The sequence below is a fragment of the Castor canadensis genome, chromosome 1 (assembly GCF_047511655.1).
Source record: "Castor canadensis chromosome 1, mCasCan1.hap1v2, whole genome shotgun sequence".
Lineage (NCBI taxonomy): Eukaryota > Metazoa > Chordata > Mammalia > Rodentia > Castoridae > Castor > Castor canadensis.
In genome coordinates this window covers 129424496-129485443 of record NC_133386.1, presented here as the reverse complement: position 1 = coordinate 129485443, position 60948 = coordinate 129424496, and the positions used below count along the sequence as shown (strand labels likewise).

Sequence of the window (60948 nt, the reverse complement as noted above, 5' to 3'; positions counted from 1 at the left end):
GATGTATTGGACCCCTCCAGGCAGCCCTCCTTCTTGAGCCTGCCCAATCTCCCCACCCCTGAGGAATGGACAGTCACTTGCTTTGCAGTCATAAGCCTGCTTCTGCATAAAAGTCTCCTCTGTGTCCATCCTTGAGTTCTTTCTCTGATGACACCAAGAACTTCTGGCCCCTGATCTGGTGACCTAGATCTGGTAATAATGGTGTCTTCTCAACTCTCTGGTTCCTTATACCAGCTGAGTATCAACTCCAAGCTCACTCCAACTGGGTTTATATCCTCCTCAAAGTGTGGCAACCAGAACTAAGCACCACACTCCAGGGCACACCTGATCAAGAGAAAAAGGAACAAAGAGAGCCCTGCTCAAAAGAGGATATAAATGTAGCCAGTGCCAGCACAATGTATCTTCATATACAGAGAATGGAGTCCAATTCTGAATGCATGCACAAAAATGCCAGGCACTTAAGAGTCTGATAAATAATAAAAATATTTTAAATACTCAAAAGAAAAAAGATAAATAACTTTAAAGCACACTGCTGACCTCACCCCTCTATGCTTTCCATTCTTCTTAGTGTTACGATAGCTGTGGAAGTCAGCTGGAAAATTCTGGAATTGAGGGTCTGAGGGTCACTACAGGAACTGCCTCAGGTCTTCCCACCTGAGGATGGGGATGCTCCTCCCTCTGGGTTGCTAGTTGAGGAAGGAGGACCTGCCCCACTGCACAATCCATAATCACATCCTCGTGCAGCTAAGGCAGCAAAGGACTCAGCCTCTCCCTGAAGATTATCTCGTGGTCAGAATCCTGAGCATTTATGCAGCTACATCACAAAAGTAGATTGTTTTCTTTAGCCCCACTGAGGGGAAAGAAGGGAAAATACATTGAGCACTAGGGTGTTTCACATGCTTTCTTTTAATCCCTCTCACAGATTTAAAAGGGGCATGTGACTGTCTCAGGAAGCGCAGTTGTTGTGTAGCCTGCCCAAAGCCATGGAGCAAAAAAGAAGCCGGCGGGAAGCAGCATCCAGACCAGGCTGCCCTGGATGACAGTCCTGCTGAAAGACCCCAGGAAAGCCAGGCAGCTGGATCACAGTCTACACTGAAGAGAAGATAGGGTGGTATGGATGAGAACTCCAAAGTGGTTCCTTCTCAGGAAGGGCTGGTTAATTAATGATGAAGAGTAATTTTCTGCTGCTTCACACCTGTTGAAACAGTTTGGATCAAACAGATTGTTCATAATATACAAAAACTGACACTCTTCATGTCAGGTTACTTGAGGGGTGTCAAAAGATAGCAGCAGATTTCCAGACCTTTAAAAGTTTTCTCATGTGGCCAGCCTATAATATCTCTGGCATGATGGGGAGAGCAGAGATGCAGTTAAACAGCCTAAGTCAAAAGGGCAGTCTCCTGGTATGTTCAAAGAAAAATGCCATTAATCATAATAATGATGTATATTTACATAAGGCCTTTCATCCATGCCTCTCACAGTACTTTAACCACCATTAATTATAACTTCCAACACAACTCGGAGGCAGGTAAAAATTATATACCCATTTTACAGGTGAATAAAGGACTCCTAGGGGTGTAGAGGTGAATAATTGGGGCCACACATAAGCCAATGGCAGTCTAAGCAATTCTTGTACCATCCTCCCAGACCAAGGCAGAGGCTTCTTTATTCCTGTTTGCTCTTCTCTCTGAAGGATCAGGTTCTGTCAGAGAACTGAACAGGCTTTGATGATGTCACTCCTAATGACCAATGGGATGGATTCTCTTAGCACAGACAAAAAAAGAAGAAAACAAGGAAGGAAGGAAGGAAATGTATTTATGAAAGGCACAAAAGCACATTAGCTTTCTCATTTGTGCATTGTCTCTTAGGATAAATGTGGTCAGTTATTTACAGGGTGGGTCCCCAGCTAAGGTTCTGCTCAGCAGTGCCTCCTTGTGACCAGGGCTTCATCTTCCCAAAGTGTCACCCCTCCCATTTGGCCTCTTTGCCAAGAGAAGGAGAGAAGAAGAGAAGGACAGAAGGAAGGAGGGATGTGTGGAGGAGGCCTCCATTTTAAGGAAACATGGCAGACCAACAATTACCAAGGAACAGAGAGAATGTGGGAGGTGGATACAGTCCCCTGGGAGGCCCAGATGGAACAGAGATGTTCCCATGCACAAGACATTCAAACCATGATCCCAGGAAAAGACAACCAGTCAGTGAGGTCCACGAGAATGGAGACAGTCAATCAAAAGTGGTCTAACCTAATGTATAAAACTTACTATAAATCCTGTCCCAGCATGCTATGCTCCTTTGCATAGCCACTTGCTATTTGTCTCTTCTCTTAATGGCGCCCTAATAAATCTTTGCCTTCTTCCACTCTCCCTCTCAGTAAATTCTTTTTCCAACCTGCAGTGCTCCAAAATCCATGACATAAATTGCTGACCCTCACAGGGATTAATAAGAGGAGCCCCCATACCCCATGAAGGAATTCAGAGAACTCCTTTTCTCTTCTTCACTAGTACTACTTCAGTAGTGCCACACTGGGACTTGGGGAAAATTGAGATTCTTTGGCCAGCACAATGAAAGGAGCTTCAGTACCAGTGGTGAGTCTCCTTTGTCCCTTGTCTCTCCCATTCTCTGGTCAGGACTATGCACCCTGACTTCAAGGTTGGGAGTCCGCTCAACCTTCAATGCTGAGAGTAGCATTTGGGGGGGGATCCTCCTCTTATCATGGAGAGTAACACACTGACTTGGGATCCCTCTGACTTGGTGGGATGCCCCAGCAGAGCAGGCATCCTGACTTGTCCCTCTGCAGACAGTAGGCCTCTTCTCTCCTGGTGGGAAGCCTCAGAGAGACTTAGGGCACTGAAAAGCCCTCTCCCAACATGGGTCAAACTGCTTTCATCCCTTCAAACTCACTTCTGGGCTGCGATCTCTGGCACTGGACTAAATTTGATCCTCAAACACAAAGAAATGCTTAATCTTTCTTTGAAATGTGGCATGACCAGCTTTACAAACTGCCAGATTGAGAAGTCTGGCCTCAAAACGGTACCTTAATCATAGCACCATTTTACAACTTAGTCTTTTCTGCCATTACTCCTCTAAATGGTCCAAAGGTCCTTATGTTCAGATCCCTCTTGCAGTACTGAGACCTCTGGGAGGGACCAATGAATACTGTCCTGACTCTGTGTATCCTGAGTAATTAAATCTTGCTCCTTGTTTTCTTTCCTCTGAAAACCTCAGAGGCTGACTTCGCTGTTCCACCCTCTGCCCCGAAGGAAAGCCTTTTACCCTCTTCAGACTTTCTTTCCTTTGTGCTCTGTTAGTTAAAGTCCAGGCAGATTCAGGAGTATTCAGTTTGTCTTATCTTGCCTCCCCAAGCTATCAGGAATTACAACAAGCCTCCCTAAATTGGGAGAGCCTCTTAAATTGGATCCACCCCTTTGACTACTGTCTGTGTTTGTATGTTGTATATAGCAGAGCTTTATATCCCATCTGAAAGACCTTTGAAAAAACCTTGTGGTCCCAGACTCAGTGAGAGAAGACAGGAGCCTCCTCCAGCAGCCCAACTCCACAGCAATCATCTATGCCACCATGATGGAACCAGGAGAGCAGACATGAGGTTTGCATCATCTTGTTACACCCTAGGGAGGATTGTAATTAATCTATGGTTAAAAGTGTTAGGTTCAAACTACTTAACAAAGCAAGGATAGATGAGAAAGAATACAAACTAAGAATACAAACCAACCTCAATGGACTAGACAGGTCTTTATTAAAAGCCAGTGAGGGGCATCAAATACACCTAGATGAATCCAAAAGTAAGTGGCGCATGGACGTGGTAAAGTAGAGAGGGAGGGGGGAAAAAAGGTCACCAGGTAGCTGTTCCAGGAAGGGAGAACAGGTATCTGGTGGGTGAAGTATGTCATTTTGCAAGTCGTGCAACGATTCAGGGGAGGAGAGAAATTTTGAGGTAGCCTTCAGGTGGGGTTATTTGTTCAAGACATTTGTAACCTTCCAAAAAGGTCTATCGGAGAGTACTCTAAATTAATATACTTAAATTTATATGTATTATTTTATAAATATATAAAAACTGTTATTTCTTAAAGAAAGCTAGTTATCTCAATCAGGTCTAACTAAAATGTAGGCATTTAGGATTTAACTCTCAGACTCTGGATCAAGGGGAAAACGCCATATAAGTGGCTGTTTTGGTTGCCAAATTGGGGGCTTGTAGATGGGAGGTTAATGTTTGGGGGGTTTGTTTTATTTTTTTAATTGTCTAAGTTCAAATTTCTTAAAAATCAGCAAGTAGTCCTGTCAGCTGCTAAATTAATTTTCAATAATCTTTTGTCATAGTTTTGATCCTCTTGGAGCATTTACAATCAAACTATGGAAAATTACTCTATCAAGTACTTACCTGCCAAACTGGTTATCTTTTTAAATACTTGTTTCTGTTGGGTTTTGTTTTGCATTTTCCTTGTAAAATATTGTGACTATTGTCTGTTGTCATTCTACACAAGTAAAGCTTCAATTGGATACTGGTTTTTCCCAGTGACAGGGGCCATTCAAAGTCAAATAGTTCAGAGAGAACTGTTGCAATAAGAAAGGAAATTCTCAGATTCCAAATGGAGTCACTTGTTCCAGACCTTCCAAAGCAACTAAAGCCAAGAGGTTTTGAAGAAATGATTCATATGCATGGTTACATACCTCTACTGTCTATTTTAGTCCTTTTTGCCACTGATCCTTGCTTTATAAATGTTCCAACCAGATTTGTTTTTCCTCTCCTTCATATCATAAAGTAATAAATTATGTTACAATTTGATTTGCATCCCCTGCCACCTGACACTCCAGTGCCTCTTATCCACCCTCCCCACCAGGCTTCCATACAATTTTATTCCAGAATTCAATTAAACCTTGCCATGTCTCCATGGACTGCTCCATCATCCTCTTCCAGGACAGCAAATACATAGTCAGGGACATCCCTATGACCCTTCCCAGCTTGAAGCAGTTCCAAGAAGGTGAGACCTCTGCCCCATTAAAAGAATTGGTTTTGTTGTTCTGTCAGGGGAGTATATGGAGCAGGCCCCCATTCTAAGGAAACATGGCAGACAAATACCAAGAAACCTATGGAATGTGGGAGGTAGATCCTTCCAGACTCCTAGGAGGCCTAGATGGAACAGAGATGGTCCCATGCATGAGAAATTCAAACCATAATCCCAGAAAGAGACAATCAGTGAGGTTCACAACAGTGGTGATAGCCAATCAAAAGTAGCCTAACCTAAGGTATAAAACTTACTCTAAACCTGTCTCAGCATGCTAAGCCCCTTTGCACAGCCACCAGTCATTTGTCTCTTCTCTTAATGGCATTCTAATAAATCTCTTTTCTCCTACTTTCTATCTGGGTATCTTTCTCCAACCTGCAGCTCCCCAAAATCCACAGCAGGATGGAGGGATGAAAACAGGGGAAGAAGAATAATTTCTACAGAGTTCCCTATAAGGAACTAAACACCCAAGAAGCAGCATCACACGGTGATTAAGAGAACCAAACGACCTAGGTTTAATCCCAACTCTGCCATTTACTAGCTGTGTGGCTTTGAGCAAATTACTTAATCTCCCTGAGTTTCACTTGCCTCATAGGTAAAGAGTGACTAATAACCATGCCTAGCTCCTGAAGTTGTGAAAATTACATGCGTTAAGACAAACCTGCTTTTTCCAGTTGTCCCCTTCTCATGAAATGACAACTCTATCCTTCCATTGCTCATCCCAAAATCCTTGAAGCTGCCCTGGACTTGTGTCATTTTCTTTCACACCCCCACAACCAAGTCATCAACAATTCCCATGGGCTCTATCTTCAAAATACCTCAAGAATCTGACTGCCTTCCCCACCTCTGCTGTTCTACCTGGGCCAGCTACCACCGTCTCTCCCCTGGAATTTTGTGCTACCCCCTAACTGGTCTCCCAGCTCTCATCCTTGCACCTTCACACTCTGTTCTCAGTGGGCAGATTGAGAAACCCTGTTAAATTATGTGTCAGACCACACTTCATTCTTCCACTAAAAACCCTTCAGGAGCTCCCTCCTCTGTGAATGTAAGCTGGGCAGTCTTCATGACCTGACCCCCTGCTCTGCCCTCCTAAATTCTTCTTCCTTTCACTGAGCCATTCTTGCTCCATCCAGGGCATTTGCCCTTGATTTCCTCTTCCCAGATAGCCACATGGATGGCTTCATTACCTCCTCCAAGCCTTTACCTGATCCCCTTTGCTGTCAGACATTCCTGACCACCTGTTTAGAACTGCAGCTTCCTCTCTTACATATTAAACTGTTTGCCAGCTTTATTCTTCCCCATCCTGCAGTGCTTAATATCCTTAGCACCACAAGTTATTTACAATTTTGTTTACAGTCTCCCTCTACTGTCTACTGTCTCCCTGAGGCACTCATTCCCTTAAACTGTGTTGCACATAGAAAGGATTCAATTTTAGCTAACTAAAATTGATTTGCCAAAAAGTATAAGAATCATTATTGGAATAACTGGGAAATTCCAATTATATATTAAACACATACCAATATTAAATTTCTTGAATGTAAGATATAGAATATTCTTTTTCTTAGGAAATACAGGCAGAAATAGTCAATTGAAAAACATCATAATATCAAACATTTTCACAACATACATAAATTTGAGGATAAATGAAGCAAAACAATTGGTGACTCTGCAAGTGTTCATTGCACTATTTTTAAAAATCATCTTCTGTTTGAAATTATTTTTTATAGTGGTAAAATACATCTAACATAAAATTATGATTATATCTTAGCCATTTTAAGTGTACAATTCAATGGTGTTAAGTACATTCACATGGTTGTACAACCATTTCCAGAGCTTTTCATCTTACAAAGGTAAGACTGTTACCGGTGGGTGTTCTCTAAGGGCTCTAGTCAGAAGAATCCTAGGCACTTGGGTCTTGCAGGGGAAGAATCCGAGCATGATGCAGAAATGTAGTAAAGTTTACTGGAAGTGAGGGGAGGTTACCATAGAGAAAGCAGTGATGGCTCCCAGCCAGATGTTCAAGGGACTTTTATAAATTCAAAGCGCAAACTGCTGGAAAAATCTGAGCAGTCTTCACCGGATGGCCTAAAGTGTTTGATAGATTTGATTGACAATGTCTTGGCATACAATTTTGGGGCACTCTGTGCATCCACTTAGGCTAGCTCTCAGGTATTTTTATTACACATATGAGATGCAATCAATAGGGTCAAATTTTCTCAAGGCTTTCTGTCTTACAATTTACAACTGCAAAGGATTTACAATTAAAAAAGAAATTTACAAGGGTTGGCAGCGGGATTCAAGTGGTAAGAGCATCTGCCTAGTAAGCATGAAGCCCTGAGTTCAAAACCCAGTGCACCCAAAACAAAAAAGTTGGGGACACCTCCCCCAACTCTGGGGGCTGAACTCTCCCACTTTACACTTTTCTATTCAATAAACTCTTTTGCTTTACACTTTTCTCATTGTCCATTCATTGTTCATTCTTCAGCTTTATGGTATAAGAACCTAGTCTAGGTCCTATATAAGTCTCCCCTTTCATATTTGGTACCTTGGCCAAGAAATGCAGCATGAATCAGAAACTCTCTGGAGATTCCACCAAGATTCGGGACTTCATCAGAAGGGTATTCCAAAGTATATGTCCATTCTTCTGTTGGTGGACATTTGTGGGGTAATGGAAAAGAATGTCACAGAATGGAGAACATCAGAATTGGATGGAGAGCGGTGGAATGCAGAGAGAAACGGAGCGAAATGCACTAGTGTGCAGTTTGGGTCCTTATGAACAATTATGCCGTCAATGAGCCTTATCATACATATAATCAGGAGCAAACGTGAAAGAGTTCTCTAGGATTTCACTCAGGACATACGTGCTAGGTCACAGAGTTCTTGAATAATCAGCCTTGAAAAACAATGACAAATGGCCACAGAAAAGAGGTTTATAAATTTCCACCTCCTGTGCCTCATAGCCACATTGCCTCATATCCTCGATAGCCCCTGGCATTATCAGACATTTTCATGTTTGCCAATCAGGCAGGTGTCTCACAGTACCTTATTGAAGTTGTAACTTGATTTTGCTTGTTAATTAAATCAGTTAATTTTTACTTTTTATCTAGACATAGAGTTTATTTATGCATAACATATTTACAAATATATGTTGATTTATACCTCCAAAAAATTTACAAGTGCAAAGGTTAGCATTGGCTGAGATAAGTGGTTTAGCTTGAAATGCACTATGAACAGCATCACGGTGCCTGAAAGTCTCATGGCTTCTTTCCTTATTTCCTAACCTGCCTCAGAACTCCACCCCACTAAACAATAATTCCCCCTTTACTCCTTCTTCCAGCTTCTGGCAATACCCTTCTACCCTCTGCTTCGACGAATTGATGGCCTACCCTAACTAGAAACACACCAATACCTCAGGTAAGTGGAATCATACATACTTGTCTTTCTGTGACCAGTTTATTTCACTCAACATATGTCTTTAAGATTTATTTATGTTGTATCATATATCAAATCACCTTAATTTTCTTCTTTTCTTATTTATTTTTTTAATATGCAATGAAAGGAATTGATAGCATCTTATAAAGATTTGTAAACATTCATTGCAGCAGTGAAAAGCAAAAATCCAAACCTCTCAAATGATTTAGATATATTACCCATAAGAATAAAACTGGGAATTGTTAGAAAATAAAGCATAGTACAGCATACACACAACATGGACAAATGTAATAGCAAAAATGCAAGGTTGATTCAATATTTGCAAAGCAATTAATACAAAACTTCATGATAATAGAAAAAAGTAAAAATGTACATGATTATCTTAGCAGATGTAAAAAAAATCAAAAACATTTACAATTAAAAAAACAAAGACCAGACAAATACCTCGCAATAATCTAGGAATAGAAGCTCATTTTTCAAACTGATTTATTTTTTAAAAGCATCTCCATTAATAGAAGACCTTGAATTCGCCCCTGTGATTGGGTACATGGACTCCTGATCTTTACCTATCATTAAACATTGTGCCTCAACACTCCACCATGTGCTAGAGACATTCCTGTTTTCATATGTTTATAGCCCTTTTGAATATCATTTTTGGTAAATTGTTTCCCTACTTTGCCATTGCTTAGTACAGGCAATTTAGGGACTTTCAGATGGATCATGGACCACAATTCATGTAGAAGCATTGTAGAAGATAAATGTTTTCTCTTTTCTTTTTTTTTTCCAGCTCCTTTGCTTTTTTATTTTGGTTCTTTTAATCTTTTTTATCATTTTTACATTTACTCATGTGTATACATTGTTTGGCCCATCCCTCCCCTTCATTTTTTAAAGCTGAGTAACAGTCCATTGTGTGTGTACTCCACACTTCCTTTACCATCTTGTCCAGTGATGGACACTTGGATTGCTTCTGCCTTTTGGCCATTGTGAATAAGATTGCTGCGAACATGGATATGCAAATAGATCTTTGCAACTCAACTTTTAATTCTTTGGGGTACACACCCAAAAATGGAATTTTTGGATCATGTAGTAATTCTATTTTTAATTTTTTGAGGAACTGCTATACTGTTTTCTATAGTGGCTATTCAGTTTCAAATACTTCAAAATAAAAGTGCTGCTGTAGTAGGCTTACATCAACTTGGCTGGGCAATTTCGGTGTGTTTCCAGCTAGGGTGGACCATAAGAGATTCTTATTCAAGTTGTAGAGGATGCAGATGAAGCAGCAGTCATTTTGTAGCTCACACATCATACCTGATGGATTCCCTTACTGGCATGAGGGAGCAACAGGGCCTGCAACTGCCCTTCCTCTCCTGGGGTTCCCTTAAGACTCTGATTCCCAGGCCAGGTGTGCATTTTAGCGTCATGAAGAAGATGGCTTCTGCAGGACGCCATCCCCTCAAGATCCAGAGGAACAAGTACCACAGGCTTCCATCCATTCTGTGGGTGCCAGCTCCTTCTGAGTTCCAGCTTGTTCTTTCTCTCCACCTCTAAATTCCTGTGAATACATGAACAAATAGATGGAGAGTGTGGAGGATAGGAACCATGGGGACTAAAAAGACATGACACGCCTTCCAGCATCTTGGGAGGGAAGCAGGTGTAGTTAGGAAGCTGAGGGAGCCTGGGAACCTGCCTTTCACGTTCTCTGTGAATTGGAAGGTGGGAGTTACCTCCTGGAAAGGAGGGTGGTGAGGAAGGAGGAGGGAGGGATGTGGAGAGAAGTGAGGTTCACAACTGTTACTGTGGACAATCAAACTGGACAGATTGCCAGGTAGCGAGGTGACTCTGAGTTTGTAACTCTGATGCCAGGGTAAAATATGCCATCAACCAAGAAAGGGAATGGAGGGAAAGGAAGCTAATTCTGGGAGGGGTTTATGGCGCTCATATCATCGGGAATTTATCAGGCTTTACTATGTGCTGGACCTTGTATTGAGTACAAAGAAGAATGAGACAGCCCCTGCCCTAGCCAAGCTAGAAAATGCATCTAATATAAGAGAATCCTAAATGCCTGAATAAAACCATCACAGAAGAGATCACGCTATGGCTCAACTGTAAACGAAAAAAATGCCACAGAGATTTGTCTCTTCTCCCTTTCCCTTCTCCTTCTTTTAAACTAAAAATCAAATTTCAGCTTCTTGGGGCTGTGCATAGAATTTAGCAACTATGGCCTGCGCTAGGCACACCTGGAGCGCCACCTGGTGGGCCTTCGACGTATTGAGTTGTTACTTAGGTCCTTTAGGAAGTAGGGTTGTTTCACTGTTTAAGCAGGAGAAAAATGCTGCCCAAAACATCGTGACAGGCACCATGACCACAAGTATATGACCTCAAATTTGAAATTTACTTTCTTAGCAACTTTGAAAAATTCAACTCATTACTATTAATTATAGTCAACATGCTGTGTAATAGATCTCAAAAACTTATTTGTCCTATGCAATTGGAACTGACTCACCTTCACATTTCTTTCCTTCTTCAATCTCAGGTATCCACCATTCAGCACTCTTGTTTCTATGAGTTCAATTGTTTTACACTCTACACATAAGTGAGATCAGGTAGTATTTTTTTCATGCTTATTTCACTTAGCATAATATCCTTCAGATATCCATGTTACCACAAATGACAGAATTACTTCTGTTTTAAGACTGCATAGTAGTCTGTGTGTGTAATGTCAATCAATATCAAGGCTATAAAGTGTGATAAAAAATATTTTGAGGGTTTCAGGAATTGCAGTTTGAGAGACATAGCATCAGGTAAAACCTAAAGTGTTCTGAAGAAGGAATGAAGAGCTGAGACTTAAGAAGTCAAACCTACAATGATTGGTTCAAGCAAGGGTTAAAGTCCATGAGTCCATAGCTCACTAGCCAGTAGCAGTCTGGTGTAAATTCCAGGCAATTGGACCACGTGGTTACAGCTGCAGGAGCTCAGGGATCTTAAGGTGAAAGGCTAATGCTGTATCTGGCTGGCTCTGAGTCAGCATATGTGCCACCTGTCTAATGATCTCTGGGTTCCGCTTAGAACGCTTTTCTCTGGCCAGTGATTTTATCTTACATAGAATTTCCCATTATTTCATAATATGTACCACATTGTCTTTATCTGTTCATCCACTAATGCGATGAGCAAGTCTTTTTATCTCTCTGAGACTCTGTTTCCTCACTATTAAAATGAAAATTAAAATCCTAACTTTCAGAATAGTTTTAGGAATTAAATAAGAAATGACATCTCGGTTATTGCTACTGATAGCCCACGGATGGGTGCCCTTTCCTGCAGAGTTGATTGCTTGCTTCATGTTTAGGGAAACCTGTCCACACAGCTGATCATGGAAGCACACTGTGTTGTGACAACATGCTCATAAGAGAAAAAAACAGCTTATTTAAACTGCCTTTTATAACAGAACCAAAAAACACATGAACTACTTATGAATAAATATGATAAAAGCTTTGTAAGATAGTAATGGGAAAAGTGATAAAACTTATTGAGAGGCCTTAAAGATAATTAAATTAAGACATATAGCATGTTATGGGTTGGAAGATGTCAACTTTCCCAAATCAATTGTATATCTATTTATTTATAGATAGAGAGAGATAGATAGAGAGACATATATATTTACATTTATGTATATGTATACATTTATATATGTATTTACATATATAAATACATACATATAATGGGGTTTGAACTCAAGGCCCCCACTTGCTAGACAGGTGGTCTACCACTTTGAGCATCTCCTCCAGATCAAATCAGTTCTAGAGTCAATGCAATTTCCATGAAAATCCTAACAGGTTTTTAATGGTATTTGACAAGTCAGTTCCCAAACTTATGTGAACATGCAAAGGGAGAAGAATATCCAAGACACACAAAAAGAAGTGAAAAAAAAGAAATTGAAAGAGTAGTCAAAGAAGAAGCTGAAGAAGCAGGAGGAAGAGGAGAATAGAGTACTGGCACTGGCAGATATCAAGGCTTGTTATAAAGCTGTAATATTTAAAACTGTGTGAACTGGTATACAAGTCAACAAATAGAACAATATGATAGATTCCAAAAAGAAAATCTTATGTGAATGCTTAATATATGATTGAACTGCACTTTGGAGCAGTAAAAAAAGATTTTTTTAAAAACTGCTTTTGCCAATTGGTTATCCATATGAGTTAAATAGAAATTAATTCTAGGTAACACAGTCCTTAATGTAAAAGGCAAAACTAAACAGCTATAAGAAGATAAAATGGGAGAGTATCTCTCCGACCTGAGAGTAGAAAATCTTTCAAAATCAGAAAATGGAATAAATGTTAAAGAAAACACTAATAAATTTTTTATACAAAATTAAGAACTTCTGGTGCTCAAAAATACCATTCAGAGACTGAAAAAGCAAGCCACATATTCACAACATATATTACTGATGAAATATTCACAATCAAAATAAATAAAGAACTTCAAATCAATAAGAAAAAACACATTCCAATAGTAAATAGGAAACATGTTGGGATTGTGACAGCACTTTACAAAAATAAAAAAAGACTTATACTGTACAATAATTTTTTTGTTTTTTTGAAACAGGATCTTGCTATGTATTGAAGCTGCCTTGGACTTGTAATCCTCCTGCCTCAGCTTCCTGATAGACATGTTGTTGGTTTTGCTTTTGTTTTCAGTGCTAGGGATCAAACCCAGGGCCTCAAAGATGCTCTGCCACTGACCTGTATCCCTAGCCCATGTTCAATGAATTTTATTAGTTCCAGGGGTGTGCTAAATTAGAGCTACAAAGATATAATGCTATGTAATAAACAAAAAAAATTAAGTTTATATTATTAAATGTAGGTGGGAATGTAGAGCAACTGGAACTCACACATTAGTGTTGGGAGTCTGGTAGGTACAACTTTGGAAAACTGGGGTTATCTTCTAAACTTGAATATGTGCATATTAACTAATCCAGAATTTTCACTCATAGGCACATACCTGAGAGACATGTCCATATACACCAGAAAACATATAAAGAACATTCCTAGCAACACTTCTCAGTAGTCAAAAATATGCAGACCATTAAAATGCTCATCACAAAGGTAGCAGATAAAGTATAGCGTATTCATGTAGAGCCAGGGTTGGAAAGCTTTTCTGTGAAGGAACAAACAGTAAATATTTTAGGCTATCAGGTCACATGCAGTTTTACACTCTTGGAAGTTTTGTTTTGTTTCTGCAACTTTATAAATGTAAAAACACATTTAGTTCACAGAGCATACAAAAACAGACTACCAGTTGGATGTGGTCCACAGCTATAGTCTACAACTCCTGATATAGACAAAGTACACATTATTTAAAATTAATGAGCAATAGCCACTTGAAACCCCATGAAAGAATTTAATACAAATAATATTGAGTTAAATAAGCAAGACATAAATAGTCACAAATTATGCAAACAAAGATGTGATTCTATTTATAAAAAACAGGCACAGTGAAACAATAGTGCTTAGGAATACAATAAAGTACCTTCAAATCACAAAGAAAACAGTTACTGTGCAAATGAGGATAATGAATAGTTAGTTATGGAGAGGCGATCTGAAGGGGTCATCTGGAGAGATGATGGTAGTCTGGTTTTTTTCCTGAGCAATGGTAACATAAGTGCTTGCTTTATAGTTATTTAACTTTTGTGTTTATAATTTGCCTTTGTTTAAATACTTTCAACATCTGCTTGTTATTTCTCAAATTGAATGGGTGGAGGTTTTTTTGGTTTTTTGTTGTTGTTTTGGCATTTTCTGTGTGCATTGTGTTTGAATGAAGCTGAAGAGAAGGACAGATGACACAATGCTCAGACATCAGAGAGGCTGGTGATGTACAAATGTGTAAACTTCAAAGGCAGTAGGGCTGTTGAAACTAGAAAGGGGAGACTGGTTAGAACAGCAGTGGGTGGTACACACATGGGTAACCCATTCTTCTGATTCTGGTGGGGACTGGGACAGCAGTCACTGCTCTGTGGCACAGACTGGGCATAGACACTGGATGAGATAGAAGAGCCATGGACAGAGGAGGAACACAGCACATGTAGGTGTGAACCTGGGAGAGAAATAAGGGAGATGGGAGAGAAATTTATTTTAAGGAATTGGTTCATATGATTGTTGGGTATGACAAGTCTGAAATCTATAGGACAGGCTGGCAGACAGGCTAGTTATTCAAGCAAGCAGATTTCTATGAATACATATATATGTATTATATATATATAATATATATTATGTAATATATATAATGTATATAATATGTGTGTGCATATATTTTTTGAGATGGAGTCTTCTTATGCAGCCCACGCTGGTCTAGCCCTCATGATCTTCCTGCCTATCTCAGCCTCCTGAGTGTTGTGTGTTGTATTCTTACCACAGAAACCATGGTCTTTGTTCTTAGGCATTCAAATGACTGGGTGAGGCCTATCCACATTGTGGAGAGTAATGCATTTTACTTAAAGTCAACTGATCCTAAGTATTAATCACATCCACAAATAATTTCACAGCAGCATCTAGAATAGTATTTGACCAAACAACTGGGCATTATAGCCCAGCCAAGCTGACACGCAAAATTAACCCTATAATTCAACATGGGTACTCAGTATTGACTGACTGTGGCCCAACATGCATTGATTAAGTAAACTTGGACAGTGGCTCTTGTGGGAGAAACATGGACCACATATTATGTTCCCATTGCACAATGAGGAAATGAGGTGCAGTCCATTTTAAATGACTTGCCTTAGGCCTCCTGAATACTTCTTTCAAGGCTGGGTCTGGGTCCTGGCTCTCCTGACACTTGAAGCCTGCCACACCATTCTATGTCTACTCCCTGTCTTCTTTCTTCCCTGTTCCAAGTTCTGAGCAGCCCAGGTCCAAACCTGCCAGACTTGGGCCCTAGACTGCTGCCCTTTTGTGCCCTCCTGATGAGAACATTGAACTGTTCTTAGAAATTCATTCCTTTTTTTTTTTTCTAGACTGTTCAACAGAACTGTATCTGTGGCCATGGAGAGGAGGCATGGATCTCATTGGTGTGAGGCATCTGCTCTTAGACTGTTCCCTGTGAGCTTCCATGAAGAGTGTGCACTCAACAGTCAATGCCTGACTTCTCAATACCTCTAGAACATCTGCTCTGTGGCCTATCAGTGCTGTTCTGGGGAGTGAGATGGACTTACCCCTCTAGAGCGAGGACTGCATCTATTAGGGACATGAGAGAGATATGGTGGGGAGTTGTCTTCTTCAGAGAGAAGTGGCCAGAAAGCTTATGTCAGTTTAGATCAGTTCAATGCCTTTCAAGTGTAAAGCCCAGAGACACACAGAACAAGTCACAGCCTTTATCTCCCCAGAACTGACCAACTGGTGGGGGAAAAGGACAGATAAGATGAGTGAGACAGAATCCATGGTGTGAAAGGGATATACCCAGGATGCCACGAGAACAAGTGGAAGGGCATCACATACTGAAAAGGGGTTGGGTTACCAAAAGGAAATGACACTTGAGCTATGTCCTTAAGAATGAGAAAACATTTACTACTTGAATTTATTAGTTGGAGAAAGTGAGATGCAGGCAGGCAGGGCTCACATGAAGTAAGCAAAGGCCCAGAAGCATGAAAAGTGTGGGTGAGTTCAGGAAAGAGTACAGTAAGTAGGAGGGAAGGGCCAGGCTCTGTATGCAAACAAACAAACCACTTTCTTTTTATTCTGTAAACTACAAGGAACCCAGAAATTAGGAGTGTGACCCATTTATATTGTTTCAAATCAAAATGTGTGTCAGATTTCTGTTTGTTTGCCTATATAATGTTACATTCCAGAGTGAGTCTTCCTTGTGTGCAAATCCAATGTTATTGCATGAGCTAATGGATAAATCAATCAGAGAAGTTGTTACTCCAGGACAAAAAGAAACATTACCTGGATGCATTGATCTGGCTGCACTAGCCATGAATTTACAGAGACATCATCCTGCATTGTGGTATCATTTTTCTCCAACAGACAAATAAGGTATAAAAGCAGAAAGACATGTTAATGAGACACACACAACATAATTTTGCCACATGAGACCTGAAAGGAAAAGGTGTTGGTGAGAGACTAATTGTGACAATGCATCACTAGGTGTGACTGGTAGGAAAAGTGCATAACACAATAGTAGGTGCTCAGTAAATATTTTTGTAATGATGACCAGCAACAGGGTTATGACAGTGACTGACTTACTCCCCAAAACATTGTTTGGGTTCTCCCGGTAAAAAATTCCCACTGGCCTGACCACAAGAGTGAGCGTGTGACCCAAGCCTGGCCAATCAAGAGAACTCCATTCCTCTGGTCACAATGAAGAACCTAATGATGGCTATGTGACTCAAAGCAGGCCAATCACAGCTCTTCCCAGCACTGCAGCTGGAAATAACTTGAAATTCTGCCTCTTGCCTGTGGAGTCTTGGATTTTAGAAAGATGAAAGTCAGACTCTTCATGGCCATCTCCACCACCACACAGAATATCCCCTCTACAATAGTAAGAATGACAGAAGCAGAGCTGAAAGGTAAAGAAAGAGGCCAGAGACAGCCTAGACAATGCAGCATCTTTGTGTAATTTAGGAAAAGGCATACTTTCCTCAAGTTTAAAAAAAAAACCTTAATATATCACTGTCTGACATGAGCAACCCTAAGTCCTGGGTCAAGAACAGGGCAGCTGTGCTTTCCACCATGTTAGATGACTTGGGCATGGAACCCTCTAAAGGAGGTTCTGCCCCAGGGTTATGGAATGGGAGACCAGAATCCTGCCTTTCAGAGTTTTAGGGCAGTTCCAATGTTATGTTTTCAATCTTGAATGCCCCCCCACCCCCCAGCAAAGTTCATGTGCCAAAGGTGTGGTCCCAGCTGATGGTGCTATTTGGAAGTGATGGAACTTTTAGGAGGTGAGGCCTGGTTGGAGAAAGTAGGGCACTGAAAGTGCAGCCCTTAAAGGGATATTGGGACCCCAGCCCCTATCTGTCCCCTATTCTCTCTTTGCTTCCTGGCCATCATGAAGTGAGCTGCGTTAGCTTTACTACACACTTGCCGCCATGATGTTCTGCCTCATCACAGGTCTAGAAACAAGGTATTCAAGTGACCATGGACTGAAACTATGAACCAAAATAAACCTTTCCTGTGTTAAGATGATTTTCTCAGATATCTTGTCACAGTGACAGAAAGCTAGCTGACATATTGAGGAAATGGTTGGGATAGGCCTGTGTGTGTGTGTGTGTGTGTGTGTGTGTGTGTGTGTGTATGTGTACATATTCTCTTGAGCTTATCTGGGGCTTCATGTGCTAATGTGAGTTTATTAAAGAGGAAACTGTCACTCTGCTCTAGTACTCAGGTGAAATTTCCTCACCTGGCCACAAGAGCTCATGTAGGTGAATATGTGAACAACATTTATTTCACTCCCTTAGATATGGAACCCTCATGTAGGGCACAACCTGAGAAAGTGTAAGCAGGGATCCTGAGTAATGGCATCTTCTGACCTTGAATACTGTACCCTGTCCTTCCCAATTAAAAAGCCAACAAACCTTTTTGTTCTTAAATGATTTTACTATGGGTTTCTATCACTTGCCACTGAAAAGCCCTGACTATTGATGGAAACTGAGAAAGACAAGGAAGGACAATAGAGAGATGAGGGCTTGATCCAGGTTTGGAGGCTTACGTAAGAATTAAGGTGGCAGTGAGGAAGAGACTACAAGGAAGCCAGTTAAGATGTTGGAGGTAGAACTGTTCCTGGTAATAGCAAGGCCATGGGGTATGCTAAGAAGAGAAGAGGAGACAGCTGAACTGAGACTGGACTGTCCCTATGGACAATGAAATCACCCAAGCCAGTTGCAAGCATGAGGTAGCATGTACCTCAGAGGACTGTAGACACAGGTTTTTCTTTCTCCTCAGAATATCTCCCTTCCACTTAAATTTGATTGGTTGATTTGTCCTGAATATGCCTGGACACCTCAGCTAAGGAGGTCTTTTCACAATTCCTTTCTCTAGAAAATAAGCCAAATAAAATCCACCTCACAAGGAAGAAATCCCAAATTAACCCTGAGGTCTGGAAATACAGTCTTCACCCTTCCATCCCCACACCACCCCAGAGCAATTGTGACTTGCTGGAGATGACTCAGAAATCTCCACGTTACCACTTTGTTCTCTTTCTAAAATTACTCAAATAACCATGATGCAATGGGAAGAGTATGAGCTTTGAAGTCCATCCAGATCTGGTTTAAATCCTAGCTCTGACCATGGACAAGTTTACTTGATTTTCCTGATTATACTTCCTTGATTCCAGAGTGAAAATAATAATTCCTCTTAATAAGGGCTAGGGATATAGAACAGTGGTAGAGCACTTGCTTAACATATGTAAGGCATGCTGGGTTTGATTCCTAGCAATGAAAAAAATCCCCTCTTCTAAGGTGGCTTTTAGATGAAATAACTTAGATATAGCTGCTACATTGGCATTGAGGCATTGCTCCCACCTCCACCACTACTAATCCTTCTCCCAAAAAACTCAAGTGCCTCAGAGACCTCCCCCCTCCACTAGCTATTACTGAGCATGGGGACAGCCACCTGGAGCAGGGGAATGAGAACTGCAGCTGCTGTCAGAAGCCTTGAATTCCAGGTATGGCCTTCATACTTTTCTTTTCTCTTGCAATACTAGGGCTTGAACTCGGGGCCTACACCTTGAGCCTCTGCATCTGCCCTTTTTTGTGATGGGTTTTGTTGAGATAGGGTCTCACAATCTTTTTGCCTGGGCTGGCTTTGAACTGAAATCCTTCTGATCTCTGCCTCCTGAGTAGCTAGGATTACAGGTGTGAGTCACTGGCGCCGGGCTGGCCTCATACTTTACTTGGGCACAGGACCCAGGCAGGCCAGGCAGGCTCTCATGTCTTCATCTGTAAATGCAGATGATGACTCCACACTGCCACTTCACAGAAGGGAAATGAGATGTAGGTGATTTAATTTACACACGATTTGTAAATTATTAACAAAAACTGACAGCACGATTCGGTTACTGCTGAGGCACCAGCACATGGCAGCAGCCTGGAGGGCATTTCCCCTGTCCACAGTGAAACCCTACCCATCATTCATTTAATAAAACTGAACTGGGGGGTTACCATGTGTCCAATCCTAAGTAACACAATTAGCTCACAAACAACATTTCCTCCCCTGAGCTGGCAGATACGTGAGTTGGACTTTTATTCATTCATTCACCTATGTATTCAACAAATCTTCACTGAGTCCCTGACATTTGAAAGGAGCTGCAGTATTTAGCTCTTTAAGGATATAAGTTAGTCTTATTATTAATTTACTTGGCTGTCGCCATCCACTGACTAGATTGTAAACTTTTGAAGACAGGTGGTTGGTTCCAGGGGAAGATCAGCATCTGAACTGACTGCAAACCTAAAGGACTTATCAAATAACACAGCTGCCATAAACTGCTTCTCTCTGACCATTAACTTCCCCATGGGGGCTGCTGGACCACCAGATCAATCACTCCAAACAAACTAGTCCAGGCCACCCAGGAGCTTCCAGATCCCCCCAACCATTATGCTGACTCCCTGGTCTCTTTAAGCTCACAGCCCAGGGGCCATTAGGGTTGGCCGGAGACTCTGATATTAATGAAAGATGCTCTCAACACTACTTGTCTCTGTTTCTTGCCAGCCAGGAGCACAGACAGATCCTCTGGCAAACGCATTTCCCTCTAGTCCTGGGCATTCTGAGGCAACTTAATGGATAGATGGCTTGGCAAGGATCTGACTTCTTTTCCTCTCCTTTGTCTCTTTCCTTCCTTCATCTCTCATCTCTGTCTCTCCCTTTTTTGTGGGCTCCTTTCTAAATGCACACTTCTTACTCTTTCCTTACCTCTTTTCCCCTTTCTTCCCCCTTATCCTTATCCTCCTTAATCTTCTGCCCACTTCCTTTCAGTGTCTATTTTTCTCATTATCTAATTTCACCTATTTTTCTCATAACATCATTGTGTTTTTCCCCTGTCTTTAAAACTCTTTAAGACAGCATCCTTTTTAATGGGCATTAAAGGTCATCACAAAATATAGCACAATTTCCTGAACTATTTTCCTATTTTTAGACAATCATGTTGTTTCTAGTTTTTCACCATTGTACATGGTACTATCAAAACAAAACAAATATCATTGGAAATGGCTAGACATTGAAGATTTTTTTTATATCAAGCTAATAATTTCAGAGCATAAGGTGCAGACCACCTATATTTGAATCTTAATTCCCCTACTGATGAGGTATATGATCTAGGAACTTAACCTTTCACTGCTTCAGTTTCCTTATTGGAAATGAAGACATTAACAGTAACTTCTTGGGATTTTTTTAAGTTAAATAGAGTAATAAATGTAAAGCATTTAGAACAACACCTGGAATTTAGTATGCTCCCAAAAGGTATCAGCTATTATTTGTAGTGTTATTTGAGTAAGAACGATTGATGCTGAAAACAAGTTAGAAAACATTGTTATTCTTATTGAAGGACTGGGAAAGAGTGGAGAAAGTTATCAGACTATTGCAGAAGTCTGTATTTGGCTTGGCAGAGTGGAGGTGGGGGACAGGGATGATGCACCGCTTGACCTCGGCAAATGTAACTATTCGATTTCCACACTGTTACCACACAGCCCAAGTATAGCTGCAAGCTTCTTATCTTCCCAGGTTTCTACCACTGTTTAATCTGAGTTACGGTACAGGATAGGCTTCTTTACCTCCATGTCTAGAACAATGGTTTCCACCATTAGAATCACCTAAGTAGAGGGGTAGGCAGACTTCCAAGATGGACCCAGCAATCCTTACTCCTGTAAGAAAAATGATCTTTTCTATCAAAGTATATGTCACCCTCTTAGATTACTTGAAATTCCTCAGGTCACCATCTTAGATGACTTGCATTGTTTAAAGGGTTCCTGTTTCTTCTTCCAGATTCTTGTACAGCTCCATTGCCTTCAAAAATTGCCCACCAAACTGTGTGCTATAACCGATCCCCCAAGCCTTTTAGCCAATTGAGAGAGACTGTGAGCCTTTGACCTGGACAAATCCCAAGTAAGAGGCAGATACAACTGCATCAGGAATATAAGGAGAAGCCACTATTGGCCATTTTGTGGAGTGAATACATGCTTGCACCCTTTTGATCAAAAGAAATTGCCTTGTCAAGATTTTCTCTCTCATGTGTCTGTTTGCAGCACCAGAGGGTCTTTAATTCCAGCACTCCTGGTTGTCATGCCCTTGTGCCTTGTGTAATCTCCCCAGCTGAGTGTGGGCTGGATGCAGTGGCTTGCTTCCAATGAACAGACTATGGCAAAAGTAATAAAATGTCATTCCCAGTCAGGCACTGGTGGCTCAGGCCTGTAACCCTCGCTACTCAGGAGGCAAAGATCAGGAGGATTGCCTTTCAAAGACAGCCTGGGCAAATAGTTTGTGAGACCATATCTTGAAAATACCTGACACATAAAAGGACTGGCAGAGTGATTCAAGTGGTAGAACACCTCCCTAGCAAGTGTAAGACCCTGAGTTCAAATCTCAGTACCACCAAAAAGAAAATGTCATTTCCAGAAATGGGTATAAAAGATCCATTTTGCTTTCAGTTGTAGCAGTCTCAAATAAATCAGCCCCATGACATCTTAGGAGTGCAGAAGCCCCATGACCTGGGAGAAGTGGAGGAACCAGCTTGGCCAGAGGACCAGGAGGTACAGGAGGCAAGCATGTGCCAAGAATGGACTTACAGGACTGACTACAAACTGTTCTTTAGGTTAGGGCCTAAGTCATATACATATATATCCCCACTCCAGCACTCGGTGGGGCACCTGGTTTCCACACCCTTCTGTGTGTCTCTCTGCTCAGCCTTTCTCTATCAATAAAGTTTCTTTCCTGCCTGTAACTCCAGGGCTCCAGCCTCTTATTCTTGAGAGTGTTCTGAGAGCAAGAACCCTTTAGTACATCTGTGGATTCCCTCATGACATCTCATGCCCCCCACAAAGGATCCCCATCTCCACTCAGAAAAGAGACCATATGGCTCCCTTGAATGACGGTTCTAGGGGTCTCCTGTCCAGGCTCCAATTCTTGACATCCAGACCGAGGAGCCCAAGGTAGTCCTGACAGTTGAGAAGCACAAAGTCATTTTCCTTTTGGATAGCAGAGCCCACTTCTCTGTCATCCCTTTCTCTCCAGGTCCCAGGTCTAACAACAAAGTCAGCATTTGGGGCATATTAAGCCAGTCCCTAGAACAATATTTTACCCAGCCTTTGGCATGCTCTTGGGGGAACTTCCACTTCTGCCACTCATTTCTACTAGTCCCCAAGACCCTTATCCGCTTGTTGGGAAAGGACCTCCTGTCCAAACTTAAAGTCCAAATACTACTCCCCCACCAGAGAGTATTTCTGAATGCCCCATTGAGGAACAAGTGGACCGTCAGTCTACATGGACAGCTCTACCATTGGGAGGGCAAGGACAGCCCTTTCTGTTTGGATTCACTTAAAATATCACCTCCACTGTGCCTGGAGTCCCCAGTCTTGGGGAAGGTAGAACAGACCAATGGATTACTCAAGCACTACCTAACCAAAGTGGCTCAGGAAACACATCTTCCCTGGCCCAAACTCCTGACCTTGGCCCTCCTCTGCCTCAGAAACACCGCAGCAAATTAGATAACATCATCCCTTTTGAGTCTCTTTATGGCTGTCTGTTTCTCACCAGTGACCTCATTCTGGATGGTGAAACAGCCAGACTTACCTCCCGTATCACCCAGCTAGCTAAGTTCAACAAATCCCAACTGAGTTACACCAAGGCATCTCTCTCATGCCCCCTCTTCTTCTCCTCCTCCCTTTCTCCTGGTGATTTGGTGCTTGTTAAAATTCCTCATGTACCCAGTGGTCCTTCAGAGCCCCTGTGGAAGAGGTCATACCCTTTGCTGCTTTCCACCCAAACAGGAGTCTGAGTGGCTGGATTGGAATCTTTATCCACACCTCCAGAGTCAAGTGCTGGGTTTCCCCTACTTACCTGGCCACTGTTAAACCTGCTCCTAAGGAGACTCACTACTCATGTGAGCCCATCTCAGATCTTAAATTTCTCTTGAAGAAAACTCCATCAGGAAAGTAATTTATGTCAGACCTCCTCCCCTACCTCTTCATTGCACTCTCTCTTACTCTAACCACAGTTCTAAACACAGTCCTATGGGTGACTTCTCCCCAATAGTAGACCTGCTTACATGTGGGGCTCTAATTTTTGGTTTCCTCTTTCTGTGCTCTGTCCCACCCATGATCTGCCTTATGTTATGAGATTTGTATGTCTTTTTCTCCCTGTTTTAATGGGACAGGTCCCTCACCACCACCCATGACCCCCACCATCAACTACCTGGTCAAAATTACTAATCTCACCAACTGCTGGGTTTGTCCCAAGGATCTCTGGGCACAAGATGGGAGTTGGGGTTTCCAGACTCCCATTTACATGCTCAATCGAATCATTAGGTTACAAGCAGTGGTAGAAATTATCACCAACCAGACTGCTTCTGCCTTAGAATTACTGGCCAGACAACAGACCCAAATGTGTGCTGCTATATGTCAAAACCGCCTGGCCTTAGACTATCTTCTAGTGAGGAAGGGAGTGTATGTGGCAAATTCAACCATTCAGACTATTGCCTTCAAATTGATGATAACAAACATTGCCACTAACATCAGAAAAATCACCCATGTCCCTGTACAAACTTGGGATGGGTGGAAACCTAACAACTGGTTTGGCAGCTGGTTCTCATGGCTTTTCCCTATCCTGGGTCCCATTGTGTCCTTGGGTTCCCTGTGACATCTCACACCTGTGACATGGTCTCTCTTACTAGAGTTGCAAGTTGGAAAGTCCCGTGTGGACAAGCACTGGAGGCAACCTCTCAGGTAACAAACAACAAAGTACTGAGACCCTCAGTCTGACAGCTTGTGAGAAACAGTCCTGCCAATAACCACTGAGTGCACTTGGCAGCAAGTCCTGCTTGAACTTTGACTGCGGCCTTGGGCAAACCCCTGGGCCAACACCCTGATTTCAACTTTGTGAGAAGCTCTGAAGCAAAGGAGCCACTAATCTGTGTCTGGATTCCTCAACCACAGAACCTGTGAGATAATAAATGTGGGTTGTTTAAAGTGTTAGGGTAATTTGTTTTATAGCAATAGGTAAGTAAAATAAATGGAAAGGGGAGCTATAAAAATTTTTTTTAAATGAAGCTTCCTAACTAAATAGAAATCTAAGGACAGAACCCAGTCACTTGTTTTTGTTAAATCTTGTCAGGTGATTCTAATGTATATCCAAAGTCCAGAACCACTGATCAGACTTCCTCTCACATTTTAAAGCATTTTGTTCAAATGTAGACAGAGGGCAGGGCCCAAAGTTTTGCATTTCTAACAAGCTCCCAGTGTAGACCAATGCAGGTGGTCTCTAAAAGCACACACAAATAAAGGTTTAGAGACTAGACAAAAGACAAGGTAGGCCTGAAGCAGGTGAATGGCTCTGGAAATGGGGAAAAGCAGGAGGATGCAAACCATGTAAAGGAATGATACTGAGGTCTTGAGTCATTTAGGCATGGAGGGCCACAGTGAGACAAGAGCAACAGTTGCCTGGAGGTTTAAAGTGCAGAAAACAAGGAGGAAGTGAGACAGGAAATAAAAGGGAAAAGTCTATGGGGAAAGAAAAATTATAGATGCTGGAAATAATCTGTTGGTTGGGTTCATCAGGACATAATTTGTGGGGCCCAGTACAAAATGAAAACTCAGGTACTGCATGCTCAAAAATTATTAAGAATTTTAAGCAGACACCAGTGACCCACACCTATAATCCTATCTCCTCTGGAGGCAGAGACCAGGAGGATCATGGTTTGAGTCCAGCCCAGGAAAATAGTTTGTGAGACCCTAGCTCAAAAATACTCAACACAAAAATGGGTCTGGCAGGATGACTCAAGTGGTACAGTGCCTGCCTTGCAAGCATGAGGCCCTGAGTTCAAGCCCCAGCACCAAAAAAAGAGGTAGCATCAGCAAAACATTAATCTAAACATGTGAAGCCCTGGAGCATGACAGGCACTACAGCCATGAAGTCAGCCCTGTAGTGGAAAATCAAGGTTACCCACTCTAAGAATCCACATTTGTGCCTCTGTCACCCACTCCCATCCCCTCTGTCCTGGGGAACATTCATGGTGTCTGGGACCCCACTCACTTGGTACTCCCTAATGCAGCTCTGGCCTTCTGACCTGCTGTGCCTCCCCAGTGGGGCTGGAAGCTACAGAAGGAAAGGGGTGGCTCCTTTGCAACTTCTACCAACAGGTCTCACAGAAGACCACACCTGCCTCCACTGAGTTAGTGCCCCACTAAGGCAGAGCTGTGCTGCTATGAGCAATGCCAGGCAGTTTTTCCCTCACTCCAAGCCACGCCCTGGATCTGAGGGTCTCTCCTGGACTGGCCACTTTTGTATAGACTCTCAACAGATTTCATGGCTTATAATGCTCCGATTATTCCTAAACAGTTATTTTTAGCAGAGTTCTTTATGGTCCAAATCAAAAAATAGCTAATCCATCCCTGCCCCACATTGACTCTGACATGTTTGGTCTCCTGAGGTTGTTGGTGAGTTTACAGTGCTAACCTAGACACTCTCAGGATCCAGGGCCTGACTGCTTTAAAAGGGGCTCAGGAATCTCTTTCCAGGACTTGAGTATAAGTAAGGAATTACAACCAACTTAATGAAAAATGTGTAGTGAAACTGATTTACTTGACAGACCCATGCTTCCAAGTACTTGTAATCATGTCCCAAACCCAAGAAACTGAGATGTCAAGATAGTGAAAGTAAGACAGTCTGACATTGATTTCACCTACTGCAAATTTTCCTGTATGGTTCCCAAGTTGTAGGTAAATGGTGTGATATTTGACATCTTGCTCTGTGATTTTGTTTCAAAGGAGGGAGAAAACCTATATTTATTGTGCTGTTCTGGGCTGGACACTGTGCTGGACATCTCACATACTATCTCATTTAACAGCAAGGAGAAGTGGAATGGCAGTGACGAGCACAGCCTCCTAAGACAAGCAGCTGGGTTCAAGTAAACTTCGGCCACTTAGGAACTCTAAGCCTCAATCTTCTCATCTTAAAATTGATATAATAGTAGTGTCTTCCTATTGGATTAAATGATTAAATAAGTTATTATACGTAAGACACTCTCGCTGGGTTCTGATAGCTCATGCCTTTAATCCTAGCTACTGAGGAGGCAGAGATCAGGAGGATCAAGGTTCAAAGCCAGCCTGGCAAATAGTTTGTGAGACCCTATCACAAAAAAAGGGCTGGTGGAGTGGCTCAATCGGCAAGAGGGCCTGCCTAACAAGTATAAGGCTCTGAGTTCAAACCCCAGTGCTGGCAAAAAAAAAAAAATAGGACGGTCTCCATAGTTAGCAATCTACTCTCATCTTCACAAGAACCTTGTAAAATAACACAGTACTACCCAACTCACAGACCAAGTAGCTCAAGTTTAGAGAGGTGAAGCAATTTTCTCAAGGTCACAAAGCTAATAGTGCCATAGCTGGCTATTGGTTCAGGAATACTTCAAATGCCCTATGTTAAAACTCCTTTAGGTTCCTGAAGTCTAACAAGGAACTAAGGCTTGTGTGCATCAATCACCACTCTGGTTATAAAGGCGAAAAACAGCCTGCATAGTACAGGCAGTTTGAACAATTAGCGTTCAAAGGAGGATACTACCTTACTCGTTTTTCCCTTTAATAGGCTTGGTCTCCATGTGGTCCCACGGTGACATTGGGAAGACGAAGCAACTCACCTTACAGACTCTTGATCACTATGTCGCAGCATAAAGCCCAGATCAAAGGAACCAACCTTAATAAAAGTTCTTATTGGTCTTCCGTATTGTAGCACTCAACACAATCCTCTCCCAGTTCACTCACCTGACTGTCACCATGATATACATCCCATAACTGAACAAGTATATCTTTCAGAAAGACAAAAGAAGCAAGAGTTTGCAAGCCTCTGAAAATGGTGATTAATTTTGCAAAATACCAAAATATATAGTCTCACAAATTCATAGGTACTTGTAGGAACAATGGAAAAACATTTAAAATCGTGACTGTTCTCAAAAATGAAAAATGCATGGAGGGAGCCAGGTGCCGGGGGCTCACACCTGTAATCCTAGATATTCAGGAGGTAGATATCAGAAGGATCACAGTCCGAAGCCAGCCCAGGCATATAGATCATGAGACCTTATCTCGAAAACATCCATCACAAAAAAGGCTGGCAGAGTGGCTCAAGGTGAAGGCCCTGAGTTCAAGCCTCAGTATCACAAAAAAAACCCCAACAAAACCATATATATATATGGAACAGTCACAAAGCTAAGTTGCTTTAGGCACACATCATTTTCTTCTGATTTTGAGAAAATAAACACAGATTGTTTTCTCCCTGAGTGGCTGACTTGTGAGAATAGCCAACGAGTACCCAAGGGCTAGCATGTATGTCAAAGACTGCAAGGGGCAGCTATATTTCATAACCCATGAATCTTGAGTTGCAGCCTTTTAAGGATGGCAAGCATCCTCAGAGTACTCAGTTTACAGATCTTAGTCCCAATCTACTTTTCTAGTTTCTCCTCCCCCCTTGTTGCCCTGTGCTTCAATCAAACTGATGCCATGCCTGGATCTTGTAGGCAATTCATATTTGTTGAATGAATGAGTGAAATGTGAACAGAATCATGTCTTAAACAGACTCATGCTGCCTCCCTCCCTCCCCTCTATGAAATCTACATTCAAAAAAGACACGATAAGCTTTATCTAATAGCCATTGCACCTGGCCATGATAAGCCTTCAGTCTGGAGCAGAGCCTTTCCACCCAGGGAATATGTCACACTGGAATCTCAGGGAGCTCTCTAAAACACTGATGCTTCAGTCCCACTCCCAGAAAATCTGATGCTTTCAAATGTAATAGCATCCAGACTGTGGTGTTTTTTCCTAATAGATAGCCAGAAGTGACGACTTCTGGTACAGCCCAAGCCCTTCAGGGGTCCAGAGAGTTGATGTCACTCCTCCATGGCCAAGGAGCTAGTTGGTGACAGTAATTTTTCTTCTCTTCTCTTCCTCTCTCTCTCTCTCTCTTTCCCTCCCTTTCTCTCTGTCACTCTGTCTTTCTCTTTTGAAGACAGGGTCTCATTGTGTAGCCCAGGCTGACCTGACACTTTCAATCCTCCTGCCTCGGCACCCATGCTCACCTTCAAGTGATTTTTTAATTTGAATCCAATCAATTTTTTTAAAGAAAATATAGGCTCTTAAGGTGTACCTCAATGGCAGAGTGCTTGCTTAGCATACACGAGGCTCTGAGTTTGAGACCCAGCACTGCAAAAAAGAAGAAAAGTTAAAAATTCAGAATGTCCCTGACTATAATAAGTGGTTTTCTTGACATTTCTCTATTTTCTTTATTCCATGTAAAAGACTTCAGAAATCACTTGCACTTTTGTTTATTCACCAAACATTTATCCAGTGTGTCCTTGTACCAGGCAATGTGCTAGCTTTAATGATGAATAACACATGGTCCCAAGGAATTCACAAACTAGTAGATACAGGCTATCCCAAATTTAGAAAGGCTTCTAGGCACCAGGCTCTTACTTCTGAGAGGGGGACAGAGTAAATTGCCTGTTTTGCTCACAGCCATTTACCTGGCACCTGGTCCTAATAGTCACTAATGACTATTTGTTAAATGAATGTATAAATAAGAAAGAATAAAGTCTGAGAAATGTAAGTGAGAGACAGAACTGGCAGAGTGACTCAGCGATGCAATAAACTTGTTAATTTTATTCTTCCTATCTCAGTGTAACTTTGTAGTGGTTGACCAACATCATTTTTATATCATAGAACTCTAACTTAAATTTGCTCAAGCAAAAACGATTATCTGCTAACAACTGGTAGACGTAGGGATCCAAATCCCAGTATGAAAACCATGTAATTCGGACTGTATCTCTCTCCTGGTTCCCAGCTCAGTTTGCCTCATCTTGGCTTCATTCTTTTTCCCTTTTTGTTTTTTTTTTTTTGTTTGTTTTTTGTTTTTTTTTGAAACAGGGTCTCACTATTAACCCAGGCTGGCCATAAACTCAGAATCCTCCTCCCTCAGCCTCCAGAGTGCTTCAATTGCTAGCATGTGCCATGCTAGTTCAGCTTCATTCTCAATTCAGACCCTCTCCACATGCTAGGCATGGCCTAACTAGTACCCCAGCTTTTAGAGGAGATTGGGCGTGTTCAGGGTGGTATAGACGTATCCCAGCTTTTAGCAATCCCAGTAGTGACTCATATCATCACTATTGGTGGCCTTATTTTCCCATCCCTAAGCCAAACACTTAGGCTGGTGAAGAGGGTACTTTTTAGCAGTTAGCCTGGGTGACACTCCTACTCTAGGGCAGTCAGCAGGGTGCTGCTGTTGTTGACCTCACCGGGGACTAACAAGGAGTGTCCATTAGGAACCAGAAGGATGCAGGAAAGTGTGTTGCAGTATCACGGTCTCATAGTTCTCTCCATCTTTCTACTTCACCATCCTTACTTAGCATGAAAAATTTGTCCTCACCCATGTAACTTTATGGAAGCAAGACAGGTGCCACAGATAGAAAGAGAAGGACTGTCTTCAAGGTAGGGGCACTCCCAGCCTTATCTGTCCTTTTTATCAGCAAAACCTTTTCCAGAAACACCCCAAGAAGATTTCACCTTAAATATCACTGGCCAGCACTGATTGGCACTGCTACACCCCTACAAACAAGGGAGGCTAGGAAATCTATCTACTTTTGACCAAATGGAGAAGAAACACCACACAATACTTGTGTCCTGTCCTTTCTCTCCCCACTTTATACATACATACTCTTGTTGACACCCCATAGCAGCCTGGGTCTTCACTGCCACAGTAGCATATATAGTGAACTGCAGTTGGTCAACACTCACCCCTCCAGCCTTGCTAGAATTTCTATAGAAGTGCCCACATCCATCTTCCTGCATTCCCCTTCTAGAATTATAGGTCCTCTTCTAGGATTATAGAGTGCTAGGACTATAGAAGCCCACCACCACCAAGCCCAGCTTCCCAAATGTCTTGTTATATTGCTAGTGCTTAGCACGGTCCCCAACTTTATTTCATCAATGTCCTATGAGTGAGTAGAGTGACCACATGTGCCAGGCCCTGTGCAAATAAGCAGCGTCCAGTGAGCATTTCCTGGGTAGGTGGAGGATAAATATTATCACTGTCCAGTGGTCCACCCAAAGCAGCCTGAGTCTTTCTGTCTCCCTCGCTCCTCTCATCCCAAGCTTCATTTCATTTTCCTAAAAGCCTTCCCTTTGACCACGGAGCCATCACTTTCAGTCCTCAGGTCACATCTAGTATTCCCTCCCTCCTGCCACCCTGGTATCGGATCTTGAATGGATACTGGTAAAGTGGGTGTAGACGTCAAGAGATTGCTAATTGTTTGCCAGTATTTATCTGAGTGTGTGCCTTCCCATTCCATTCGGTATTTACCACTCAGCCTTACACTCACAAGCCTCCTTCCCATTCTCATTCTCTCTCTCTCTCTCTCTCTCTCTCTCTCTCTCTCTCTCTTTCTCCTCTTCTGTCCTCTCTCTTCTCTCTCTCTTCTCTTCTCTCTCCTATCCAGTCCTCTCTTCCCCTCCCTCTCCTGTCTTCCCCCCCTACCCCCCCTCCGCCCCACGTCAGGAACTCGTGCAGCAAAAGTACCAGCAGCTCCTCTGCGCTCTGCGCCTGCCCTGGAGAACCTGCGGGAGGTGGAGCGGGAGCGGCGGCGGACGCGAGCCCTCACCGGGCGGCCCACGCCTGGCCCTCCGACCCGCGCGCTCATGAGGCCTGTGTGGTGCGGGAGCAGTAAGACCCGCGCCATCTCCCTGGGGCTCTTCGCGCTCTGCCTGGCCGCGGTCCGCTGTCTGCAGAGTAAGCGCGGGGGGCGTGGGGGCGGGGGAGGGGGGAGACCGGAGCGGGGCGGCGCGGGATCGCGGTGGGGACGGTCCCACTGCCCCGCACCTCTCCGCTCGCTCGCGGGGCTGGCTGGGTGCGGCCGGAGGCGCAGAGGAACCTGGGCCGTTTTGGGGCGCCCGGGGAACCCGGCCTGCAGTTATCAGAGCCGGAAGCCGGCCGGGGTGACAACTGATCCCCGCCGGGTGACAACCGATCCCCGCCGGGTGGCCGCCTCCTCTGCAACATTTCTTTCTTTTTCCTGGAATAACCAGACTGCCGCTCCCAAGGGCGCACGCACCCCGCCCGCTCCTATAGGGACCCCACCACATTTCCCGAGCGTTCCTCGGGCCTCCCGGCTTATTCAGACTAATCCACAACAGCCTAATCCTAAGGAGAAGTGATTGTAGGGGTTTGGAGATGAGCGCTGGGGCCTCAGTTCGTCGGGTTGGAGAAGGTGGACCTCTCCGCACCGAGCCCACCTCTCATGGGGGAGAGGGGGACAGACAAGCAGACAAGAGCGCCAGCCTCGGAGGGGCAAGCCTGCAGAGGCAGTAGGTGTCACATTCGGCGGCACTAGAGGCTCAGGACTCAGACTAGGGGAACGCGAGGAAACCTTCCAAAGGGAGCCACACCTACCAGCAGCCAGGGGAACTGGACAGAGGGAATGCAGGGTTTCCCAGACAAGATAGCACAAGAAAAACCCGGCTAACAGGCAAATGTTTGTAACTGCACAGCTTTAAGCTCCGTGGAGGCAAGCTGTCTTTCGGCTCAGAGTCCCTAGCACTTCCCCAGTGCTAGTCCAGAACTACCCGTTAAAAGATGATGAAGGAATGTGTACCTGCCTGAATGAGGCCTGTGAGTTAAACCAGCCCTAATGACTGTTGCCTCCTTGACATGGATCAAGAGCTTCAGTCCAGAGCTGAGGATGCAGTTCAGTGACAGCATTTATCTAGCATGCACAAGCCCTGGGTTCGATTCCCAGCCCTGAAAAAAAGGAGCTTCAATCCAGAAAGTCTGTGTTAAAGGTATACCGACAAATGCTCTGTCTTTAAAGCCTTTCCTCTATAAATTGTGCTGTTATAAACTAAATATTTGTGTTCCCCCAGAATTTACAGGTTGAACCTTTAACCTCTAGTGTGATGTTATTTGGAGGTGAGGCCTTTGAAGGTAATTAGACTTAGATGAATTCATGAAGTTGGAGCCCCTAAGATGGGATTGGTGTCCTTATAGGAAGAGGGAAAGAAAGGAGAGCTCTGGTCTCTCTCTCTACTCTACCCTGTGAAAACATAGCAAGCACAATGTAACAAGCCAAGAAGAGAACCCTCACTAAAAACAGCCTACTAGACCTTGATTTTGCACTCTCCAACCTTCAAAACTATGAGAAGGAAATGACTAGTTTAAGTCATCCAATGTATGGTATTTTTTTATAGTAGCCCAAGCTGACTAGACAGAAATTGGTACCCAGAAGTGAGCTACTGTAATGACTACCTACAATTGTGAAAGTGTTTTGGAACTGAGTGATGGGTAGAGGCTGGAGGACTTCTGAGGTACACAATGGAAGTATGGATGTTAAGGACTGTTCTGGTGAGGTCTCAGAGAAATGAGGAGTACGTTATTGGGCGGTGGAGAAAAGAGAAAAGAGAATTCTTATAAGATGGCAAAGAGTCAGGCTGAATTGTGTTTATGTTCTAGTGTTTTGTAGATGGAACAATTTGCAACTGATGCATTTGGATATTTAGCTGAGGAAATTTCTAAGCAAAGTGTTGAAGGAAAGGCTGACTGCTTATAGTAGAAAGGGGGGGGCGAAGATTTGAAGAATTAGTAAACAAAAAGGAAAAGATTTGGAAAACTCTCAGCCTGTCCATATTGCAAAAAATAAAAAAGTATGTTTGGAAAAGAACAGCAAGGTGTGGTAAATAGCCATATGATTTGGGGGGGGGGGCGCGGAGCGATAGTGGAGTTTGAACTCAGAGCATCATGTTTGCTAGGCAGGTGCTCTAGCACTTGAGCCACACCTCCATGCATTTTTGCTTTAGTTATTTTTTAAATAGGATCTCACGTTTATGCCCAATCTGGCCTGGACCACGATCCTTCTTTGTATGCTTCCTGCGAAGTTAGGATGACAGGCATGAGCCACCACACCCAGCCTGTAAACAGCCAGTTGATATGATTACTGTGGGTGTGACCTTAGGCAGCAATTGGTCTCCCCAGCAGCAACACTGCCAGTTTGAACTGAAGGGAAGGGGCACACAACAGAAGGAGGGAAGAATGTGAACATCTTAAATCCTACAGGACAGAACCATATTGCTATGCAGCTGTAAACATGTACTGTTCCTCCAGATAGAAGAGGAATAACCAAAAGTGGTTCAAAGATCATCAGGGCTGATTCCTCAGTTCAATGGCACTTGCCTTGCTACATTTTGGACTTGCTTGGAACCCATCACCCCTTTCCTCCTTCCAGTTTCTCCCTCTTGGATGAGAGTCTGTATCCTCTGCCTGTCCCACCATTGTATTTGGGAAGCACATAGCTGTAGTTTCACAAGTTCATAACTGAAGAGGTAATTGTCTCAGACTCTCACCCATATTTGACTTAGATGTTATTTAAATTAGACATTAGATTTAAGAGTTAATACTAAATTGAGTTAAAACTTCGGGGCCTATTGGTATGAAATGAATATATTTTTCATGAAAGAAGTATATGAATTTGGGGAGATCAGAGACAGAAGGTTGTGGACTAAATGTTTGTGTCCTCACAGAATTCATAGATCGAAACTCTACCTCTATTGTAGGACCTTTGGGAGGTGATTAGATGGGATACTGAGGGGGAACTTCCCTGATGGCACACTAGTGTCCTCATAAGAAAGAGAAAAAATATGCCCAGGTGTGGTGCACGCCTGTGACCCCGGCTACTCAGGAGGTGGAGGGAGGAAGATCTCAGTTCAAAGACAGTCCAGCCAAAGTTAGCTCAAGAGCTCAAATGGTAGAGCATGACATAGCAAGGAATGAGTTCAATCCCCAGTACTGGGGTGGAGGGAGAGACCAGAGTTTGTGAGGACACAGCAAGAAGATAACAGTTTCCAGGCCAGGAAGAGAACCCTCACCTCATTAAGATGCAAATCTGCCAGCACCTAGATCTTGGACTTTCTAGCCTCCAGAATTATGAGAAATAAATGCCCATTTTGTAAGCCACTGGATCTGGGTATATATTACAGCATTCCCAACTAAGAAAGGGTCTTAAAGGTTTGTACCCTCAGAAAGCTGGTAGTCCAGCATGGAGTGCCTTTCTAAAACCCTTGTTTATTTCTTTTCCCAACCCTCAACCTGGCATCAGGCCTGTGAGTACCCAATGCTCCCTATCATTTGAAAACAGATGATCCAAGTCTGGGACCTGGTTAACTTTTTCTTTTGCACCAACTCTAATTTTTAAGAAGCAATCCACTCCCCAGCACACACACACACACACACACACACACACACACACACACACACACGCATGCATGAGCATCCTTTAACACGGTGGGACCAGGGCTGAAGGAGGCAGCCCCACCAAGTTACTCAGGGCCCAGTCTCCAGGAGCAGCAGAGTTGGAATGGAGTCTGGCTCTGGACCTGGAGTGGGCAGACCCATGGTTGCCATAACTAGAATGGAGCTGTGGGCTCTGGGCTTAACTGAGCATACAGAGAAAGAGGAGGGTGAAATGGCATAGGAGCGAGACCCTTGGGAAACTCCTGGGTCCATCACTTCAGAATCAGGCCTCATTAGGTGCTGATACTGATTTCCCACACAGAACTCATTTACTAAGCAAGCACCTATGATGCTGCATGAGGCTTTGGGTTGGCCCCTGATGAAAGAGAGACAAATGAGGTTTGGTCTCACTCTGCATTGTTCTTTCAAATTTATAGAAAATGGTTTTGCATACACACAAACATACCCATTGGGTAAAAATGATTTTTCAATGTCCTTTAAAAAAATGCAGTCATCTGCTTAGCAAGCATGAAACCCTAAGTTCAAATCCCAACACTGCCAAAAAAGAAAAGATTCAATCATGCTGTACTTGTTATTCACTGGCTTAGTTCTTACACCAATTTTCTCCAGCTCCATCCATGTTAGTAAACAGAGGTCTTGTGCATCCCTTTCAAATGCTGTACATATGTCATCAGACAAATATGCTACTTTTCACCTAGCCAGGCCTCTCCTGATGGGATTTAAGCTTTCAGCTTTTAGCTTGCAATGAGGATAGAGACAGATACTCAGTGTAGAGTGCCATGGACAATACTAGTGATTGGCACGTTGTATGGAAGAGGCACCAGCTCCCTGGTTGAGAGGCACCCCCTTGCACACACACCTCCCTTTCACATGGTTAGTACTCAAAATCAGCCTTGGGGACTAAATGAAGCTATTGAAGGAGAAAGTCACCCAAATTTCTTTATTCCTGATCTCCAGAGTCTTCCAAGTATACTCTTTGCTGTTCTGGGAGGGGGACTGGGACCAGAGGACCACTGTTCTCCATTATCCCCACGACCTAAGGAAAGCTATATTCTTCATCCTCTGTCTGTTTTCCCCCTCTTTTAAAACATTTTAATATATCTGAAGTCAGAATGCTTGTTACAAATCAATAACTTCACTACAGTGGCTGTTGGCCTGGATTGAAGTTGAATCCTTGCAGAGGCAGTGTCACTGGAGGCATCCTACCTGGGGAGCCAAAAAGGCTTCAAAGAGGAGTGGAGGTTGAGTTTTGAAAGGCGAGGAAGTGTGTGAAGCAGGACAGTGTGAAGAAGAGAATTGCAACTGTACAGAAGGGACTCAAAAAATAGGTACACTATATTTCTGGGGCCCTGGCAGAGTGCTAAGCAGAAGAGGAAGTAAGTTTGGCTCTAGCAATACCACTGGGAACATAGCTGATGTGTAACTGACCACACTGACACAGTCACCCAAAGCCTGAGCATTCAGGACCCCACACCTTGGTTTTCCCTGGAAAATGGGATTAAGATGGCAAAGTATAGTCATGCAATGCTTAAGATGGCCATACATTCTGAAAAATGTGTCATTAGTCAATTTTGTTGTTGTATGAACATCACTGAGTATGCTTACACAAACTGAAATGGCTGTGATATCACCAAGGGATATAATCCTATGGGACCACCGCACATATGCAGGCTGTAGTTATGTGATGTATGTTTGCTTAGCCAGCTAAAATGGAGTCAGAGAGAAAGAGGATTGGAGGTTGAGTTTGAAAATGACACTTCCTATAACTTATTCTGCTAGACCTGGTAGGTAAGTCTTGTGAGCAAAGGGGAAATGACAAACTAGATCATAAAGGGAGCACAGGACATTCCTTGTCCACATGTCCAGCCAGTTAAGAAGGCATGCTGGTCTTTCTCCCTGCTGAGGCACACCCTCAGGGGCAGCTCAGGCCTGCACCATGCTGACCCCAAAGGAGGCCTGCTGCAGAGACTCCCCAGCTGACAGAAGGAAAGGGCTTAGGGGACTGGTCCCAGTCCCAGTGCTATCTGCAAGCCCTGTATGTGACATCACCCTCTTCTGAGTACATAGTGCAAGGAGAGTGAGAGAGCTTAATGGTTCTTAACCAAGGCAACACATTAGAACACGGAGAGCTTGTAAGAATGACAGGTGCCACCCTACCCCAGACCAGTTAAGTCAGCATCTCTGCGGACAGGACCTGGGCTCTGGGTTGTTTTCCTTTTAGGAATGATTCTAATGTGTGAGTGATTCTAATGTGTGGCCTAGAAGATTTTTCAGTTCCCTCCATTAGTCTGGTGCTAGGGGAATAGCTTGTCAAGAAGTACACACATGGCTTCCTACCTTCTGTTCTCAGAACACCCACCATCATGTCATAGTCTCGCTTATGACTTATTTGTGGTTTTATCCGGACAAACCTATAAAGACTTTTCCACCAAGCTTAGGGGAGGACAGAAGGCTGCTTTGCTTTGAAGTTTCATTTGTCTCAATAGTTCTAAGCATTTACTGTGCACTGGACAGGGTTGGGGGGGGCGCTGCACGGGACTCTTTTCTTTCAGACTGGCTGCGGGGCAGCAGGGGAGCATGTTGACCCTGGCCTGGAGGAGGCTTATGTGGGATTTCAAGCAATTGCAAGAAGACCCACCTGTGGGGGTCAGTGGCGCACCATCTGAAAACAACATCATGCAGTGGAATGCAGTTATATTTGGACCAGAAGGGACACCCTTTGAAGATGGTACTTTTAAATTAGTAATAGAATTTTCTGAAGAATATCCAAATAAACCGCCAACTGTTAGGTTTTTATCCAAAATGTTTCATCCAAATGTGTATGCTGATGGTAGCATATATTTAGATATCCTTCAGGATCGATGGAGTCCAACATATGGTGTGCCCTCTATCTTAACATCAATTCAGTCCCTGTTGGACGAACCAAATCCAAACAGTCCAGCCAATAGCCAGGCAACACAGCTTTATCAGGAAAACAAACGAGAATATGAGAAAAGAGTTTTGGCCATTGTTGAACAAAACTGGAATGATTCATAATAGACAAGTGGTCTGTTCATCTTTTCATCATTGTTGTGTATAATTTACCTCCTAGTAGAAAGGCTAACAAATTTTAAGTGCCACAGGTTTTAAGGATTGTGCAGAAAAAAGTCCTTCAGTTTAGAACCTACAAAACCTTGTGTATCTCGATTAATGTACTTTTTATTGCATGGTGTGTGAACTAAGTTATTGCTGCATAAATTTGTAATATATCCTGTTTGTATTTTTTTCCAAGTGTACAATGTTGGTGTGGAGTTTTCATGACAGAATATACACATTTTGTAAATCTGTACTTTTTTCAAATATTGAATGCCTTATTTTTGAATTCTTTAGATTTTTAAATTGGAGAAAAGCACTTAAAGTTTTTTATAAATGAATACTACATGTAAAGCTGTTAAAATACATAACTTCAGTGCAAGAGACTTTGTCCCTTACTTCCTTGTCTGTGTAGGAGGGTAATAAGTCTCTGGCTCTCCATCAATTGACAGTTTCATTTTCAATTTCAAAAGAACATATTTCTATTTTATCAAGAAAGTCTTCAAATTTGATTCTAAACACCAATTCTGATCTTTTAACTTCATTTTGAATGTACCTGTATTAGTTCCAGTTGAGTAATTGTAGACTTTGATTCTGTCCAACTCTGTATTTAGGCCACTTGTTACAGCTTATTCATGCATTACTCACTCTTAAACTGTACCTTTGCAGTTTAACAATTGGCACATCTACCATGAGCAGAGAACTGACATAATTTGATTCTGCTGCTGGTAGCACTTTAAAAGGCTTTTGATTAGTGATTAAAGTAAAACCATAAACATTTATCAGAAATTTGTGCCCCAGTGTTAGCAATGAATTGGTTGCATTGGTTTAAGCTAGGCAGATATTGGAAGGAATCTTGGTGTAATTTAAGTATTTGAGGACCACTTTTTAATGCATTTTCATATCACACCAGGGCCTGCTGAATTGCTTTCTCTTGTGGAGATTTTTTTATCTCCTAAGTTGTATAAAAGTTGTACCGCATCTGAGTTAAAACACAGTATTGTAGAAAGCTAATACAAAGCTATCCTATACCTTCAAATAGTATAGAAAATGGAAAATATACAAGTAAATTCTGTTGAAAAAAAAAAAGAATTGTTAGGAGACCTTGCCACCTCATTTCTTCATGTGTCTTCCTATTCAATACATATTTCCTACAGACCTGTCTACGTGAGACCCCTTTCTGATTTCCCAGACTGGCTAGTGGACCAGGCCTGACCCTGTGGCCTGCAGCCTAGTTTTGCAGAGGGCACACCAAGCCAGCTCCTCACTTCCCAGGGTTGTACAGAGCTAGACAGTCACCATCATCACATCTGGTTTCCGTGGTATCTGATTAGAAGTATGACAGTGACTTTACTATAGTCATGATCTTTCAGAAAAGAGTCGTTTTCCAACAAGGATGGCCTGGCCCTTATTCATACCTGGAAAAGTTATGACAGAAATATTCCAGAAGGAATTTTACAGATTGGAAATTCAAGTTGCCCAATCTCTTGCCACACTTCCAGAAGAGAATCACAGGTCTGTAATTGCTGTCTTAGTCTTTTCAGGCTGCCATAATAAAATAAACAACATAAATTGCCAGTTGCAGAGAGGAGCATATCTATAATCCCAGCTATGTGGGAGGCTGAGTCCAGATTATCACTTGAACCCAAGAGTTTGAAAACATCTGTGTAACATAGGAACAAATAAACAAAAAGCAAAACCCAGGGATTTATTGCTAATAATTCTGTGACTGGGAAGTCCAAGTCAAGGTGCCAGCAGACTCAGGATCTGCGGAGGAGCTGTTCAATAGAGATTGCATCTTTTGTGTTCTTATAAGACTTTGCTAGAATGCCTGTTACAAGGGTGCTAGTGGAGCCTTCATGACTTAATCACTTCCCAGCTGCCTACCTTTTTTTTTTTTTTTTTTTTTGCAGGACTGAAGTTTGAAGTCAGAGCCTCACACTTACTTGCTAGGTAGGTGCTCTACCACTTGAGCCACCCTGCCAACTTTTTTGGTGTTGGGTATTTTCAAGATAGGGTCTCAAGAACTATTTTCCCAGATTGGCTTTGAGCCATGATCCTTCTCATCTCTGCCTCTCAGAGTAGCTAGGGTCACAGGTATGAGCCATCAGTGTCCCCACCTCTTAAAACTGTCACATTGGGCATTAGGTTGCTACATGTGAATTTGGTGGGGTACACCAACATTTACATGACAGCAAATAATTACTCCAGTTCACACCTACTGTGGTTCAGACTGAAGAACCAGCCTCTTCCACCCAACACGCCAGTTCCCAGTGTCACATGTACTGCCTCAAGATTCTTTTCACGCATCCCTGAGGATGGGAGCTCACTGTCTCAGAATACAGCTCTGTGAATCTTCAAAGAATTCACTCTAATAATAGCTACTATTTATTGAGTGATTACCCAGTGTTAGAAATTGTGGTGTTGCCTGTTTAAACTTCATTCTGCTGCAGAAGGTGGACCTATACTGTTACAGTGTCCTTATTGCAGAGGCACTGTAACTGAAGCTGAAAGAAATTACTTATCCCAGCTTACACAGTTGGCACTGGCAGAACTTAATTTTGACCACAGTCTGCCTGACTCCAGAATCCATTAATACGCACACTGCCTCAAGTCTGCTGCTTTCGATCTTTACCTACTGGCCCTCTTTCTGGCAAGGATTGGGTATCCCAAGTCTTCCCTTCTCCAGGAGTTGTTCTGCACCACAGGAGGTCTGACAGAAGTGGTGTTAACAGTGTTGGAGGAGAGGAGGAGTCAGAGCTGCTGGGATTTGGAGAGCATGTTGGGTACTCCATGGTGTTGTAGAATCATTACTGCATAAATTCTGAAAGTGTGGTCCAGGAACCAGTGTCAGCATCGCCTAGGGACTTGTTAGAAATTCAGCTTTCAGGCCTCACATCAGACCTACTGAACGAGAAGGTGGCCGGGACCAAAAGATGGGGATGGGACCCAGCAATCTGTGTTTTAACAAGCCCCTGGAGTATTCTGATGCGGCTACACACTGAGAACCACTGCATTGCAGAACTGGAGAGGATGGAGGAGCAAATGGAATTACTTAGCCTGTCTACCCAAAGCATCACTAGAAATAGTACTAGGCACTGGGTTGGGGATGTAGTTCAGTGGTAGAGTGCTTGACTAGGATGTGTGGGGCCCTAGGATGCGTGGAACCCTGGGTTTGATTCCCAGCACTGCCCCTCCCCTGAAATAGGGCCAGACAGAAACAGTTCCCCCAAATGTATCCCTAAAAGGGCTATCACAAGTGTCTCAAACACTCCTCTTCCACACATCCCTTTGGCTCTAAGCTTTGTAAAAGTGCACCATGAAGGAGTTACAAATAGGCTTTAGCTACAAACGCCTTTTGTGCAGATTAGCTCAGGGCAATTGATCTTGGCTGCACGCTGGGTTCGCATGGTGAGCTTTAAAAGTCACAAAGTCACAAAGCCCTGATGCCATGCCCTCGAGATTCTAAGTTCATTAGTGCAAGGTAGTGTTCTAAAACCTTCCCCAGATGGTTTAGTGACTCAGAACTGGGTAGGTGGAAAACTAACTAACTACCCGAGGACCATTACTCCTAGAAACAAACGCCACAGGATTACCACAATGAGGTAGCTCCAACATCAGATTTCCCGCCTGACTGTTCTGAAGGAAGCCTGAGATCAAGGTGTTGGCAGGCAGGGCAGCTTCCTTCTGAGGACTGAAGAAGACTCTGCTCTCTCCTAGCTTTTGCTGGATGCTAGCAACCTTTTGTGTTCCTTGGCTTGTAGATGCGTCACCTTATCTCTGTGTTCATCTTCACATGCTGTTCTCTCTGTGTACATGTGTGACTCTGGTCCAAATTTCCCATTTTTGAAGAACATTTTAACTTGATTACCCCTGTAAAGACCCTATCTCTAAATAAGATCACATCCTGAATATATCTACAATGCTAACATATCATTTTTTTGGAGGGGGGAGGGGGCATAATTTCAACCAAAACAAGGAGCCAAAAAAAAAAATTGGTGGGGATCTTGGGTGGAGAGCGGTCTGGGTGGATCCATACCCTACTTTGATTTGCTCCCTCACTATGTAGCCTGTGACTCCTACCCCGGTCTTACCAAGCCTGTGACATTGCCACTGTACAACTTCCTCAAACTAAAACTCTGAAATGTCGTGTTAGCCCACCTTAGGGAACTCTCACTGCCTGTCAGACACTGACTCAACAACCATGCAAAGTACGGGTTACAATATACCCACTTTTCAGAGGAAGAAACAGAGTCAGAGAAGCTAAGTGATTCATAAGGAATAGGAGACAACCAACGGAACGTGTGTTTAGAGTAAATAAAAGAATTTTATCTATCAAGGACAGAAGAGCCAGGTTTCTCCCCAGGATTGGATTGAGATTGCTTGGAATTGTTATCAACTGGAATCAGGGCTTTCTCTGGGTTAAAAAGCAAAGGAAGGAGCCCCCATGCTCAGGAATTGTTATTAGCTGTCAAGCTCTCTTATGCACATGGCTCTTTTGGTGTTTGTTTTTGATTGAACCTTTGACAGCCAAGCCACAAAAATCCCTAATTACAAATGAGATAATATCAGCTTAGATTGTTGAGGGGATTTGTGAAAAGTTGCTCAGCTAGAATACATGCAGCCAAAATAAAACCAGGTAGTCTGGAAAAACCCAGGGTACAAGAACCAAGTGGCAAAGGTAGAAGGTGCCCAGTGATAAAGACAGAGGCAGACAAATCCAGGATAACGAGAATGCAATTTATTGAGACATATAGATGTAAGTGTGTGGCAGCAAAACAGGAAGATCCCTGTACTGGGAGACAGGAGGAAGGGGTTTATATGCTAAGCTAGACAAAGGTGGCCCAAGACCCATGGGGATGTACATGGTCTTCCTCAAAACAAAAGAAACAAAAAAGCAACCTATGAATGTATCATCATTAGTTAAACAGTCTGGGTGTCATTGGCCAGTGTGAAGCACTTGGCTAGCTAGCTTAACAACTGTGTTTATGCTGTGAGTTTCCAATGCATGTCGGGACTCTTGCTGAGCAAGATGGTTATAGCCAAGCTGAATCCCTATGATGAAGGTCTTCTGGCTCCACTCTGCGTGCTCTCCTGGCTTCCCCAGCCGGCATCTTGCCATCCTCTGCCACACCCACTCCACTCCTGCCCCCAACCCTTTTTGCCCTAAACCAGTATGCCTTTGGCATAGGAGGAGAGGAGAGCTGACCTCTTATGCAGCCTGCCGAGAAGTGGTTTACTTGTTTTCTTTGGGTTTTGGTGGTTTTTTCCTTTTTCTTTTGGAGGTATTGGGGTTTGAACTCAGGAGACAAGTGCTCCACCACTTGACCCATGCCCCCAGATCAACTTTTTTTTTTTGTGGTACTGGGACTTGAACTCAGGGCCTACATCTTGAGCCACTCCACCATCCCTTTTTTGTGTGTGATAGATTTTTCTGAGATAGGGTCTTGAGAACTATTTGCCTGGGCTGGTTTTGAACTTCAATCCTCCTGGTCTCTGCCTCCTGAGTAGCTAGGATCGCACACATGAGCCACCAGCGCCTGGCTATCCCCAGATCTTTTTGCTTTAGTTATTTTTCACATAGGGTCTTAGGTTAAGGCCTGGGCTGGCCTGGACCAAGATCTTATTTAGGGTTCCCACAGATGCTGTCGCCATGCCTAGCTTCTTATCGGTTGGAATGGGATATTGCAGACTTTTTGCCTGGGCTGGCCTCCAAAGGCAATCCTCCTAGTTTCTACCTCCTGAGTAGCTAGGGTCACAGACATGAGCTACTGCATCCAGGTGTTTTCTTTGCTTTAAAAATTGCTTTTTTCTTTCTTCTTCTTTTTTTTTTTTAATGGTACTGGTTTAGTACAGGGCCTAACTTTGAGCCACTCCACCAGCCCTTTTTTGCAATGAATTTTTTTTTTTTTTGAGATAGGTTCTCTCAAACTATTTGCCCAGGCTGGCTTCAAACTTACATCCTCCTGATCTCTGCTTCCCGCGTAGGTAAGGTTACAGGCATTTGCCAGCAGTGCCTGGCTAAAAATTCCTTTTTGGTGGTGGGGGCGTTTAAGACCACTTCCTAGGCTCACTATGTGCTAGGATTACAAGCGTGAGACACCAGCACCCAGACTTTGAGATTCTTTGTACATATGGCTTCCATCTTCCAGAAAGTAAGATACCGTGTGGGGCTGTGTGAATGAGTGCACATGCGGGTCCCTTGCATGCGTGTCTGTGTTACAGGACTGTTTAAGGAAGAGGATATGTATACTTCAGACAGGGAAAGGAGGCAAATTGGGTTCCAAGGATCAAACCAGAACCAGCGATGGGGTCCTAACCTCTGATCTGTGCTCAGCTTGACATAGTCCTGGGTTTAGCACCCCACACCCCGTGTCCAAATGCATAACACTCTAAGGGAGGAAGTCATTGCCATCCATAGCCAGGCATTCTGTGGCATTCTAGGGCTGCAATGGGAAACCAAACAGGATGCCTTCATGGAAATACAGTCTAAGGGGAGAGTGATGCTGAATCATCACAAAAGTGTACACGTACAAACTGGGATAGGTACTACACAGGAAAGATGCCGGATTACATGTGAGGAGAGAGTTGGGCCAGCCTGGGGTTGAGCCATGCTTTCCAGAAGTGGTAATGAGGAGGTCTGAAGGATGAATAAATGTAACTGGCAAACACAAGATGAGACAGGCAGAGGGAGCAGCGTGTGCACAGACCCTGTGCTGGGGACAGGATGATAAATCAAGAGGCTGCAATGCAGTCCACTGGGAGCCCAGAGTTGACTAAGTCACACTAAGGTCTGAGTAGCCAGCAGGGTCCAGACCACACCTGCCCTGTTAGCTACTGATAGAGTCTTTGACTTTATTGCTGGACAATGGGAATCCAACAAGGGTTTTAAGTAGGAGACATGATGCAACTTATGTTTTGAAAACATCACCCAGGACATTTCCTGGACTATAGGCTAGAGGAAGCTAAGCAGCCATAGTGAGACTAATGGGAAGAACATTACGATCATCCACGACTAGAGTGATGGGGAAAGAAAGAGGGCACACAAGTCAGATTCAACTTACACTTATGGGTAAACTCCGCAAGACCCTGTGACAGTTGTAGAGTGAAGAAGAAGGAGGTATTGTGATGGGGTCTTGTGGAACTGTTTGGCTGGGAGTACCTTTCTTCAAGGTCAGAGAATACCAGATTTAGGAGAGATGGGTAAAGTGTACATTTATTGCTTTGGTTTTAGATCAATTAAATTCTGTTGAATTTTGCTTATGTTTTAATGTAGTATTTGCACGCAGTCCAAAATTCAAAATATTTATACTTAAAAGTCTTGTCCTCCAACCATGTAGGTATTCCTCTTACTTCCTGGAGCCAAGGGGCATTACCAGTTTCTTCTGTATCCTTCCTGAGGTGGTCTAGGCCTTTTGATACAATTGTGCATGTGTTCATCCTTGAAGATGCTGATCTTGAGGTGCCTGTCAACTGTTAAGAGTAGATGCAACACTTGCAAAGTACTTTGTCAAGTATGAATAACATTTTCAAGTGAGAAAAATATAAGGGCTCAGACTTAGTGTGCATTTTATTTGTTTTTAGGATTACAGTTTTTTATTTGTTAAGTAACTCACAAACTTTCTAAAATATTCCAGCTGTTGGAAAGGGAAGAGAGTGGTAGTCAGGTATAGTGATGCATATCTACAATCCCAGCACTCTGGAGGCTGAGACAGAAAGACCACAAATTCAAGGCCAGCTGGGGCTGTGTAGAGAAACCCAGTCTCAAAGGATAAGGTGATGGGTGGCTCAAGTGGTAGAGCACTTGCATAGCAATCTTGAGGTTCTGAGTTCAAACCCCAGTCCCACCAATCAGTCAATAAATCAATAAATGGTAGAGAGGGAAATGCAAAGCTTCATTCCATTCAGACATCCAGCACCCAGTTTCATCACAAAGACGGTTGCATCTTCTAGAGGTATCCGATGTATTCATATGGAGAAATGTGTCTGAGTGTTTACGTGTGAGTGTGTGTTTATACACATAATTACTTTATTCAAGTGGATGTATTCCCTACATTGCCCTGGGCTGTTAAAATTTTTTGAGATCATCTAATATGAACACACATAGATCTGCTTCACATTTTTAGTATCTTTATAGTATTCCAATGTGTGAATATTAATGTTATTTAGCCCGTCCCTTAGCAGGGAACACAGGAATTATCTCCATCTTTTGTTACTGCACTTTCCTCTGCCGTGCTTCATAAAAACACTTACACGTGTGTCTCTGCATCTGTGTGCCCACGTTGCCTGGAGTATAAATTTCTAAAAGTGGAGTTTCTGGGTTAAAAGTCATATTCAATTTAAATATTTTCATAGATTTTTTTTTGTATTGCCCTCCAGGCAGGTTACACCCATTTACAATCATCACAGTCGTGTTTGAGTATAACTTCTGCTACACAATGTTATCAGACTTCTTCATCTTTACCAGTCTGATAACGACCAAATCATTCAACTCCCGCACCCTTTGTTTCTTGGACTATGATACTAGTCTGGTGCCTAACAGGTGTTACTGATAGGAAATGGTGACTCTTGCTCTTTTGGAGTGATTTTTCTGGTTAGGGTAAAAATTCGGAAACCTGATGGAAAGGAACAGCTTGGCGGCCTCCACTTAAACCTGCCTTTGGCTACGTTGTTTGGATTTGGCCAACATTTGGGTAACTTCTCAGGTCATAGGATCATGGAGAGGCCTCTCCAGGATGGGCTGAACTTTGGTTTCTGAGTAATCAGGCACTGAGAGGGAAAATTCACCTCCTGAACGAACAGGAGGGCTAGGCACCCTTATAAATTGTGCACATGTCAGTCATCAACACTGTTCTTGGCAGCTAAAGGGAAATACCATTTTTTGAGGCTGCTGTGCTGGCCTCCCCAAATTCCGGGCTCACCTGATTCAAAAATGCCAGAAACTGGCCAGGGATGTGAGTGTTACAGTTGCGGCTTAAAACATGGTGTGGGTTTCTTTTGCAGTACCTGAATTTGAACTCAGGGCCTACAACTTGAGCCACTCCACCACCAGCCCTTTTTGGTGATGGATTTTATTCAAGATAGGGTCTTGAGAACTATTTTCCCAGGCTGGCTTCAAACCACGATTCTCCTGATCTCTGCCTCTGAGTAGCTGGGATTACAGGTGAGAGCCACTGGTACCTGGCCCTCCTAGATGTTTGACTCAGCAGACTTAGTGCTGGGAAAGGGGTGCTACCAGCACCTCCCTCAGCCAGATCCAGTGCCCCTCATGTCAACACAGATCCCTTCTTCCTGACCTCTAAATTAGCAACAGTCTCAGGCAGAGCATGCATTCCATCCTTTGTTCATTTACAGAGTATATTTGAACACTGACAAAGTGCTGGACCGTATGCTGGGCCCTTGGAGTGCTGAGATGCATAGGACAAGTCCTTCTAGCAAAAATCCCAGGGTCTAAGCCAGCCTATCCTATACATATGCATTTCCTTCTGGCCGTCTCCAGGAGGCAGTCTGCACTTCTTTTCTCACAGAGTCTCAAACTTCGGGTCCCTGAGGGCCTCCCTGTTCTCTCAGCTAGAATTGGTCTTCCTCCCTTTCCCATGCTTTTAAAACCTTATTATTATGTTCTTCCCCTTCTCTGACTCCTGCAAACTTCCTGGCTCATTAGAGTAGAAAATACCCAGGTTTGAACCTCTCTCAGTCACTGACTGTGACATTGGTAAATGACTAACCTCAGGGAACTTCAGTTTGCCCTGTAAAATGGAGGTAACAATATACTCTTCTCCAGGCTAGCAAAGCAAGCCAGTCCTGCTGCTGAGGAAGCCTGGGAAGGTGCTTCTATTCCAGCAATTGTTATTTCACTCAGCTAGTACTTTAGCACTTTCCATAGCTCTCAGATTAGTTCCCAGAGAACTTCACCAGCTCCAGGGACTCAGGTTTTCAGGACGCCCTTCCGTTCAAGGGCTCTGCTTAAGTCATCACTTCCTTCCATGGTTTGTTCTTTAAGGAAGTAACCCCATCTGTCCTGAAGATGGCTAGAAGTTTAGTTCCTCTCTGCTTTTCACATAGAATTCAAGTGAAGATGTGATGGTAAACTTTTAAACTTTCCTTTAAACTGCTGGTCAGATTGCTTTGTCTAAGAAGAAATCTTAAAAATATTTCAAATAATAAATTGTATTTTTATTATCCATTCATGTACTTACTAGTACCTATTTACACAAATACTAATGAGGTCATTAGTCTGAGACAGGGTTTCACCAGGTTGCTCAAACTGACCTTGAGCTCCTGCCTCTGCCTCTTCGGTACTGAGACTACAGGCGTGCACTCTACCATGACTCGCTTGTTTTATATATATATTTTTAACTTAGTGACAACATAGACATTGTTCCTTGTCCATACAAAGCTCTTTTTCTTTTTTTTCTGTGTGTGTGTGTGTGTGTGTGTGTGTGTATACACTGAGGAGTGAAACTAGGGCTTTGCACATGCTAACTGTGTGCTCTGCCCCTGAGCTATATATCTCCGTCACAAAACTCACTCATAATACTGGCTTCCTGTCATATACTTTACAAGTAGAATATGATGCATTGAACCAACTCCCTTAAGTAGTATATGTGAGCCAGGCCTAGCTAAGTTTCTCTAGACTTGTTCTGGGGTATAGCAGTATCTCAGTAATTCAGCTTTTTAAGCAGTTGACAAGCACTTGGCCTTAAAATACTCAGAACTATTAATTTTCTATCCTTGTTATATATATTTTATTCCTAATCATAGATTAGGAATTAGGTAGATTGAAGGAGGAGGAACTCTTTATACCTAAAACCTAGTTAAATGTCTAGTTAGTTTGTCCAATGAAGAGGAAATTTTTCTCAACAAATTCAGATTTAAATTCTATATCAAGTATCTTTTCTGACCGTAATGGTATGAAACTTGAAATCAATATAACAGGGAAATTTAGAAATTCTCAAATATATGGAAATTAAACAACATATTCCTGAATAGCCAGTGCGTGAAAGAAGAAATCAAAACGGGAAACTAAAAAAATCTTTTGAAACAAACACAAATGGAGACTCAACATACTAAAATTTATTGGGTGCAGCAAAAGCAGTTCTGAGAGGGAAAGTTAGCTATAGTGTCTACATTAAGAAAAAAAAGAAAGCTGTCAAATAAGCAACCTAACAACACCTCTAGGAACTAGAAAAAGAGAAACTAAGCACAAAGTTAGCAGAAGGAAGGAAATAATAAGGATTAGATCAGAAATAAATAAATTAGAAATAAGAAAAACGATAGAAAAGATAAACAAAACTAAGATTTGGCTTTTTGAGAAGATAAAATTTACAAACTCATAGTATATTCAAAGAAAGAACAGACTTTAATAAAATTTTAATGAAAAAGGAGACATTAAAACTGATAACACAGGGATATAAAAGATCATAATAAACTGCTCTGGACAATCATGTCGTGGACTTTGGAGCCACAGGTTGGCAAAAGAATTTGCCAAGACAAGACATGGGAGAAGCAAAGTTTTGTTCGTATATGGTTAAGGGAAGCAGTGGACAGCCTAGCAGAAAGGGAAATGTTGCTGCTACTTGGTTTGGGGCAGGTGTTTATGGAATAATTTTGGATTTTCCTGATTGGCTGTCTTTTTTTGTGGCACTGCTGATTGGTTGTTTCTTCCTTGAATCCCATGGTGTGAATTTTGTACACACAGAAACACTTCATAACTCAGCCCCTATTTCCTCATTCCATGTTGGAATTTGGCACACTTGTCCCTTGCTTCCTTACTCCATGACAATTCTGTTTCCATGAGAATTCTGTTTCCAGTATTCCTCCTTAAGAGGGTGCTTTTCTCCACAAATCGTATGCCAACAAATTGGATGAACAAGGAAGCAATGACAAACTCCTAGAATCATACATCTTGCCAAAACTGAATCAGACTAGAAAGCCCGAACAGATCAATAATGAGAAAAGAGATTGAATCCGTAATCAAAAATTTCCCAACAAAGATGGGACCAGATGGTTTTACTGGTGAATTCCACCAAACAGATCAAGAATTCATACGAGTCCTCCTCAAAGTCTTCCAAAAAGTAATCACTCCTCTAACTGCTCATATTTGAGGTTAGAGAAATCAGGAACCTAGATTAAATAGAAGATAGACAGACAGATAGATAGATAGATAACAGACAGACAGTCATGAAGTAAAGATACAGAGTTTAAAATCAGTCAGAACTGCCTTGCAATTCCATCCTTGCCACCTAGCTATGTGGGTGTATTGCTGACTCTCATATTATAAATAAATAAATAAATAAATAAATAAAAGAAAGCCAGTCACCAGTGGCTCACAGCTGTAATCCTAGCTATTTGGAAGGCAGAGATCGTGAGGATCATGGCTCAATGCCAGCCTGGGCAAATGGTTCATGAGATCCCATCTCCAAAATAACCACAGCAAAATGGACTGGAGGTGTGGCTCATGAGGTAAGGTGCTGCTTTGCAAGCACAATGCCCTGAGTTTAAACCCCAGTCCCACCAAAAATAATAATAATGAAAGAAAAGAAAAATGATTGTAAAGTACATAATGATTAACGCATAAAGCCTTAATTAAATCATAACTCTCTTCCCTCTTTGTATATTAACTTTCTGATGTACCTAAATTTTCAAATCATGAAAAGCAGCAACATTCCTTGCAGGAAACAGCTAATAGTTCTTATTTCCATAAATATTGGTCATTCACTTATTCATTTACTCAGCAAACACTATTGACCAATAGGCATTGTGCTGGACACAGGGGGTACAAGAATGAAGAAAACATATGATTCTTGCCCTCCAAAGTCTGACCTGGAATTTGACCAGTTTTCTTATTTTTTCTCCAAGCCTTAAACTCTTCACTGTTTTGTGTTAAAGAATAACTGTGTCGCACATTGAGAGTCTGAATGAGAATGAGAAGGATGTCGTGGGAATGGTCCTTAGGTGCCTGAAGGGCTCCATATGCTGGGACAGGTCTTCTGTAGTCTGTGTTGCTACAAAGTGGATAGGTTCCAGGTTGAAATAAAAGGAACTTTTCTAAATTGAGCTTCTCCGAAGTGGAAAAAAGTTGCTTAAAGTAGAGAACACTGTGTCCTGTGTCACTGCAAGGAAAGAGTCCTGCCTGGCTGAGGTTGAATGCTAAGCTTTTTACCAAAACTTAGGTTTCCTGAGTTTGATATCAGTTAGAAAAAAATGAGAACAGGGTTTGGGAGAAGAGGAAATGAAGGTTTATAAATTTGCTAGCAAATTAAGGTATGCAGTGGACTTACCATCCTAAAGACTGCAGACCCTGGCCCAAGGAGAAGGATGAGTTTTAAAGGGAGAGCCCCAAACTCTCCCTTTAAATTTCCAGGACTTCTTATTTCCTATTGGTGTGAATGTCTTTGTTGGTACCAACTTTTGAGGTTGAGTCTTGTTGACACTGATCACCCATCTCCGGCTTATCTCCCATTGGTGTCAATGTCCATCTATCTGTTGGCGCCAAGTTCTGAGTTTGAGTCTGCTAACAAAAGGTTTCCTCCAAAGGTAGGGAGCATGATGACTCAGTAGGTCAGGGCTCAGTAGGTGACTGTAAAATTGTTAATTTAGGTGTCTGTCCCTGTTACATTTCCACCACCATTAATTTTTCCTTCCATTTCTATGGAAAAGGGTTGTCATGTTCCTCTGCTGCTTCTTGCTAAGGTTGGGAGATGTTAGGGGAATTTTCCAATGAAAGGCAGTAAGGAGTCAGGGCTTTTAGCAAAAGCAGCTTTCAAGTACCTGTTAAAAGCTTTTGAATTCCCATACTGGGAGGAAGATTGGTCAGTTAGATACTTTCTATTTTGAAGAGTCTGGGATCCATCAGTGAATACCACATTACCAGGACTCTGCATTGGGCTTCTATTCCCAAAGGTGGCCCACATGTGAAACTAGTGGTCACTCCAAGTGGTATGAGAAGGGGATATAAAAAGACTATGTACCCAAAACAATCTCCTCACCATTTTCCCCAATGCCAGAATTTCTCAAGTTTGTCATTCTTTGTCTTTGAGATATGAGGGTCCTTGTTAAAATGTAATTGGTTCAAGAAAATGCTTAAAAACCAATGAGGTTATTTCAAAGAACACTTAGAGCTTGAAGAGGCTCCCACTAACCAAATAACCCAGGATAACCCAGAAAGAAACATAAAGATGATAATAGAGTCTGCCATCTGAAATTAAAAAAAAAAAAATCTGAGTCTAGAGACACTAAGAAAAGGGGATAGGTCAGGCAATAAATATAGAGGAATGGTAAATCGCAGATCACCATTTTGCAGGTGGGGCTCGTCAGTGCATGCTAAAATCAATGTGTGCACTGTGTTGGTGACAGTGTAGTCACATGGTCTGCAAATAACTAAGACAGGCTAGAGAGATGAGACGACATGGAAATTAAAAATAACAAAAATATTTAAGAGGCCAGATTCAGAAGTTTAAAAAGGACAATGTTAAGAAGACAATAGGTTCTTGGTGGGTCTGTTTCTCCAAAACCTGGTTTGGGTTCAATTAATTTGCTAGAGCAGCTCACAGAACTCAGTAAAAGACTTCACTTACATGTTCTATCAGGGTATTATGAAGGATCCCAATAATCAGGTGAAGAGATACACAAGGCAGTGTATGTGGGAGGGCTCAGAGCTCCCGTGCTCTCTGGTGTGCCGCCCTCCAGGAACCTCCTCCTATTTGGCTCTCCGGAAGCTCTGTAAACTGTCCTTTGGGGGTTTTACAGAAACTGCTTTACATGGGTATGACTGGCTACATTCAGGGCCATTAGTGATCAACTTAACTTTCATCCCTTTTCCCCTCCCTGGAGGCTAGGGATTGGGGTTCCAATCCTCTAATCACGCCTTGGTCTCTCTGATAATCCGCTCCAATCCTAAACCACCAGTCATGCCATCAGCATACAAAAAGGACTTTTATCACTCCAGAGATTCCCAGGGTTTTAGGAGCTGTGTGACAAGAAGGAGGGTCAGAGATCAAATATACATTTCTTATTATATCACAATATCACAGGGAGAAAATACATTTTTGTTACTCAGCAGCTGTAAATCTGGAATTTTTCAGCATGGAATTTATTGGATTATTTTAGTTACTCAGCCAGACCTTAGGAAAGGGATACAAATGAGATATGCTGGGGATGGTAGAGGCTGGAAAAGTGACAAGTGTGGTTACCTAGAGCACACAGTAGGGCACACAGTGCAACTGGGCATCCAGAGAATGACGGAACTAAACAGCAAATGGAGGTGGAAACCAAGTAGTGGGCTACAAGATTATTCCCTGTGCTAGTCACCACCCAGTCTCTAGCCAGCCCTGACCACTCCTCTCAATGTGGGAGGCACTTGTCACATTTTGCTCCCTCCACTGAGCACAGAGGTTTGGCGTCAGCAGTCGTCATGTGAATCTCAGCCCTGCAGAGTGAATTTAGACAAGTTTTTCCATCTGGTTGAGCCTGAGGTTAATCCTTGATAGAATCAAAATGGATTGTGTAAGGCTTTAATGAAATAATAAATGTACAGCAGTTGGCACGGGGCCTAGAATCCACTGGAGGAGGATTGAGTTTCCTAGTTTCCATGCAAAATCACTGGAAGTTGAGATCCACACGTGAAAAGCATTTCACGGTATCTCAGAACAAGATGCCTCAAGGTAGAAGTTTTAACAAGGATTTATTTTGGTATAACAGGATGAAGTAGGGAGAAATTTAAAGAGAGGAAATTTAAAGAGAGAGAAAAAAGCACCACCTGCCAGAAGTGCAGGGAAAGAGACAAGTTCAAAACTGGAGGCCCTTGTGGGTTCTATATGGTCTGAACTGAGGAAATACACATGATCAAGTCAAAGTTTAGCAAACCGTAATCATAGGCAATGGCTCTGGGTGGCCAAGATGGGAGCAGCTTATTATTTTGAAACATGGAGATGGGATCTTGTCTCTCCAAAACACAGGGACAGTAGGTGAGTTTTAGAACTTTCCTTTGCAGATGTGCCTTTCATTCTTTTTGTCTCTGTCTCTTCATGCAGCTTCTTAACATAAGGCAGATGCAGATAGCCTCTCTGTGTCTTCCTAGTCTTATAACTTAACACCTAAACATTTTTACTTCCTGATTCCAATGTCTGAGTCTGGCCCTTTTAATATTTATTAAAAATAGGCCAGAGGCATGGCTCAAGTAGTAGAGTGCTTGTCTAGCAAGGGCAAGGCCCTGAGTTCAAACCCCAACACTCCCAAAAGGCAAAATGAAAGAAACAAGCAAATATATGTTCCCTATCTCCTCATCTATCTATCCTGCCTCAGTACCTACTTAGTAATGTACAGCATCAACGACACATACTGTCTCAGTCATGGCACTACTACTAATCCACACACTCAGCAGAAATCTGTTTGATGCCTCTTTGCCTTAACCACACCAGCTGGTCCCCATGTTCTGCCCTTGTATGTTCCAAATCAGGCCATTCCTTACTAATCTGTCTCTTTTCTGCAGTAGCCACCTGACTGCTCCTCTGACTTCTTCTCTTACTCCCATGACCCCCAGTATGTTCTCCATGGCAGAAGTCCCCAGCTTACTGGGAAACACACCTTCCTGCCCTCCTATAGCTTCCCCTCTCCCTTGACTCCCTGACATCATGACTTGGCTGCTGCCCAGCTCTCTAACCTCATGTCCCAACTCTCCCCGGTACTCCCTGCATTCCAGCACACTGGCTGCCATTCCAACCCTCGAACGCACACCCATGCTCATTCTCACCACACAGGCTTTGATTTGTTATTCCCTCTGCCTAAAATGCCCTTCATCTTCCACAGGGTTGCTTCCTCTTCCTCTTTCTTATCCTTTAGGTCTCACTTCAATTGTCATTTCCTCTGTTCCCTGACCATCTAAAGTTGTGAAGTTTCCCTAATGACCAATCACTATTACCCTTGTTTATTATCATTAAAGCACTTATCATTAGCTAAAATTTTCTCATTTGTTTATCAATTCCTTGTATGTCTCCCCTATAAAATGTAAGCCAGCCCAAGCAAATAGTTGGCGACACCCTATCTTGAAAAAACCCTGCACAAAAAAGGGCTGGTGGAGTGGCTCAAGGGTAGGCCCTGAGTTCAAGCCCCAGTACTGCAAAAATAAAACAAAATGTAAGGTAGACACAGGGAAAGTTGGGTCTTGTCCACAATTATAGTATCAACACCAGAACCTTGAGCCATTCCTGGCATGTAACAGGCACTTAGTGAATGCTTATGAAATAAATTAATGAATTAAATAAGCCGACTTAAGGATAAGTTCATATGTGTACCTAACATCTAGCACTTCATCCTGCAGGTCAGGGTGTGTCGCTGTACATTCCCCAGTCCACGATCAATGCAACCGTTGAAGAAGACATCCTGCTCTCTGTTGACTACACTTGCCACGGGGTGCCCACCATTGAATGGAAGTACACGTCCAACTGGGGTGTGCAGAAGATTGTGGAGTGGAAACCAGGGACTCCAGCCAACATCTCTCAAAGCCACAAGGACAGAGTCTGCACCTTCGACAATGGCTCCATCCAACTCTTCCGTGTGGGCATGAGGGACTCTGGCTACTATGTCATCACTGTGACAGAAAGCTTGGGGAGCAGTCAGTTTGGCACCATCGTGCTGCACGTGTCTGGTAAGACATCCCAGGGGCTCTTCTGAACTGCAAGTGTGGGTGGCCAGCTTCATAATGTTAAATGACATTGTCTTCCTCTCCCCTTCCCCTCCCCTAGAAATCCTCTATGAAGACCTCCACTTTGTTGCTGTCTTCCTTGCTTTGCTTGGTGCTGTGGCTGCAGTGTTAATCAGCCTCATGTGGGTTTGTAACAGGTGTGCATATAAATTCCAGAGGAAGAGGAGACATAAACTCAAAGGTAATGCTCTGGATAATCAATTCATGGTTTTTTTTTTCTTTTTCTTTTTTGTGGTACTGGGGTTTGAACTCAAGGCTACACCTTGCCCTTTTTTGGTGATGGGTTTTTTTGAAATAGGTCTCATGAACTATTTGCCCAGGCTGACTCCAAACCACAACCCACTGATCTCAACCTCTTGAGGGGCTAAGATAATAGGCGTGAGCCACCAGTGCCCAGCATCATTCATTTGAGGCCAGAGGTAGCATGTGCTGTCTTATTCACACTAAGAAACCACTGTGTGGCTGATTTTCAGCTCATTGACTTGCCTTTTGCTTTGCAGAAAGCACAACCGAGGAGATTGAACTGCAAGATGTAGAATGCTAGCCAAGGCTGGGCCCAAATACATTGCTACCTCAAGAGGAAAACATTTTCCAACAAAAGGAACAAACCTAGCCAGTGCACCCTACACCCTCTTGTGTCCTACCATGCAAACCATCCCTGATGGAACAGCAGGAAGGTTAAAAAACATTGACCACCTTCAGTTGAAGACTGTGGATTGGACAAAGTCAGTTCTAGGATTTGCACCAACTTCATGGAGAAGAATGACTGAGGCTTTGAACCAGGAGCTCTGCTTGACTACAACTTCAGGGCCATGGTGACCTGGAGCCAATGCCACAGTGTGTGTACTGGCTGCTGTGCACAATGCTTGCTCTTGTCCTGGAGAGCCTGTTGGAGGAGTCCCTGTCTTGGGGACCAGAGTGTGTCCAGATTGACTAATGTGCAGCCAGCATTGGAAAATGATTTCTGTGCAAACTCTGTGCACACTTCTGTACCCTGTAACCCCTTATCTTATATCCCGTAAACACTGCTGCAGAACTAATGTGAAAAAACCTGAGGCTTGTGCACAATCTGCTGCCTCAGCAGAGGTACGAAGCTTCAGAGCTGCTACTGTGCTGTGCTGTAGCGAGTTGCAAGGATGCAGCCCTATGCAGCTTTATGGAATGTGCTCCCGAGGGACCAGCTTCAGATACAAGGAATAAGGAGAAATTCATCTTCCTTGTTCTCCCTCATTTCAAAATTAACTGGATTTCCCCAATGACACAAACTTAGGCCAGTGTGAGGGGAACACAGCTCATCTTTACCATGGGCAGCACCCCCCATCCCCAGTCAGCTAGGTTAAGGCCACCTGTGTGAAAGTTGGGCCTGTATAATTGGTGATACAACTGGAAAACTTGTGGGGGCTTTGTTTGTGTCTGTCCTTCTCAGTCACCAGCACTTCATGTGTCTGGTCAGGCCCTTGCTCTCTCCTAACCTGGGATGAGAAACATGTGGCCTTCAGCTACTTCACAGGGAATCAAGAGAAGCCCACAGACGCCTAGAGCGCTCTGAGCAATTTAAGAAAAGCATGAGAATTTTTCAAGGATCTGGAAATCTATACTGGAATGTGCTACACTGTCTATTTAAAATTAAAGTGTCCTAGAGTACTGGAGCTCCAGCTGTCTGGGGATTTGGATCACAGCTGGCCTTTGCTCTTATCCTCTCAGGTTGTTAGTGACAACGTTTACCTGAAAGTTTCTTCATGCCATCTTCTATCAGGCAAGCCCTATAAGCAAGCATAAATTTATTTTACACTCAATTTTCCCTCTCCAATATTAATAGCTATGGGTGGAAACTGAAGTCGTGCATGCAAAGGTGAAGAAGAGCTAGGTATTCCTTTTCTTCCCTTTCCTTTCACGTCCTTAATGTCCGTATCTTTTCTACTTCCCGTGTGGCAGGTAAGGAGTTATCTGGAGAAGTCATTCGGTGACATTTTCCTAAATAATGAATCCAGAGCTATAAGAAGGAATGTTTTGACAGGTTCAGAAGGAACTGACAGTGCTGTAGAGAAGGGCTCCAAAGGACTGCATTTAACTCAGATGGCAAGACAGCAACTGTGCTGCACAACTGACAGGTCACTCCAGCACCTGGCACACAGAAGGCAGCTAAGGCCGCCTCCTGGACACACATGGAGATACACACATTTGTGTTCCTTCCCCAGGCAGCAGTCAGGGGAACCAGGCCCCGTGCCAAGACTGTTCTGCACAGACAATGGAGAAGTGACATGAGGAGTGCTTGAGAAAAGAGGCGATGGAGGACGAGCTGATGCGTAGTCTTCTTTGTAACAGAAGGCCTGCCAGCAGGATGGCGCTGATGCTGCTGGAGCCCCTCAGCTTGTCAGGGGTCAGGGGTGGTAATGGAAAAGAACGGTCAGTGGAGGCCTCCATGGGCAAACTCAGATGTAAATTACATATCCCGAAGAAACTAATAAAAGGTGATTTTCTATGCTTACTATTTATTTGAAAAGGAAATTTATTTGGGCACTTTTAAAGCTTCCCCATTTAAAAATTCCAGAGTGTGAGTTTTTGACTGTTGTTAAAGAGAAGAAAATATTAAATAATGGAGATTGTCCAGTATAATGTTATGTTTAAACTGCGAAAAAATGTTTTAAAAAATGAATGAAAATAAAGCCTTGGTCCTTCTGTCCGTTGTGCCAGCCATTGCCTGCCAAGAACGCAAAGGCTCGGGGTGATGTTTCCAGTTAGTGTTGAATGCACACCAAACTCTCAACCACAGCACTGGGTGAGGCACATATCTTAAATGACAATGGAACTAATCACATTGGTTCTAACAGTAAGTACTTTTTAGCAATTAAGAAAAACACCACCTTATTAGCACCAATGTTCCCTCTCTTTACTGTAGCCAAAAGACCAATTAGTATTTCCATTGTGTCCTTTCTTCTTCTTAAAAGGGCTTAAACTACTGATGATCGGTCTGCCTTACTCAGTGTTGCATATGTTGCCCTATAGAACGCACACGCTTTGTCAACAGTATCTTCTCAATACAACCTAAGAACCCAAAAGGGTATTGTTCTTTCTCATTTCATGCTCTACTGGTTGGCAGAAGAGCTGAAACAGAGAACCCATGTGCTCCACAATCCACATAAGACAACAAATACTTGAGATACTTGAGACTTACTCTGATCTGAAGCACTGCCACAAGAGGGCAGTGAGAGGTCTGTTATCGGGTATTGCCCAGTGCAAGAATGCAGACAGTCTGGGGAGGATACCACTCAGCATGGCTGGTTAAGTGTAACCATGAGGAGAGAAGAGGTGTCGAGTGCCATGACCAGCCAAGGACTCAAAAGTGATGGGGCAAATCCCCAGGGGTATGACACTGAGCACAGTCTCCTCGACAAGCTGGGGGACACGGAGGAAACTCTTGCCTCTTGCAATCATTACCTTTCACATATCCAGTATAGGTCAGGGAAGCGTTAGACACTTCAAGTTTATTGAAAGCAGAGTGAATCTCAGTAGTTGTTAGCACGACTATCCACAAATCAACTCCCCCTTACAGGTGGTGTGAGCTACCAATGTTTGTGCCTTTCTGTACATCTGAACCCTCTAGCCCAGATGTCAGCATCTCCCATCCTTAAGGAGAGCATGGTTGCAGAGATCACTTTTTCCAGTCTTTTAAAAACCAGGTGGGTATGTTTGATTTAGTTTAAATACAAATCCTTCTCAAAAGGCTAAATGATACATAATAAAAGTTCTCCCCTTCTTCCATTCTACTTCCCAGAGGGAACAATAGTCAAATTTGGTGTGAACCCTTATGCATATGCAAGTCTACATTCTACAACATATTCAACCATTTTTGCTTGTAGTTAAATTGCATTCTGTTGTACATATGTACCCTACAACTTGCCTGATCTTCCTTAATGTGGCTTGGGCGTTACTCATATCTGTACCTATTCCTAAATTTCACTTTTTTTTGCCTGCACAATGCAATCCATAGCATGGATATAATTGTTTGCTGAAAACCTTTTTTTTAAAATACAAATGAAAAATCTTGGACAAACTTTATTATATCATGCTGCATTCACCCAACACTGTTTCCTCGTTACTGAATGCACTCAACTCTTACCTCTTTCAGGGAATTCAGAGTCAATGTTTTGTATGAATGGGTTTTATGTAAAAGCTTATGGGAGACTAATATTTGGGGATGAGAGAAAGGGAATAGCCTTGCATTAACAATAGCCAATGTAAAAAAAGTCAAAAGTTTTAGCTTTAGAAAACCTGTGGTTTTGGTTAATTCCCTTTGTTGTAAAAAACTAGTGATTATTCAGGCAGTTCTATGTGTAGAAATACGTGTCCTTGGGTACCTCAAATTTTGCCTACCTTTAGTAGGACTTTTTCCTACTAAACAAAGTGAACTTATTAAATAATTCAGTTTCCTATTCTTATTCATGGACAATACCTAAGTGCCAATTAGAATTTCTAACCAAATGGGATAATCAGGGATTCCATTTGATTTAACAGTGCCACAGCAAAGCAATCTGGTGAAGCTGGAGAGGGTTAATGTATAATTTCCAGTAGGCTTTTTCAGATACTAGACACATCATAGATCTCCATTACTGTTTCTTTGGGTCCCACAAGGCTCAGATTGAGCACACTTAAAGTTACAAGAAAAGTCATGAATACATTTTGGCAGTAGTATCTGCCATTGACCTCTCCTTGGCATACTCATTAAGTTATCAGTCTGTACGTCACCTTTCTACCTCAGATGTCCTCATCTGTCAAATTTCAAGTCAAATAAGGTCTATCTTCCCACAAAAAAAAAGGTTTCTATAAAGCAAGATTCATTCACAACCAGTAAAAGGGAAATGAAAACAGTGAAACATGGAAGTGTTCCTGGTTCTTAGATAAGGGAGCCAGAAAACTCATACAGTATCTAGCTGTGCTTTTAGAAAAGTAATAAATGCGCACCTGAATGTGGGGCTCCTCTGGTATCGTCTACTTGCTTTTCATTTATGCAGGACATTTAGAGCTCTCTTTTAATTCTTCATTTTTTACAGACCACTTGATAATCCTTACACCATGATCTCTTATGAATCTGTGCTTTCTGTGGTATTTCATAGGATACATTTCTAGATGTGAACATGTGGTTGGAGATAGTGAACAATGTCAGCTATGGCTATTGACTTCAGAGAACTTGCACCATGGTACTGTGTCACAGGGTTTCTCAGCCTGAGAAATAGTTACCATCCTAAAATGAGAT

General features: G+C 42.8%; 1 protein-coding gene, 1 long non-coding RNA gene and 1 pseudogene across 2 annotated transcripts; all 3 read left to right on the top strand.

Moving 5' to 3' along the window:
* Nucleotides 1–586: 586 nt before the first annotated feature.
* On the top strand, nucleotides 587–18638 carry LOC141425619 (uncharacterized). Its single transcript, XR_012450622.1, has 5 exons — nucleotides 587–1111; nucleotides 2502–2585; nucleotides 3460–3604; nucleotides 8359–8435; nucleotides 15457–18638. It is a non-coding gene; the product is annotated as an uncharacterized lncRNA (long non-coding RNA).
* A 12483-nt stretch (nucleotides 18639–31121) lies between these two features.
* Nucleotides 31122–59486, top strand: LOC109677648 (V-set and transmembrane domain-containing protein 5). The gene is made up of 4 exons (XM_020153519.2): nucleotides 31122–31408; nucleotides 55311–55637; nucleotides 55735–55875; nucleotides 56195–59486. The coding sequence occupies exons 1-4, from the start codon at nucleotides 31318–31320 to the stop codon at nucleotides 56236–56238; spliced, it is 603 nt and encodes a 200-aa protein (XP_020009108.1). The 5' UTR covers nucleotides 31122–31317; the 3' UTR covers nucleotides 56239–59486.
* Nucleotides 37473–38246, top strand: LOC141425613 (ubiquitin-conjugating enzyme E2 B pseudogene; annotated as a pseudogene).
* Nucleotides 59487–60948: the final 1462 nt, after the last annotated feature.

What these genes read in the sequence shown, in the direction of transcription:
- LOC109677648 (XM_020153519.2), top strand. Translation starts at nt 31,318, where the DNA reads ATGAGGCCTGTGTGGTGCGGGAGCAGTAAGACCCGCGCCATCTCCCTG. An exon ending in CATCGTGCTGCACGTGTCTG is followed by an intron (nt 55,638 to 55,734) that starts GTAAGACATCCC and finishes CCCCTCCCCTAG; the next exon opens with AAATCCTCTATGAAGACCTC. An exon ending in GAGGAGACATAAACTCAAAG is followed by an intron (nt 55,876 to 56,194) that starts GTAATGCTCTGG and finishes TTTGCTTTGCAG; the next exon opens with AAAGCACAACCGAGGAGATT.